Source organism: Pipistrellus kuhlii, unplaced genomic scaffold (genome assembly GCF_014108245.1).
Source record: "Pipistrellus kuhlii isolate mPipKuh1 unplaced genomic scaffold, mPipKuh1.p scaffold_m20_p_3, whole genome shotgun sequence".
Lineage (NCBI taxonomy): Eukaryota > Metazoa > Chordata > Mammalia > Chiroptera > Vespertilionidae > Pipistrellus > Pipistrellus kuhlii.
The window spans coordinates 48,381,047-48,453,135 of NW_023425529.1; the positions used below are offsets into that span (position 1 = coordinate 48,381,047).

A 72,089-nucleotide genomic window follows, 5' to 3' on the forward strand; every position below is an offset into this window, starting at 1 on the left:
AAGTCATAGAAGGACCAGTTTGCTTCCCAGTATTTCTCAGAAGACAATGGTTTGCATTGTTTTGAATCTTCACCTGAGGATATTTTTCTTTTTCTTTAATTACTTTATTGACTGAGGATATTTTTCCATTGATTTTACAGAATGGAAGGAGGGAAAGAGAAACACATCGATTGGTTACCTGCTGCACATGCCCTGACCAGGCCCAGGCTGGGGAGGGGCCTGCGACTGACATAGCGCTCTTGACTGAAATCAAACCCAGGACCCTTTGGTCTGTAGGCCAGCACTCTGAGCCATACAGGCTAGGGCAAAAGGGATGTCTTGCTGAGACTGGTTGTTAAACCAGAAAAAAAGAAATCTGACACTTTAGAATCTATCACACAAAATCAAATTCAGGAGAAATGAAAACTTTAAAGTTACCTGGATATATAGAAAGTCCAAGTGTTTTGACAAGTAAAACAGGTTTTATGTTGGTGAAGTTGGATTTTTTTTCTAAGCTGCTTCTTTACGATGTAGACTAATTGTTCCAATTGTTCTGTAATCTAAGGAGCTTTGATTACAGCAGTTGCAAACAACACTAGACCATATTATAATCTAGTATCTCATGTCTTTTGAATTAAACTTTTAGTAGATTTAGATGCTCCGTTTAAAATGATTTTTAAAAGATGGGCATTGAGGTGTGGACTGATCTATAAAAATATTAGTAAGCAAAGTGACTGAATACACCGTTAAGAGGTAAACACGAGTGGGATCGCGCAGTCCGCCCGGAGGATTCAACCTGGCGGCATGAGGGCGTGAAACTGTTAAGAGAAGTGACTGAATACACACTGCAGGTACAATGAAGTGTCTATGACTGAAGGATAAAGCTTTAATTCACCTAGAATATTAATTCCCAAAATATGAATGCTGTATCCAACAAGCTGAGATTAAAATCTTGGGCATATTATTGTTCAGTTACCTCTATATATAGCAACTGTTAAAAGTATTTATAACAGAAATCTTAGAATTATCTTATGATAAAAGTCTAATGTGCAAATTGTTCCAACTGGGGGTTTGACTGGGAGTTCAACCAGGAGGCGGGGCCAGCCGGCCAACTGAGGGAAGGGAGGCCAGTGGCAGCCAATAGGGACCCTACCTGGGTGTGCATGAATTTTGTGCATGGACCTCTAGTCTTTATATAATATTACATTTTTACAAATTTATGTGCAATTGACTTATCCTGCCCATTATTGTTCCTTCCAGCAGCCTGGACACTGCTTTGGTGGTCTTAGGAATCTTTTCAACATAATTATTCCTCAAGAAAAAAAAATTTTGAGTATTAAAATGCATACAAAGTTCTGCCATATTTATTTAATGACTCTTGAAGTATTTGATTCTTGGTTGAAGATAGAAGTTATCCACATTAGTTGGAGGGAAGTTGTTATCTTCAGAAGTCTTTTTGTAAATCTAAAATAGAACAGATTTTTATCAGAGGATAGTAAAGGAAAACGGAACAAAGCCCATTCTGACTTGCTTGATGCTTCCACTAAATAAAAAAAATAAAAAAAGACTATGTGGCATAAAGATTTGCTTTCACATTTACTGAAGCCCACACTATAGGCGGGGCTAGTACAGAACAAGAATACAAATATCGTCAGTTGGAATGGCAGCTTTAACAAGGCTTTCCAAGCTCAGAGTCATCATCATTGTTCATTCAACAGGCACATATTTGAGTATCTACTATGAATAGAGCATTATTTTAGGCACTACTGTTTAGCCATCACACATTTTATTGTGAAGCAGGAAGGGAGTTTATATTTCTATAATGTTGGCACAATTTTCCATGGTATTCATCAATCTCTCTCTTTAAAAAAAAAAAATTAATATTTTATTGATTTTTTTACAGAGAGGAAGAGAGAGGATAGAAAGTTAGAAACATCGATGAGAGAGCATCATCAATCAACTGCCTCTTGCACCCCCCTGACTGGGGATGTGCCTGCAAGCAAGGTACATGCCCTTGACTGGAATCGAACCTGGGACCTTTCAGTCTGTAGGCTGACGCTCTATCCACTGAGCCAAAACAGTTTCGGCTTCATCAATCTCTTAAATAATATTCACGACTGACTTTTTTCTTTTGGTTTACACACATGCTCTGGTCCCTCCTATCCACCTATCCAAAGAATGCTTCCTTTGACACTGCTATACTCTTAGCACCTCCCTCTAGCTCCTATATTCAACAGGATTTTATCAGTTACCTACTATAAACTTGATACTCTTTAAAAAAAAAAAAAATATATATATATATATATATATATATTTTATTGAGTTTTTACAGAGAGGAAGAGAGAGGGATAAAAAGCTAGAAACAGCCGAAACCGGTTTAGCTCAGTGGGTAGAGCGTCAGCCTGCGGACTGAAGGGTCCCAGGTTCGATTCTGGTCAAGGGCATGTACATTGGTTGTGGGCACATCCCCAGTGGGAGGTGTGCAGGAGGCAGCTGGTTGATGTTTCTTTTCCATTGATGTTTCTAACTCTCTATCTCTCTCCCTTCCTCTCTGTAAAAAATCAATAAAATATATATTAAAAAAGGAGTCTCGTGATGTGTAGTTTTGTCTAGAAAGATAAATCTAACAACAGTGTTAGATTTATCTTTCTAGACAAAACTACACATCACGAGACTCCTTTTCTTAGTCTGCTTCTTCAGATTTTTATCTCATCACTTCCTGACACGTCTTTTTCCAGATTAGCCATACTACTTGATGGCCTTCACAGTGACCCTATGCTTTTTTGTTTCTATGCCTTTGCTTCAACAATGAATAAACTGTCTCCTTTTTTCCACTCCCGTACCCCGATCTTATCAAATCTGCTTGTGGAAATATTACTCATACTTTAAGGCATGATATATTGGCACACTGGGGGATTAGACTTCTTATAGCAGCATACTGAAGCATATGAAATCTTTTCAAGTTATTTTAATCTGATGTTATCTCTTTTTTAATATTTTGTACGTTAATACTTCCTCAGGGCAGGAAGGCATGGTGTGGAATTCATCTTTGTATAATTCATCTTTGTTTCCCACATAGTATCAATACCTTATAGTTGGAAGGTGTTTTAATAAATATGTGTTGAACTGAATTAAGGGACCTTAATTTTTAAAAACACTAAGGACAGTAAGATAAATCAATAACATTTTAGGGAGGGCTAGGATTAGAGGTCTAAAATTGCTCACTTGTTGGATGTTTTAAACTAATATACTAAGATCTAAATAGCTAAAAGGAAAAGGCATAGTCTTACCACTCTTCTTGAGAAGTTCTCCTTTTCGGGATTTATCCAGGTTTTCAAGAAACTTTTCAAAAACTTTTACGTAAGGACCTAGACTGGTCTTCTTATAATCTAAATTATAAAGACCACCATTAAAATTAGCATTTTGGCAGCAAGAATAACATGAAAGTATAATTTTAAGTTTCTTAAAAGAATTCTATAACAATGTTGTCTAATAGAAATATGAAAAACATATAATTTTAAACAGTCTAGTAGCCACATTAAAAAGGTGACATTGATTTTAATATTTTAACTCATCCCAATATAAATATCTAAAATATTATTTCAAAGTATAATAAAAACGGAAATATCTCATATTGCTTTCATACTAAGTCTCTGACATCTAGTATTTTGTACTTTTACATCTCAATTTAAATGCTATGCTATCATCAGAAATACTTGATCTATATTTAAATTATAAAACATATAATTAAAAAAGTAGGCTCATATACCCCAAATTTCCAAACACACATAAAAATTTTCTAATAATTAAATCAACAGTTTTAAAAAATATATTTTATTGATTTTTTTACAGAGAGGAAGGGAGAGGGATAGAAAGTTAGAAACATCAATGAGAGAGAAACATCGATCAGCTGCCTCCTGCACACCTCCTACTGGGGATGTGGCCACAACCAAGGTACATGCCCTTGACTGGAATCAAACTTGGGACCCTTGAGTCTGCAGTCCGACGCTCTATCCATTGAGCCAAACCAGTCAGGGCTCAACCACCAGTTTTTAAATTTAAATCAATTAAAATTAAAAATTAGTTCCTTAGTTTTAATACCAGCCACATTTCAAGTGCCAATAGCCACAGGTGGCTACTGTATCAGACAGCACTGCTTGAGCACCTCTAAACCTCATGGACACATCTACTCCAGTAGTCAGGCTTTCTAGTATCGACCAATATAATCTATTATGTGTCAAGTTCCAGCCAACATTTCTTTCTTTGTAAAGTGTGGCTTCAATAACAGTTTTACCAACAGAGCAAAACATTAAAATGTGAAGTCAGGGCCATGCCTTCTGGAGATGATCAAAAGTTTGTGGACACAATGCATTAAGTACAAGTATTCTTTGATATATAAGTAGTCCGTACAAAATTTTGAATATAGAACCTCAGCTATCCATTTAATTATACAATCTACAATTAATACCCAATAGGGGGGAGAAAAATTTGAAACAAAATGAGATTTAGATTTTGGTAGTGTGTTATGTCTGCATGGAATTAAAAGTCCTCACAATAGTTCCTGAAAAGAGTACAAAAAGAAATTATACTTAAAAAATTATTAAATGTGATTTAATTTACTTATGACTTAAAAATATATTAATAAAAATTAATATATTTTTATTAATTTTATAGAGGAGGGGAAAGAGATAGAAACATCAATGATGAAAATCATTGATCAAAAAAAAAAAAAAATCATTGATCAGCTACCTCCTGCATGCCCTCTACTGGGAATTGAGCCTGCATGTGCCCTTGACCAGAGTAGAAACTAGGATCCACAGGCTGATGCTTGATCCACTGAGCCAAACCAGCCAGGGCTCAAAAAGTTTTTTTAAAAATTGGAAAAACAAGTTCTACATGTAATAACAGGAAACCTATAAAATAAAGATGTAATATGCAAATGGTTGTTACGCCGTGAAGTGTAACGACTGACCTAGTAATGACCGGATCACAGATTAGCAGGAGGGTGGGGCAGCAAGCTACAAGGAGGTGGTAGAGAGCTACAGGAGGGGGCAGGGTCATGGTGAAGAGCTACTGGAGGGCAGCAGCGAGCTAATGGTGAGCTACTGGTGCACGGATTTGAGCACAGGGCTACTAGTCCTATCTAATAAAGAGGGAATATGTTAATTGACCATCATACCCTTACAAAGATGGTGGTGCCCACACCCAGTAAGGAGGGAATATGCTAATTGATTGCCATGCCCTCAAAGATGGTGGTACCCACAGCCACAAGATGGCAGCTTCCAATCCCCTCAGGCCTGCCAGGGTGCCTGCCTCCAGAGTCCCCCAGTCCCTTCAGCCCCCCAGCTGCCCAAAGCTGGCCCAAGGCACAGGCAAGCCTTGGATGGTGGTTGCCCAACCTCCCAAGGCTCATGTAACCAGGGCCGCCCGAGACTTGTGCTGCTAGCAGTGGCAGCAGCAGAGGTGTGATGGGGTGTTGCCTTCCCCTCACCGCTGGGTCGCCTCCTGCCCCTGAGGGCTCCCGGACTGTGAGGGCAGACAGGGCTGAGGGACCACCCCCTCCAGTGCACGAATTTTCTTTATTTCTTTCTTTCTTTTTTTTTAAAATATATTTTATTGATTTTGTACAGAGAGGAAGGAAGAGAGAGAGAGAGTTAGAATCATCGATGAGAGAGAGAGTCATCGATCAGCTGCCTCTTGCACACCCCCTACTGGGGATATGCCCGCAACCAAGGTTCATGCCCTTGACTGGAATCGAACCCGGGACCTTCCAGTCCCCAAGCTGACGCTCTATCCATTGAGCCAAACCGGTCTCGGCCCAGTGCACGAATTTTCATGCACCAGGCCTCTAGTTTATAAATAAAAACCAAATAGGCCTATGGATAATTATGAGCCCAAAGAACTGACCAATCAATATTGACTAAAGTGGCCATGAACTGTGTCAGTGAGAGGAGGCAGGCCAGGCTGAGGGACCCCACCATCGAGTGCATGAATTTTCACGCACTGGGCCTCTACTATGAACTAAGGCAAAGACTTAAAATCAGTTACTGGAGATAATAAGGAACTTCGTATCATTTATTTCAACCTCCCACCACCTCTAAAGCATCCCTGTCTGAATGATTATTAGCTTATTTATGCATACTTGAAATGATAGGCAGTTCAGTTTACTTTTGAACAGTTATAATTATTAGAAAATTTCTCCTTAAAGAGCCTAAACATGCTTCTTTAAAACCCCTGAACAACAGAAAAAGATATCCACAAAGAGAGAATATTAAATTAATAGACCCTGGCTGGTGTGGCTCAGTTGGTTGGAGTGTCCTCCCATGTACTGAAGGGTCGTGGGTCCAATTCCTGGTTGGGGCACATATCAAGGTTGCAGGTTCGATCCCCAGTTGGGCATGTGGGGGAGGCAGCCAATTGATGTTTCTCCCTCCCTCCCTCCCTGTTCCTCTCTTTCTCAAATCAATAAAGGCATATCCTTGAGTAAGGATTAAAAATAAACAAAAAGAGAAACATCAATGGGCCGGCCCTGGGCGGATGGGCAGCTGCTGCCTGAGGCTTGCATGTGCCTCGGGCCGGCCTTGGGAGGCTGAGGGTGGAACACTGATTGGCTGCCTCCTGCACACCCCCTACTGGGGATCAAACCTGCAACCCAGGCATGTGCCCTGACCACGAATCGAATCAGCAACCTTTTGGTACATGGGATCATGCCCAACCAACGGAGCCACAGTAGCTGTACTAACAGGTTTATAATGTATCAGCTCCCTGCCTTACTTCTTGAATGGAAGCCGATTTTTCTTTTCTAGCACCCATTTCTAACAAATGAACACTTTCTTTTTTTTTTTTTTTTTTTTTTTTTTAATAAGTTTTTATTGTTCATATTATTACAAATGTTCCTTTCCCCCCACCCACCATTGCTCTCCTCCACCAGGTTCCCATCCCACCCTCTGCCCTTTCCCCTCTCCCCATTGTCCTCATCCATAGGTGCACAGTTTATGTTCAGTCTCTTCCCACGCCCCCCTCTCCCCTTTTCCCCAAGAATCGTCAGTTCACTCCCCTTCCATACCTCTGATTCTATTATATTCAACAGTTAATATTGTTCATCAGATTTTTTTAATTTCCTTGGTTTTTAGATTCACTTGTTGATAGTTATGTATTTGTTGTTCATAATTTTTATCTTTGTTTACTTTCTCTTCTGAAAGAACCCCCTTCAGCAATTCATATAATTCTGATTTGGTGGTGATGAACTCCTTTAGCTTTTTTTTATTAGTGAAGCTCTTTATCTGGCCTTCGATTCTGAGTGATAGCTTTGCTGGGTAGAGTATTTTTGGCTGTAGGTTCTTGCTATTCATCATCACCTTGAATATTTCTTGCCATTCCCTTCTGGCCTGCATGGTTTCTGTTGAGAAGTCAGCTGACAATCGTATAGGTGCTCCTTTGTAGGTTACTACCTTCTTTGCTCTTGCTTCTTTTAATATTCTCTCTTTGTCTTTTGCTCTTGGAATTTTAATAATGATGTGTCTCGGTGTGGTCCTCTTTGGATTCCTTTTGTTTGGAGTTCTGTGCGCTTCCTGGACTTGTAAGTCTAATTCTTTCACCAGGTAGGGGAAGTTTTCTGTCACTATTTCTTTCAGTATGTTTTCCATATCTTGCTCTCTCTCATCTTCTGGGACCCCCATAATTCTGATGTTGGTTCGCTTGAAGTTGTCCCAGAGGTTTCTTACATTATCTTCAATTTTCTGGATTCTCTTGCCTTCTAGCTTCTGTGGAGGAGTGTCTTCTGGCTCTTTATGTTCCAAATCTTTGACTTGATTCTTGCGATCTTCCCTTCTGTTTTTAGGACTCAGTAAAATATTTTTTATTTCAGACAATGTATTCTTTATTTCTTGTTGATCCCTTATCATTTCTTGTTGACTCCTTATTAATTCTAGTTGATCTCTTTTCATATCCTCGTAGCCCTTATCCATCTTTTCTAAGAAATTCTTGAAAAAACTTATAAGCGTAGATTTGAACTCTATATCCAGACGCTTTTTGTCCTCCATTTCTTTCGTTTGTGATCTATTTTGTTGTCGCATTTCGCAGTTACAGATGGGACGGGGTTTCAGGGTGGAGCCTGCAGCTTTGGCTTCTGTCAGCCCCGCCCTATGCGGGTCCTTCAGTGCTCGCTGCTGCCAGCGCCTCTGAGAGAAAGGTGCCCTCGATTTTCGCCTGCTGCCAAACAGTCTATGCTCTCCCACAATGAGCCCGGTATTGGGGTTCAGTTCAGTTGGAAATGGAGTTGGAGGTGGCGTTCAGAGCAGTCTGGAGCCCCAGTCTCCTTCCCGTCAGGGCGATCCCGCGGCACAGCCGACCGTCCCTTCTCTGCACGCAATGTGCGCACTGCCGGGACCTCCTTTCGCCACTTACCCGGGGTTCCGCCTTACAGCCCGGCTCCCTATGGCTGAGCCTGAGTCCCCGGGGTCTGGCCCAGAACCGGGGATCAGAGCAGTCGGGGGCCCAGCACAGTCGGAGCTTTTCTCTCCTTTCCGCTCAGGAACGCCCGCCAGGCACTCGGCCTCCCTCCTCTCCGGCTCTGTCCTCTCCACGGGCCGCGTGTCTCCGTACCTTGGGCTTTTCCAGCTCCTCCGCACCTCCTTCTGGTTTTCTCCTTGCTTCTCGCTGTAGAATTTCCAGTCAGTCAACCTTCCTGTAGTTCTGGGCAATGTCCGTTTTATATTTTAGTTGTATTTTATTGAAATTGTTGTGTGCGGCTGCGGCTAGGTGTTCACCTGGGCGCAGCCATCTTGGATCCTAAATGAACACTTTCATTGTTATTTAGAAATCTGAGGGCATTCCTTCATTTATTTATTTATTTATTTATAAATATATTTTTATTGATTTTTTACAGAGAGGAAGAGAGAGGGATAGAGAGTTAGAAACATCAATGAGAGAGAATCATCTATCAGCTGCCTCTTGTATGCCCCCTACTGAGGACATGCCCGCAACCAAGGTACATGCCCTTGACCAGAATCGAACCTGGGACCTTTCAGTGCGCAGATCGACGCTCTACCACTGAGCCATACCGGTTTCAGCATAAGGGCATTCCTTCTATGTCTCCTTTTTTTTGGGGAGAAGGGATGAGAAAAGTAGGCTGGGGTCTGAAAGCTCTTAAGATCTTTTCTTAATCCTCAGTGTTCTGAAATTTCAAATGATATATAGGTCTTTTTCCTATTATGCTGAGCCCTTTGAAGATAGTACTCATTACAGTGGTGTTTTCCTATGTAATTTTGACAACTATTTCTTCTAAATTTTTATTTATTTATTTATTTTTATTATTTTATTGATTTTTTTACAGAGAGGAAGGGAGAGAGAGAGCTAGAAACATCGATGAGAGAAACATCGACCAGCTTCCTCTTGCACACCCCCTACTGGGGATATGCCCGCAACCAAGGTACATGCCCTTGACCAGAATTGAACCCAGGACCTTTCAGTCCGCACCAATGCTCTACCACTGAGCCAAACCGGCTTCGGCTTATTTCTTTTTTTGAAACTCCTGAAATAGTTTTCTAGTTTTAACTCCTTAAAATAATAACCATCACCGCCACTGCCACCATTTTTGTATTACTTTCTGGGAAATCTCAATTATTCTTTTCCAACCCTTACAGTGAACTTTTAATCTAAGGACTTTTTTATTTCTAAGACCTCTTTCTTGTTTGATTTTTAAATTTTTAAATTTTATTGACATTAGAAAAAGAGGAAAGGAGAGAGAGACACACACATTGACTTGGTGTTCCACTTACTTGTGCGTTCATTGCTGGGTTCTAGTATGTGCCCTGACTGGGGATTGAACCACACCTTGGCTAGGACAATACTCTATCCAACTGGGCTACCTGGCCGGGCTCTTTCTTGTTTTACAAGTGTTTCTTTTTTATAGTATTCTGATCTTATCTGATGGGTGTATTATCTTCTTATTCTCTGAGATATTATTTTTTAAATTTTTATAGAGAAAGGAGAGGGAGAGATAGAAATAGCAATGATGAGAGAAAGCTGCCTCCTGTATGCCCCACATTGGGGACCAAGCCTGAAACCCGGGAATGTGCCCTGATCAGGAATCTAAACTATGATGTCTTGGTTCATAGGTTGACACTCAACCACTGAGCCATACCCAGCTGTGCTGAGATATTAGTGTTTTTAAAAAAGGTTTCTTTTGTTCCTTTCATTGTCTCTTTTCTCTGAGTTCCTTTTTCCTTTTCTTTGTTAATCCTCACTTGAGCATATTTTTCCATTGTATTTTATTTTATTTTTTAAAATATATTTTATTGATTTTTTACAGAGAGGAGGAGAGAGGGATAGAGAGCTAGAAACGTCGATGAGAGAGAAACACCGACCAGCTGCCTCTTGCACACCCACTACTGGGGATGTGCCCGCAACTCAGGTACATGCCCTTGACCAGAATCGAACCTGGGACCTTTCAGTCCGCAGACCGATGCTCTACCACTGAGCCAAACCGGTTTCGGCTTTCCATTGTATTTTAGAGAGAGTGGAAAGGAGGGGAAGATACAGAAACATCAATGTGAGAGAGACACATTGATTGGCTGCCTCCCACATGTGCCCTGATCAGGACCTGGATCAAGCCTGCAACCAGTAGGTGCCCTTGAGCGGAAGTGAACCTGGGACCTTTAAATCTGCAGGCTGACGCTCTATCCACTGAGCCAAACCAGCTAGGGCTGTCTGAGTTTCTTTTTCCAGTTTATTGGTATTCTGATTTTTCAAATATTTTGAACAGAATACTTTTGTAATTACTCCATAAACTTTATTAGTGGAATGTACTATGTTTAGGTATTATCGGGTCTAGTAATAATTAATGTCGTTTTTAAACATTTGTTTAAAATCTTGTTTGGCGTTGACTTGTATTGACATAACCTTCAAACATGTGGTATCTACAGAACGTGTGAAGTGCAATTAACAAGTTTTGCTTGAAAAAGTTTGTGTTTGGTTTGGTTTTTGTTGCAAAACTAGGGCTAAGAAGATGGCGGATGAAGAGCATATTCGGCACTGCATGCTTTACGAGTTCCAATTAGGAAGAAAAGCAAGTGAGGCTGCAAAAAACATCTGTAGTGCTCTTGGTCAAGATGCAGTTAGCGCCAGAAAATGCCAGCGTTGGTTTGAGAAATTTCGCGAGGGAAATTTTTCGTTAGATGACAAGAGTGGTCGAGGCCGTGTGTCCAATTTTGATCAAGAAGCTCTTCAAGCTCTTTTGGTGCAAAATCCTCAAATTACCCAACAAGAGCTTGCGACAACTTTAAATTGTTCACAAAATACAATTTCCAATCAATTGCGTGCACTTGGCAAAGTCCAAAAGTTTGGAAAATGGGTTCCTCATGAGTTGACCGACAACAACCGTAATCAAAGAGTCACAATTTGCAGTTCGCTCCTCTCTCGTCAAAACCGTTTGCCGTTTTTAGAGCAAATTGTTACCGGAGATGAACAATGGGTGCTGTATGTTAATTTGAAAAGGCGGCCTCAATGGTTGGACAAAAATGAGGCTCCGCAGCCCACGCCAAAACCTGACTTGCATGCGAAAAAAGTGATGTTGTGTGTTTGGTGGAATTTTAAAGGAATTCTTCATTATGAACTTTTACCATCTAACCAAACCATTACAAGTGCAGTGTATAGTGCCCAATTGGAAAGGATAGCCCAAGCTTTAAGAGAAAAAGAACCCGCGCTGATTAATCGGAAGGGAGTAATTCTTCACCACAATAACGCACGACCGCATACGGCAAGAATCACTGCTGAAAAACTGCGCCAGTTGGAATGGGAAGTTCTCCCTCAACCTGCATATTCTCCTGATATTGCCCCTTCCGATTACCATTTGTTTCGTTCTTTGCAAAACTTTCTTCTTGGAAAAAAATTTAATAATGAAGAATGCCTCAAAAATGCATTGACCGAATTTTTTGCATCAAAATCACAAGAATTTTACAACAGAGGGATTAAAATGCTTCCTGAGCGTTGGGCACAAATAGTAGAAAACAACGGCAACTATATTGTTGATTAAATTTTGTTGTATTGTTTAAATAAATTCGATTTTAAAAAGGTATTAGAAAACGACATTAATTATTACTAGACTTAATATATTAGAGCTGAAATAGATAAAGTGATATTTGAGCTTGGGCTTTGAAAGGGTAGCAACATTTGACTAAAAAAGGTTAAACAGAGATCACAGATCTGCTCTGCCCATTATAGTAATCATTAGCTACAAGTGGCTCTTTAACTGAAAATAAAATGAAATTAAAATTCCAGTTTTTTACATTTCAAGTGCTCAAAAGCCACATGTGGCTAGTGACTACCATACTGGGCAGTGCATAACATTTCTATTATCATGGACTCTATTACAGAGAGTCTCTTGGCTGTTGATATAAGATTTGACTTCCATTAGCAGGGAGACTTGTAAATTCTTGAACCTACAAATTGTAAATTCTTGAATTTATAAATTATAAATTCTGGAATATACAATTCAATCACAGTTGAGACATATGTTTACCATACCACTCATCTGGATACATCAAAAACAAAGTAAAGGACTAAAGTACTGCATACTATACATAGTTGTTTAATAAATAGCTGTTGCTCAATTGGTGTGGCTCAGTGGTTGAGCAATTACCTATGAACCATAACGGTTTGATTCCTGGTCAGAGCACATCCCAGGTTGGAGGCTCGTTACCCAGTAGAGGGCATGCAGGAGGCAGCTGATCAAAGATTCTCTCTCATCCCCTTAGATGTTTCTATCTCTCTATCCCTCTCCCTTCTTCTCTCTAAAAAAATAAAAAAAAAATAAATGAAAGTATATTTTAAAATAAATAATAGCTTTTGAATCTAAGAGTGAGATTTAAACAATTATCAATACCAGTTGACAACCTAATCTTGCAATGTAGATCCTGGCATTTAGGTTTTTTTTAAAAAAATATAATTTTATTGATTTTTTTTACAGAGAGGAAGAGAGAGGGATAGAGAGTTAGAAACATCGATGAGAGAGAAGCATCGATCAGCTGCCTCTTGCACACGCCCCATTGGGTATCTGCCCGCAACTAAGGTACATGCCCTTGACCGGAATCGAACCTGGGACCCTTGAGTCCGCAGGCCGACGTCTATCCACTGAGCCACACCGGCTAGGGCAGATCCTGGCATTTAGATATTGCTTAGTAAATAACTGATGACTCAAATTGGATTTAACAGCACCACTGGGGTGGGCATTTGCTGAAAGAGAGAAACAATGTTATTACATTATTTGCTATTGAGTTGGTTTCAGGACAAGCATCACTCCATTCTGGGCAAATCCAAGGAGAATTAATTTCTAGAGTGGCAGAAGGATGTCTATATAAAAAGCTTATGTTAAAATGAGACTTCAACATGCTGAAACCAGTTTGGCTCAGTGGTAGAGCATCGGTCTGCGGACTGAAAGGTCCCAGGTTCGATTCCAGTCAAGGGCATGTACCTTGGTTGTGGGCACATCCCCAGTAGTGGGTGTGCAAGAGGCAGCTGGTTGATGTTTCTCTCTCATCGACGTTTCTAGCTCTCTCTCCATCTCCCTTCTTTTCTGTAAAAAATCAATAAAATATATATTAAAAAAAAAAAAAAGAGACTTCAACATATTAACCTACCTCTGGTTCTATGTTTGTTATCGGATTCAGTTTTGTTCTCCTCTTTTTCTTCTTCATTAGTGGAAATGGCATCTAATTCATGGCAGATGGAGCTACAAATAATAGAATAAGAAAATTTTAAAGTTGGTTCTTGGTCAACATTACTTAGTGTATCCTAGCACATGAATCTCTCAAGATTTTCTGTGAAAAAAACTATATGGCCAACTAATTTGGGATATTCTAAAAGCCATAATCTCTTCTTGGAGTTTTCCATGCATATTAAAGACTGGAAAAAAAATTTAAAAAAAAAAATAATTAAAAGAGCAGAGACTCAATGCCACTCTCATTCTCCATCATGAATAACTCCATAGATTGAGAGGCAGGAAAATGTTGAAGTAACGCAACTTATCCAGCCACTGAATAGGCTGGCTAGAACTGGTACAAACTCCAAATTACTCTAGCACACACTGTCCCCCCCTGCCCGGCCATGAGCACAGTCAGGCAAGATCTACGGGTATGCCCAAGACTGGGAAATCTTGCAGTAAAGAACTTTTAATCTGTTTAAGTTAGCATTTCTCAAACTTATTTGAACTTAAAAATCTTTTTCTTTTTCTTTTTCCTCCAAATTATAAGAGAAAGTCCATTTAGAAAGTTACAGAGATAGTAAAGGTGAGCTAGCTGGGCTGTGTAGATTTAGGAAACAAGTTATAGAGACAGAAGAAGGGCCGTTAGAGCTCAGCAGTAACATACCTGGGAGAAGATGCAGGGGAAGGGAAAGGTGCCAGTGTGCTCCTGAGAGGGAGAGCACACTTCTTCTTGCATAACAGCAGCTGGAAAACTAGTGCTCTGTGGAGCTCACTAGGAAATGTTGCTCTCCTAGGGCATCATGTAGCCTCAGAGCGGCTGCCTCTCTGGCAGGGATCTAATCCAATCTACTTCAAATTCAGAACGACAATCACAAACAGAAAAGTGATCAATGATCTGGCACATACCTTATGGTTGGAACAGTAAACGGATCAAACTGATCCACTTTCTGTAAATCAATAGGCACTGAAATGCGACCTGTAAGAACCAAAAGTTATAAACGAATGACTGTGAATACAAATCATTATAGGCTGTTTTGGCTAAAATCTTAATTAGAAAATTAAAATTTAGAAAAAGGGTTAGACTTATCTGTTAAGTACAATATAAATATAAATTAAAAGTACTTTCATATTAACTGTGCCTTTTATTTTGTTAAAAACACCACCAAAACATAGGTGTGAAAGACTGTTAAGCTAATACCCAGTTGCTCTCATCTCTACTTTTATTTCTGTCTCACTCTTCCTAATATCCTCCTGTAAAGTACAGAATGATCTCAAATTGAATAAGTTTTGGAAAGTGAATGAAATAGATGGAAAGAGTTCATTTCATTACCTTAGTTTATGTGCTGAGATCAAAACAGACACCTATCTGTTAAGCATCTTGAGAAAGCATTTTGGAAATAAAATAGATATTACACACTACCCTTTTATAATATTCACACCTGGGACACTACATAAAATTTGTCACACCTCAAAAATGAGATAATGAATATAAAGAATGATAGGTGAGTAACAAATAAAATAAGGGAATTGAGAGTTGATGTTAAAGACAGAGTAAAAAGAATGCAGCTAATTAATGGGAAAAGGATATAACCAAAATATATTCACTTATTAATGGACACATTTACCAAAACCTTGAATATTAGAATAAGGGGATATCCACTGAAGCTTTATTTATTATTTTAAAAAATATATCTTATTGATTTCTTATATAGAGGGAGAGAGGGAGAGAGAGTTAGAAACATGGATGAGAGAGAAATATCAATCAGCCTCCTTCTGCACACCCCCCTACTGGGGATGTGCTTGCAATCAAGGTACATGCCCTTGTCTGGAATCAAACCTGGGACCCTGAGTCTGCAGGCAAATGCTCTATCCACTGAGCCAAACTAGTTAGGGCTGATGCTTTAGAATTAAACTTAAAATATTAAGCTTATTACTAAAATAAGCTAAAAACATACCTGACAGGTTTGAAAAAGAGGTACATAAATGTATGGACTATAGTCATTATAGATTTACTAGAGGCCCTATACATGAAGATTCATGCAAGAATGGAATTTCCTTCCCCTGGCTGCCAGCACTGTCTTTGCTCCAGGTGGAGCTGCCTTCCCATGCTGCCCAGAGGTTCGGAGTGGCTGGGTGTGGACTGCCTGTGTTGTTGCCATGGCGTCAACACAAGCATCCTGCCCTGCCCCCTTGGTGCCTGTGCATGCAAATTAACCCACCATCTTTGTTGGGTTAATTTGCATACTTATTGGCTGGTGGGCATCGTGAAGGTACTCTTTTAGTAGTGTAGATTAAGGGAAACTAGGCAATTTGGGAGAACTGACTATGTGACAGTTTTCTAAGTGCTTTATATTTTACATGGTTACAATAACCCACTGAGGTAGGTACTATCATTATCTCTATTTTACATATGAGAAAACCAAGGTACACAAAGCAATTTCCCTAACATCCCACACCCAGTGGCAGAGTTGGATTGTTGACACCAAAAAGGACAACAATATACTTTTCTAATGGATGGAGTAAAGTTATGCCAATACACTTTACTGGTAAAGTCAGTTTCAGTCCATCAAATCTTATATGAGAGAAATGTGAAAGAGAAAAGCTAAAACTATTAAAAAACTACTGAGGGAGGCAGCATAGGAGAAAAAGCATAGAACTTGGAGTTTTCAGAAATGAACTTTGTTCCTAGCTCTAAAACAATTTGTTTTTAGACTGTAGACAAGTCACTTCAACTTCTTGGGCCACTGTTTCCTCATCTGTGCAATGAGAGCTATTGTCCTGTAATTTCTAAGTTCTTCTCCAACTCTAACACTGAACCACAGAAACACAACTGAATATGTAAACTCATCCAGTAGCTACTAATCAACAATTAAAATAAGTTAGCTCAGCTAGTGTGGGTCAGTGGCTGAACGTTGACCTATGAACCAGTAGGTCACGGTTGGATTCTTGGTCAGGACACATGCTCATGTTCCAGCCTCAATCCCCAGTAGGGGGTGTGCAGGAGGCAGCCAATCAATGGTTCTTTGTCATCATTGATGTTTCTTTCCCTCTCCCTTCCTCTCTGATATTAAAAAAAAAAAAGTTAATTTAGGTTTTAACTGACAGAACAAGGCCTCAATCTTTAATATGTCAGGCATCATATGTATTCACACCTCGTGATATGCTTGCTAAAACAAATAACTTTCATTTCTTTTTATGGTACCTGTTTTAGGATGAACACTAAAAGGGCTCTTCAGCAAATGATTGATTCCTTTGCTAACATTGATATCCAGCCGAGGAAAACAGTACTGGAGCATGATCTCCCACTCAAGCAAGTATCCAAGTTTGTCATTCTAAAAGGGAGATGCAAGTCCAGCATTAGGATCGGTAAGAACTTTTGAGGATTTCTTTCAAAGTGATGAAAAAATGATCTCCAATCATCTTTAACTTAAATGGCAAAACAATCAGAGTTTAAGAATTATATTATTATATTTATAATACAGATTTCCATGTTATATACCGGATATATGGCCACTTTCTTCAAATGCTCCCAACGCTGAAGTGAACTGTGATGCTTTTGGAAGATTGGTTGAAGGTCATCATGCATTGGTGATGGGTCATTAAGGAACATACTCATTTAGGGCACATCAACAACTTATTTTCTGTGTGTATTACCACAAGAATGCCTAGTTTAGATATAAAATAATTGTTTTCTAAGATGCAAATATTAAGCACTAGAAAATAACCCTGTAAAATAAAGTGGTGATATGACAGAATGTCAAAGTAACTATATAGTTTAACTAAAATCTTCCCCTTGTCTGTACATATTTTGACTGATTCAGCATTCTTTAAATAACCATTAATTCTAGCACTACCAACTTCCATAAAGAGGAAATTTGTTTATGAAATGGCCTCATGTCTTATTGTATCCCAGAGTACAGATACAAAAATATAGAAATACAGGAGATGTTTTGTATAAAAAGATTAAAATCTTTTTATATGAGAAAAATATTAGAAAAGATTGTAAAAAAAAGATTAAGTATATGAGAATATGCAGGCAGAACACATATATAACATCAATACAAGTAGCTCACATATCAATAGAAATGGTCTTGGGAAAGGATATTTTCAGGAATAAGAGCTAAAATCTTATCGCAGCTTTCTTTACTTCCAAGAATATCTTGATCAACCAAGGCATATTCTTCAAAATATTTATTTATTATGCTTATAGATTTTCTGTAGGAATAACAATAACAAATCCCCAATACTATTAGCAACACATACCCCACATAGCTTTTGACTGAATTTTTAGAACTTAATTAGGTAAAAGGGGACTAATACCCTTCCCAGAGTTATGAGAGTTAAGCCTAAGGTGAAAGAACCTAGCATAGTGCCTGGCTTAGAAGAAATATTCAAGAAATGTTTACTTTTAAAACTCCACAACTTAGCAGGTTAACAACATCATAAATACGGGGGTGGGCAAAGGTAAGTTTACAGTTATACGTGCAAGAAAAAGTTTATTCTTGTATTACATATTTTTCCATATGAACAACTGTATATCTACTTTTGCCAACCCATGTATATAACAAGCATAGAAAGCAACCCATTCAGGACAACATAATACACCAGTAGTAGAATGAGGCATAGTTGCCGAAGCCAGTTGGGCTCAGTGGTAGAGTGTCGGTCTGCGGACTGAAGGGTCCCGGGTTCGATTGCGGTCAAGGGCATGTACATTGGTTGCGAGCACATCCCCGGTGGGGGTTGTGCAGGAGGCAGCTGGTCGATGGTTCATCGACGTTTCTAGCTCTCTATCTCTCTCCCTTCCTCTCTGAAAAATCAATAAAATATATTAAAAAAAAAAGAAAAAGAAAAAAAAAAAAAGAATGTGGCATAGTCTACATTTTCTACTCTGAATTGCTTGTTTTAACTCCTCAACAATTGTATAGTGCGTAGCAACCTGCAAATAGAGTTCACACCAACTGTTTCGTTTAATTTTTGCCACAACTCTAAGACAGATGGAACAGATATTATTCTCCCCATTATACAGATAAGGAAGTGGAGGCTCTAGTATTTTGTTAAGGTCAGAGTACTTGGCAGAACACAGACCTTACTCCTAATGCAATGCTCTCTCCACTATCCTAGAGAAGTAGTGAATTCAGTGGAAGAAGTATGGGTTATGGTATCAAGCAAATTTTATAATCTCTCCAAATCTCACTTTGTTAATCTGTTAAATGAAAATACCATCATATCCCTCATGGGGTGGTTAGAAAAACCAATGAGAACATTTGTAAAGCAACTACCTATCATGAATATGTAGCACACAAGAAACAATGAATTAATTCTAGCTATCATTGTAAAACTAGAGGCCTGGTGCATGAAAATTTGTGCAGTGGTGGGGAGGGTGTCCCTCACCTGGGCCTGCCCCCTCACAAGTCCGGGAGCCCTAAGGGACGTCCTACTGACAGCTTAGGCCTGCTCCCTGTGGCAAATCAGGGGAAGGCACCACCCCCATAACCCCCTTGCTGCTGCTGCCTCTGGCCTCCCTTTGTGGGAAGTGAACCGGTGATCAGGGGAACGCGACGCCCCCATCATGCCTCTGCTGCTGTCACTATCAACCATGACAGTGATGTCAAATGCTAAGCCAAGGCTGAGGTAATGGGGTGTAATGGGAACACCTTTATGAGGGGACTGGAATGCCCAAAACCACCAGTCTGGATGGATAAGGACTCCATATGGACACTGCTATTAGTGGGACCATCACAGTGGTGGGCTATAAGAACTCAGAGCTCCAACCACCCAATGCTGGAGCCCGGCTGTACCCCGGGTAACACTCAGAGCCCACTCCACCGGCTGCGCTGCCATTCTAGCTGCCTGGCTTGGGACCAACCCGCATCTCTCCACGTGCGGATGCTGCCAGTGGCTGGGCCTTCCCTGAGGAATTCTCACTCTGTTGGTTTCTGTCAGGTAAGCTCTTCCTCTCTATGTGGACCTGATGGGACTCTACTGGCTTACTGGGAGGTCTCCCCTAATAAACCTGGCACTGTGGAAAGCCAAACATGTGTGAGTGACTCCTTTTGGGGATGCTTCCTTGCTCAGGACACATGTACGACAAGCATGTGCAGGTAACACAGACACAACTTAAACTGCATGGAGTCTTTTCCAACAGACCTGACAAACGGATGAATTTTTTCATTTAGGTGAACTTTCTTTTTAACATCTTGACCACCCTGAAAAATAAACCATCAAAAAAGACCTTTATGTATATTATATGACACCAATGAAATAATCAGAACATTTATATAATGTGTTCTAAAGATATTAATTTGTGTAAAATAGAAAAGCTTATATGCTATTTTATATAGTTTCAATACCTATAACTTTCTGGGTTAGCATTACTTGACTTAATTGAACAAGAAAAGTAAACCATTAATCTTCCTTTTGCAACAAAGGAGGATACTTAAAATATGAAATATCTTTAAAAAATATAGCACTATGATTTTAATTGTTCTGCTAGTAAGATCACCTATTCTGGAAAGTGGATGCCATAAAAGATAGTTTAATTTTGTTAACTAAATATACTGTGCTTGGTAACATCCATTAAAGAAATAAATGCAAATCACCATTAAGAAGAGCTTACCTTTACAAGACTCAAATACTCCACTATCCCAGACCGGACTGCGGAGGACAGTTTTCGAACTGAGTCATCACAGACCCAGCAATGCACGCCTCTTCTTCCAGAGTACACCCAGAGGCGGTGCTTAAATCCGAAGTCCTCTGAGGAGGGGAGACAACAGGTTTTAAAACAAATGTATGAACTCCTGGTTTTTCTTCCTATTTTCATTTTTTACCTCTTATCCACATGTACTCACTTTAACTATACTAAACTATTTGTAGTTTCCCATCCCTCTCTCCCCCATGCTCTTGCTTTTAGGACTTTATCCTAGTCTTGGACATGAATTTCCTCCTGCCCCAGCACTTCCATTTCTCTCCCTTAAAGACCCAGTCAAGGGATATTAAGAGAGTTAATAAATTTAAAGGACTTCGAACAAGGCCTGGCACATAATAAGACCCTATTTTATTATCATTCTTTCTAAAATTTTAATCCTTACCCGAGGATATTTTTTTCCATCAATTTTTAGAAAGAGTGGAAAGGAAGGGAAGAGACAGATACGGAGAAACACTCATGTAAAAGAGACACATCAGTTGGTTGCCTCCTGCATGCGCCCCTGACTGGGTCCAGAATCAAACCCGGAACCCTTTAGTGTACAGGCTGATGCTCCAATCAATGAGCCAAACTGGCTAGGGCTCCACTGATTTTTTTTTTTTAGAGCATGGAAGGGGGCAAGGTTGGGGAGAAGGAAGGGAGGGGAGGGAGACATCAATATGAGAGACATATCAATTGGTAGCTCCCACAAGGGCCCTGACCAGGGCTGGGGATCAAACTTGCAACCGAGGTATGTGCCCTTGACTGGGAATTGAACCCTAGACCCTTTGATATGCAGTCCAACACTAACCACTGAGGGACATTGGCCAGAGCTTTGTTATCCTTCTTATCATCACCTCTTCTGGGAAGCCTTTTCTGATCCAGTCTCTTCCCATTTGTATATCCACTCCTGCTGTCCTATATTCTCATAGCGCCCTGTGCATATTAACACAAAGGCAATCTTCAGTTTTCTTATTTGTCTCCTTCTTAGACTGTGTAACCTACTTGAGGAAAGAACTGTTCTTTCATATTTCCCTCATGCAGGACAGCACCTAGCACATAGAGTTGCTCAACAGATGACTGAATTGGGGAAAAACTCACTGGTTTGATCACAGTTTTATTAGAGTTGCAACTATAACTTTATTATACTCTTTTATTTTCCTATTACATGTTTTAAGGAAACATGTTAGGAATTTACGGGATTTGATTATAACATGGTATAGACAGAGTAATATTTAGAGGAAAAGAAATTCTTACATTTGACCCCACTCACACACTGCTGATACTTGCCCTTCAATGCTCGGTCGATGATGCGTATGGCCATTGTCATGAGGGTCCAGCACTTAGAACAGATGTCTGCAGAACTGGAGGAGAGTCATGGTTACTCTCGGTCAACATCACCCACTCTACCGACAAAGCCTGCAGTGCTTACCTACAACATCTCCTCACATCATCATAGTCTGTCATGTCAATGTCAAACACCAGTTCTTTTTCCTGAGCCTGGAAAGCTCCCAGCTTCACTGTATTATGTTGATTGGGCTAAAAGGGTAAAATATCAATCAGTTTCTATAAGAGCTGCCATGCTGCCAAATATGCTTGAAAAAGTGACCAAAAAAAGTGAAGAAACCACAGAATGCCAAGCTGATGTCAGTTCATTAATACATCCAGAATTGATGATAGTGTAACTTTCATTTACTTAAAGCAGCGTTTGGTAAATACATATTATCATAAAAAAATTTTTCCCCCTACTTCTACTGATATATTATTATCATATGATATTATATAATAAATATTTCACCAGTAGAAATAATAATAAAGCCTTTCTAGGTTTTTGATAAGGAAAAGTACCTATAATTAATGCCCTATTGCAAAGTGTTCTTTTTTTTAAATTAAGATTTTTATCCTTTTATTTTATTTACTTACTTATTTTTAATACATTTTTATTGATTTCAGAGAGGAAGGGAGAGGGAAAAACATCAGTGATGAGAGAGAATCATTGATCAGTTGCCTCCTGCACACCTCCTACTGGGGAGCCTGCAATCAGGGCATGTGCCCTTGATCAGAATAGAACCCAGAACCCTTCAGTCCATAGTCCTGCGCTCCGTCTACCGAGCCAAACTGGCTAGGATGCGAGGTGTTCTTAAGAATCTTTATTTGTTGCTGGACATATAAGTAACAAAAATGTATTTTAAATTTTTCATTAATTCAAAAAAATTTCCCCAATTAGTTTGAACTGAGTCTTTGGCTCAGGCTGTAAGTAGTCTTCTTTGAGGTTATGGATTCCCAGATAAAGAAGACCGACAATATAGATACTTATTTTGATCCATCCAAACCTGCATGAAAATGATAGCGAACTTTTTTTAAAGAAAGGCACAATAAGCCTTTAAAAAAAACAGAGAGGGGGGACACTACCACCATGATTTTTTAAAATTAAAAAAAAATTTACACACACATATTGATTTCAGAGCGGAAGGGAGAGGGGGAGATAAAAACATCAATGATGAGTGAGAATCATTGCCTGGCTGCCTCCTACACACACCCCTACTGGAATGGGCCCTGATCAGGAATTGAACCATGACCTCCAGCTTCATAGGTCAATGCCCAAATGTGGAGCCACGCCAGCTGGGGAATGCTACCATGGGTTTTATAAGGAGACCCATCAAAACTGAATCTTAAGCTCTCCGTAAGGAAAGATAAGTAACTCTCTCCTTTGATCTTGGTCCATCTCATGTCTTTCATGTTTCTCTATTTTTATCATTATAAGTATCAATCCTCACCTGAAGATATGTTTTTATTCATTTTAGAGAGAGGAACATTGATAGGTTGCCATCTGTATGCACACTGGTTGGGGATTGAACCCACAACCTAGGTATGTGTCCTGACCAGGATTCAAAACCAAAACTCCACCAATTGAGCCATCTAGCCAGGGCCTAACCCTAATTTGTAATCTAACAAACATATTAGGAACATGTGGGAATGGGAAGGTCGTATGAGTAGTGAGGGTACAGGTACCAAAAAAAAAAAAAAAAAAAAAAAAAAAAGCTAAATCCTCATCTCCCAGGGTGGAAAGTCAATAGATAAAACTTAAAATGAAAAAATGGGAAGAAACATAAACATGTTATTTAAAGACAAGGAGACAAATACCTAAAGAAACAGCTAAGAGTGGTTGTGTCTGGGGAGCATAAAACAGGCAAAGGAGTAAGAGACCTTTTATTTTTTAAAATAAAAACCTCATAGTTTACTTGACTTTGTAAACTGTCTTCATATTTAATTGATAAAACTCACAAATAAAAATATAAAAAGAAAAGGGTCGCTCTTGGCCCAGTAAGATGAGGCATTTCCTCTGTTCTGTGTCAGGGAGGAGTAGTGACACTTTGGTCCTTGTAGAAAGACATTAATCTTCACCTCTGAAGAGGAATAAACTGCCCCAAAGCATTTCTCCTGCCTACCTTTTCTTTCTTTCTTTCTTTCTTTCTTCTTCTTCTTTTTTTTTTTTAATGTATTTTTATTGATTTCAGAGTGGGAGAGGGAGAGAGAGAAACATCAATGATGAGAGAGCATCATTGGTGGGCTGCCGCCTGCACACCCGCTGCTGGGGATCGAGCATGCAACTCAGGCACGTGCCCTTGACGGGAATCGAACCCTGGACCCTTCAGTCCACAGGCGGATACTCTATCCACTGAGCCAAACTGGCTAGGGCATGCTTGCTGGTCTTTTTATACATGTCTTCTCCTTCCTCTGGGATTTATAGTCAGAAAACCTGGGTTCAGGTTCCAGCTCTATCATGTAGAAATTGTGTGACCTAGGAAAAAAATTATTTGAGTTCTCCAGGTCTGTTTTCTCCTTTGTAAAAAGAACAGTGAGAATTTCTTTCTTTCTTTTTTTTTTTAAAAACATATTTTATTGATTTTTTACAGAGAGGAAGGAAGAGGGAGAGTTAGAAACATTGATGAGAGAGAAACATCAATCAGCTGCCTCCCGCACCCCCTGCAATGGGGATATGCCTGCACCCAAGGTACATGCCCTTGTCTGGAATCGAACCTGGGACCCTTCAGTCTGTAGGCTGACACTCTATCCACCGAGCCAAACTGGTTATAGCAACAGTGAGAATTTCTATGAAAAACAAATTATACAACATCTGAAAAAGTTCGACAAAATCTGTTATCCAATGTGTGTATTTTTCCTCCACATGTGCATTTTTAAGGAGAGGAAGGGCAATTTTAGTATGTTCATTCATTGAACAAATGTGTACAGTGTAGCCCTAGCTGGTTTGGCTCAGTGGAAAGAGTGTCCGCCTGCAAAATAAAGGGTCCCAGGTTCAATTCTGGCCAAGGGCATGTGCCTGAGTTATGGGCTTGATCCCCAGTGGGGGGCAAGCTGATCAGCGATTCTCTCATCATTGATGTTTGTCTCTCTCCCTCTCTCTTCCTCTCTGAAATCAATAAAAATATATTTCAAAAAATTATGTATGATGTACTCTCTCCACCAGGCACTATTCCAGACACTTAAAATATAGCAGAGGCAGGGGGACAGGACAGAGGGCAGGCTGCAACAGGCCTTACTGAATAAGGACTTGAAGGAAGTGAGGGAATGAACCAAGATATTTGGGGAAATAGATTCTAGAAAGTTAAACTTCTCGAGCAAGGGTAGTGTGACAGGGGTGGGGTGAGTGAGGGGGAAAGAGGGGCTTTTACTGTGAGTGAAATGGGTAGCAACTGGAGAATGGTTTTGAACAGAGGAATCACAGGATCTGACTTTTTAAGGATCACTCTTACTGCTGAATTAAGACTAGACTCTAGAGCAGTGGCCATGCCCCACCTCAGCACCTCTATAATCCTGATGACATAATACTGTATATGAGGCCTCTAGAACCATAAGAAATGCAAAAAATTCACTGTTAATAACTCATTCTCAAATTGACCCCCTAAAAATCAAACTGCCCCCACTGCTGGGAACCACGGGTCTAGAGTCTACAGGAGCAAATTGTTAGGAAGTTTTTATAGTCATTCAGATGAGAGATGATGATGATGGTAGTAGCACTGGTAGCACTAGTTGGATTTTAGGTATTATTATGGTATAGATTTCCTAATACAAAGGATGCAGGAGTGGGAGGGGAATGAAGAATAACTCCAATGTTGGGAGACAATGTAATTCTCTTTTAAAACCCTTCCTTAAATCATGCTGATTTCCACATCTAGTCTTTCAGCCACATACTCATTTTTTTCGTACTAACGACAATACAACCAATTCTCATACAAAGTATTTCCAATCAGTAATGTACAGAGTCCAAGAACAACAAAAGAAATACAATCAACTTGCAAAAACAGTTAAATAAGTATTCCTCTTCTATTAGAATAAATTATAAAAAATATAATCACAAAATGCTGGGGTTTCTTGGTGCTTTTAAAAAAAAATCAACAAAATACATAAAAACCGAATTCCTTACCCTGTGGGAATATACCGCTCCTATATCAATCTTGTATGGATTCATTTTCTGCATCTCCTTTTCCAGATCACTCTGGTTGTTGAAGGATTGGTAGCGAATGTAAATATCATCTTTCAACGTGAATGAAAATTCACGGTGTTGAAAGTAATTCTTTACCACTGCAAATAAAGGTACATTTTAAAGGTAATTTTGATAAGCCCTTTGTGCCCAACATTGTGCTACAAGCAAAACAAATAAAAAGCCAAGGCCTCGTTTCTAATTTGAAGGGGTTTATTCCCACACGGCATCTCATAGAGAAAAGTAAAAACAAGAAAAAAAGATGTAGAAATATTTTATTTTATTTATTTATTTAAAATATATTTTATCGATTTTTTTACAGAGAGGAGAGGGAGAGTTAGAAACATGGATCAGCTGCCTCCTGCACACTCCCTACTGGGGATGTGCCTGCAACCAAGGTACATGCCCTTGAACGGAATCGAACGTGACACCTTTCAGTCCGCAGGCCGACGCTCTATCCACTGAGCCACACCAATCAGGGCTGCAGAAATATTTTAAATGTCTAAGGCCCCCTCAGTGTCCTCGGTGGGGACTAACGCATTCAGCTGGGACGAGGGAAGTGCCTCTCCTCCTCCGGGAGATGCCCCTCTCACCCAGATGCAGGAGATGCCGGTGCGACGTCACCCTACGCCCCCGTAGCCCCTGGCTCGGCTCAGGCACCGAATCCGAGTCCGGCCACGCAGCGGTAAGGGCGGCGGCTCTGCCTTTCAGAGTGGCCGCAGGCGGGTCATGAAGTCCTCCCTCGGCCCATTCACATTTCGGAGGTTGTGGTGGGGAGGGCTCGGGATAAAGCCTGGGCACTACATCTTGACAGGCGTAACCCCTCCCGGAACCCCCTTCGCACACCCTTTCCGACCGACTACCCTCCCGCTCCCCGCCGCCATCACCTCCGCCATAGTTGAGCCAGCGATAGTACTGGGCGTAGGGAAAGAGCCTCCGGTAGTAAAGCTTAAGCAGCTCGGGGAGCTCGGCTGGGTCAAAGGCCTCCATGGAGCGCGGTACTCAGCCCCGGCAAGACGCTGCAAAAATTGGCGGGAACCACACAACAGCCTCCCCCAAGGCGCAGGCGCATCGTGGCCGCGCCCGCCGTTCGCAGGGGTCGCTGGGAATTGTAGTTGCCACTCGGGAGGTTGGCTTGGGGCGTGGGAGGAGCTCCTGGTGTCCCCGCCCACCGGCTTCCACAAAGGGTCCTCTGCTCAGGTGCACAGAGGGAGGCCGCGCCTGTTCCAGGGAGATCTTTTGCGGAACGGTGAGCCCTTGAGCCTATTGACTTAGGTTATAATGAAGGAGTTAAAAAAGATGTTCGCTAATTTATGAATATGATAGAAATAATACATTTAAACAATGTGAACCAATATCTTTCAGAGGGTTTGGAAATTAGTTCTTCATCGGATTTCAGGGTCCAACATGTGGAAATATTTCTCAACCAAATGGAAAAAGCGAAGACTATTTATTCAGAGCTTGCTGCTACATCACCAGGGAGTCAGCTACTGTCGCTTGCATTTTGGCAGACTAAAAGGCTGGCAGGGGAAAAGGAGAGCTTTATGGTGGAAAAAGGTTTCAGGTGTGCACTGATTCAAGGCTATTTGTATGGGGAAGATGTAGGTGGGCTAACTAGGGGTGGGGCATCCTATGTGATTTGGTGCCTATTGGCTTTTCCCCCCTGGTTGGTCCTAAATTAGAAGTAGAGACAAAAATTAGGGAAGTTGCCAGTTATTAATCAGCCTCTGGCCTTTTTGGGCCAATTGTTACAGGGATTATTGTTTGGCTTCCTAGACTATCACTAGAGACAGGGGTCTGATTTATAGCAGGCTGGCTTCCTGGGCTATTTATTATAGAAAAGAGGGTCGGTTTCCTGGGTATGCTTCTGCAAGTTGTGGGTCAGAGTTCTGTGTTTAAATATGGTCCGGTTATTGTTTTTTTTTTTTTTTTTTTTTTTTTTGTATATCCAGTCTCTCAAATAGAACACCCAGGAATACTAAAACTGGATTTAGAGGAAGCTTGCAGAATCATGGAGAGCTTGACAAGATGAAAGGAGCCTGTGTGCTATAGGTATGCAGATTAGTCAGTCAGTCTTACCTGGTCTCCTCCTTGCAAATGTGGACTGTGGATGGGCAGTCTGACAGCAATCACTATTGTGTTACTTTAAAACCATCATTTTCATGAATTTTTTTTTTTTTTACATTTTAAAATATATTTTTATTGATTTCAGAGAGAAGGGGAGAGGGAGAGAGAAATATCAATGACGAGAATCATTGATTGGCTACCTCCTGTATGCCCCCTTACTAGAATCAAGTCTGCAACCCAGACATGTGCCCCAACAGGGAATCAAACCGTGACCTCCTAGTTCATAGGTCAATGCCCACCAATGAGCTACACTACCTGGACTGTTTTATATATTTTTAAATTCACTTAATGCTTAATTAATACAGGACAGCTGAATTTTCCTATCTACTTTTGCATTAAATCTTTTATGACATCACCTATCATGCACTCTGAAAAACTCCACTGCACACTTATGAGAAAATCAGAGTGCAAAAGATATTGTCTTACTATTGTTATGAGTATTTTTGCCTTGTGCAGTTTCTGGACCATACTTTGAGAATCACGACCCTATCCTTAGGAATATATAGGGAGTTTTCAAAAACCCTCTATGGGAATCTCATTTCCCAAATTTTCTTTTTAACTTTTTTGTTCCACTTTGTTTGCTTCAACTGGTATTGTTCTCAGGCAGTTATGGTGTTATGTTAGACAATAGCCAAGAATTTTTATTTATTTACTAGAGGCCCAGTGTATGAAATTCATGCACTGGGGGGGGGGGGGGCTGTCCTCTAGCCCAGCCTGCACCCTCTCCAATCTGGGATCCCTCTCCAATCTGGGACTGCTGGCTCTCAGCCGCTCACCTGCCTGCCTTCCTGATTGCCCCTAACTGCTTCTGCCTGCCAGCCTGATCACCCCCTAACCACTCCCCTGCCAGCCTGATTGATGCCTAACTGCTCCCCTGCCAGCCCAATTGCTCCATAGAATGTGTCTTCCCCTGCAGGCCCTGTCATCCTAACTGCCAGTCCAATTGCCTGCAGCTGCCCTCCTCTGCAGGCCCTGTCACCCTAACTGTCCTCCCTTGCAGGTCTGATTACCCACAACTGCTCTTCCCTGCAGGCCATCTTGTGCAAGGGCATGATGGTCAATTTGCATATTACCTATTTATTATATGGATTTTAATAGAAGCACTAGAGGTAGGGCTTATATCACTGAACGAGTTCTCAAATCTAATAAAGACAAGTGCTGTGAATGGGGCTTTTCTAGGGAACTGCAAGACAAAACAAATAATGACAATTCTCTGAAGATGAGTCCATTTGAGAGCTTCAAATCCATTTCCATCCCTCCAGTGGCTGCTCTACTCCAGGTTTTCACAGCTACCACAGTCGCAAGGTAAGATGTCATTTTTTCAATTGAAGAATTAGCTGTAAGAAAGAGGTTTATTTATTTATTTATTTTTGTTTGCTTTAGAATTGGGAGCTGTCATTTTGGACAAGACATTTAAAACCCTACTGTCAATCTTCCATCCTAAGAGATCTCATCCCTCTGAAAGGAAATGCCTTCCAATTCCTCCTAAAAAAAAAAAGCAAAACAAAACTTGAAAATTGTTTCTTCTGCTCCGAGACAGAAAGGCCATTGTCTTCCTACATTTGGCCCCACTGACCTTGACCCGACGTCCTGGACCTGGATCCCAGATGGGGAAAGTGGGTGGGTTGATTGACATACTGGCAAGCAGTGTGAATTAGGAATCTGGGGATGGGCAGGGCTGAACCTCAAGACGCATGAGTTTATACTTCTCAACACCTCATCTCCATTCCAAATAGCAAAGACATCACAGTTAAACTTAATTAGGGGTATGTGATAAAGTGACAAGTTTCTCACTAAATGTTCTCCTTTTCCTTGCCTGCCCTGGACGGACTCGGAAGACCCCCTGAAGTCCTTGCCCAGAAGAGGTGTCTGCACAGGGAATGAGGTCTAGGATTTGCGTGTGAAATAGGGGAGTCCTTGCCAGGCCGAACCCCTTCCCCCGGATTTCTGATGAATTTTTGGAGAGTTCTTTCTAGCTCTGTGAAATATGCCATTGGTATTTTAATGAGGATTGTATTGAATCTGTAGATTACTTTGGGTAGTATGGCCATTTTATTTTATTTTATTAAAAATATATTTTATTGTTTTTTTACAGAGAGAGATAGTTAGAAACGTCAGTGAGAGAGAAACATCGACCAGCTGCCTCCTGCACACCTCCCACCGGGGATGTGCCCGCAACCAGTGTACATGCCCTGACCGGAATCGAACCCGGGACCCTTCAGTCCGCAGGCCGTCGCTTTACCACTGAGCCAAACCGGCTTCGGCTAGTATGGACATTTTAATGATGTTGATTCTACTAATCCATGAACATGATATGTTCTTCTATTTGTTTATGTCTTCCTCTATCTCTTTTTCCAATATCCTGTAGTTTACTGAGTACAGGTCTTTTACCTCCTTAGTTAAGTTTATTCCTAGGTATCTTAATTTTTTTTATTTTTTTTTTATTTTTGGTGTAATGGTAAATGGGATTGTTATTATTATTATTTTTTTTCATTTCTCTTTCTGTGAGTTCATTATTGGTGTATAAAAAGGCATAGATTTCTGGGTGTTAATTTTGTATCCTGCTACATTGCCGACTTCATTTATTAGGTCAAGTAGTTTTTTGATGGAGTCTTTGGGGTTTTGTACATATAGTATAATGTCATCTGCAAATAAGGACCATTTTACTTCTTCTTTTCCAATTTGGATGCCTTTTATTTCTTCTTCTTGTCTGATCGCTATGACTAACACTTTCAGTACTATATTGAACAGGAGTGGTGAGAGTGGGCATCCCTGTCTTGTTCCTGTTCTCAGGGGAAATGAGTTTAGTTTTTGCCTACATATGATGTAGACTGTAGGTTTGTCATATAAGGCTTTTATTATGTTGAAGTATGATCCCTCTATTCCCACTTTGCTGGGAGTTTTTATTAAGAAAGGATGTTGGATTTTGTCAAATTCTTATTCTGCATCGGTTGATATGACTATGTGATTTTTGTCTCTTAATTTGTTTATGTGATATGTCACATTTATTGATTTGCAGATATTGTACCATTCTTGCATTCTCAGAATACATCCCATTTGGTCATGGTATATGATCTTTCTCGTGTAATGCTGAGTTCGATTTGCTAGAATTTTGTTGAGGATTTTAGCCTCTATGTTTATCAAGGATATTGGCCTATAGTTCTCTTCTTTTGTGGTATCTTTATTTGGTTTTGGAATTAGGATAATGCTGGCTTCATAGAAAGAGCTTGGAAGTGTTCCTTCTTCTTGAATTTTTTGGAATAGTCTAAGGAGAATGGGTCTTAGTTATTATTTGAATGCTTGGTAGAACTCATCTGTAAAGCTGTCTGGACCAGGGCTTTTGTTTGCTAGAAGATTTTTGATCATTGCTTCAATTTCTTTGGTAGTTATTGGCATATTCAGGGTTTTTTATTCTTCTTGATTGAGTTTTGAGAGTTTGTATTTTTCTAAGAATATGTCCATTTCATCTAGCTTGTCCATTTTGTTGGAATAGAGTTGTTCAGAGTATTTTTTAATAATCCTTTGTATTTCTGTGGGATTGGTTGTTACTTCACCTCTTTCATTTCTGATTTTGTTTATTTGGGTCCTCTCTCTTTGCTTCTTGTGAGCCTGGCTAGAGGTTCATCAATCTTGTTTATCCTTTCAAAGAACCAGCTCTTGGTTTTGTTGATCTTTTGTATTGCTTTTTTGGTCTCTATGTCATTTATTTCTGCTCTGATATTTATTACTTCCTTCTGCTTATGCTAGGCTTTTCTTGTTGCTCTCTTTTCAACTGAGTTGTAGGGCTAGAAATTTATTGCCATTTTTTCTTGTTTTTTGATGTAGGCCTGTAGAGCTATGAACTTCCCTCTCAAGACTGCTCTCATTGTGTCCCATAGATTTTGGATTATTGTGTTTTCATTGTTGTTTGCTGCATGATGCTTTTTATTTCTTCTTTGATCTCTTTGGAAACCCAATCATTGTTTAATAGCATGATATATAGTTTCCAGGTATTTGATTTTTTTTCATTGTTTTTATACCCTGGAGATATATATATATATATATATATATATATATATATATATATATATATATATATATGTATATATATATATATATATATATATATAATTGATTTTTTTTAATAGAGAGGAAGAGAGAGGGATAGAGAGTTAGAAACATAAATGAGAGAGAAACATTGATTAGTTGCCTCCTGCACACCTCCCACTGGGGATGTGCCCACAACCAAGGTACATGCCCTTGACTGGAATCGACCTGGGACATTTCAATCCACAAGCCAATGCTCTATCCACTGAGCCAAACCAGTTAGGGCTACACCCTGGACTTTTGTTTTATTTTAATTTTTTCCTGTGTACAAAGAAGATTTTTATTTGATTATATTGCTTCGCTGCTTTTATACCAAATAAATCAATGTCTAAGACCACAAGTATACACCCTGGACTTTTAAATGGAGGTTTCTGAGCTTTTTGTTGCTCCCTTTAGGAACTGACTTCTTTGGGCTATTTGGGCGTTCCCTATTTACATTTCAGGAATACTAAGGAGTGCAACATCTTAAGGAGCTAAGACATAAGGGAAGAAAACAAAGGAAGTTATATTTATTGAGTTCCTACTGTTGCTCACTTTATCGAACATCAGTTCTCATCAGGAAAAGGAAAAATAAAGGCTAAATTCATTTAGCATTTGTTATGCCAAGAAGTACCATTATAAGAACTTATTCCCCATAAGAATATGGACAAATATCCCTATTTTACAGATAGGGAAATACGTAGAGAACTTAAAGTAATATGTCTGAGGTCACACAGCTAGTAAGTGGGAGTCAGACAGCCTGGCTCCAGAGTCTGTGCATTTGCCTCTTAAGCTACATACTACGTCTCCTCTACAAGGGGTTGTTGTGAGGGTTAAATGGGATAAGGGTGCCTGGCACAGTTCATAGTCTAGAACCACTCAATGTGAGAAAGCTGTTCTTCTGTAAAAGTTCTCTGGTAAAGAGGCTTTTATCCCAGTGCCACTGAGAGGCAGTATTGCCATTCTTTTAGTCCATTTGTGCTTCCTCCACAGAGGTGCAAACTCCTTTGTCTGAGCCTTCTTCCATTTTCTACCATTCTCTTTACACTTACTACTTATGTCTATTTTAAAAAAAATATATTTTATTGATTTTGTACAGAGAGGAAGGGAGAGAGATAGAGAGTTAGAAACATTGATGAGAGAGAGTCATTGATCAGCTGCCTCTTGCACACCCCCTACTGGGGATATGCCCACAACCAAGGTACATGCCTTTGACCAGAATCGAACCTAGGACCCTTCAGTCCCCAAGCCAACGCTCTATCCATTGAGCCAAACCGGTCTCGGCTACTTATGTCTATTATCATGCTCTTTGGGTAATCTATCAGCCAAGGTCTCTCGCCAAGTTCTTTGCAGATTTGGACCCCACCTTATGGACTTCCCTTCCAGTTCAACTCTTATTGCTATTCTGGATGTTTTTAGCATATAAAAGGATGCTCTCTTACATATCAAATAGATAATTTATTTGGTCATTCTTTATTTTTACTATTGATTAGAGAGAGGAAGAGGGAATGGAAGAGAGAGATAGAGATAGAGAGAGAAATGCTGATTGTTGTTCCAATTATTTATGTATTTATTAGTTGCTTCTTGTATGTGCCCTGACCTGCAACCTTGGCATATTGGGACAACACTCTAACCAACTGAGCTATACAGCCAAGGCCCATTCAGTCATCCTTTAACTAAGGCATTTATTCCATTTGTTTCTGGGGAGAAAAAATTAATGGCATGATTTCTGCTTCCAAGAAAGTTAGAGTCTAGTAGAGGCAATAGACACAAATAAAAAAAGTGTGATGAAATGATATAAATTCATTCATAACCCAACTATCTATTAGCAACAGTTTTTTTTTTTTCTTAAGACTTGGATAAAATTGGTACAGGGAACATAGTCACAAAAGTGTAAATGGCAAGGCACTTTCAGGACACTGCCAATAGTTTCATATGGACAGAGCTCAGACTTCAAGGGAAGACATAGCTGACAGGTGGGCTAAGAGGCAAGCCGTGGCCAGAACATTTAATTTCCAAGGAGTGTGGAAATAAAAATTATTCATCTTTCATTTTTACTCAGGTTTGGTTAAAATTAAAATAAAATATTGATAATATTAATATTTGAAAAAAGCCTTGGGAGTAAATAATCTTGTTGAAACAAGTAAATTGAAAATCTGCAGCACTCCTGTGCTAGTCATTTCCCTCCCCAATAAGATAGGAAAAAGAAGATTAGAGAATAAATTCTGTTGACACAAGAGCATAATTAACAGGGAGACTATCTAGGCGGGGCCCATGCCATACTTAAGTTTAATTATATTAGGTTCTGTTTCTTATTATTATAAATTACTGAAAAGCAATAAAGAGTACCATCATATTTGTTTATGTCAAAGTTTTAGTTTGGTCTCATAGGACTGCTTCTTTTAAGGACAGAGCAAATGACCACCTCAAAGTTGATAAAACATGTATTATAGTACATGCAATTGTTCTTCAATCTATATAATGAAATTGAAATATAAAATTAAAATTTTTTCACCTAAGCTATTAATGAACCCACCAGATTTTTGCTAAGTTACCTGCCAACATACATGTTGTATAAATTCTCTTGTTAGTCATAAAGTGACACACTCTTTGGGTCTAGCTTTTTCCTTGAAGACTGTTTAAAATAAAGGATGGCTGAAACCGGTTTGGTTCAGTGGATAGAGTGTCAGTCTGCGGACTGAGGGGTCCCAGGTTCGATTCTGGTCAAGGGCATGTACATTGGTTGTGGGCACATCCTCAGTAAGGGGTGTGCAGGAGGCAGCTGGTCGATGATTCTCTCTCATCAATGTTTCTAACTCTCTATCCCTCTCCCTTCCTCTCTGTGAAAAATCAATAAAATGTGTTTAAAATAAAATAAAATAAAATAAAATAAAATAAAATAAAATAAAAAGATGGCAGATTTGCTCTGGCCTGTGTGGCCCAGTTGGTTGGAGTCACGTCCCGTACAACAGAAGGTTTTGGGTCCAGTTCCCCGTCAGGACACATTCTCGGGTTGTGGGTTTGATCCCTAGTTCCCATTGGGGCTCGTGTTGAAGGCAACTCATGGATGTTTCTCTCACATCTATGTTTCTCTCTCACTCTCTTTCTTTCTCTCTCTCTCTCTTAAAACATATTTTATTGATTTTTCACAGAGAGGAAGGGAGAGGGATAGAAAGTTAGAAACATCTATGAGAGAGGAACATCGATCAGCTGCCTCCTGCACACCCCCTACTGGCGATGTGCCCACAACCAAGGTACATGTCCTTGACTGGAATTGAACCCAGAATCGAACCTTGAGTCCACAGGCCGACACTCTATCTATTGAGCCAAACTGGTTTCGGCTTCTCTCTTAAAAATCAATAAAAATCAATAAAAATGGGGGCAGGAGTCTAGAACAGAGAACTCACACTTGTCACCAACGAACTACTGACCCCAACAGGAAGAAAATTTCCTTGCCTCCTCCACAGGAAGCAATACTACATTGCTACCTCAGCAGAAGGATGCTTATGCCTTACTCAGTAACAGCTCTGCTAATTTCATAATTCAGCTGATGAAAAGTCACCATACTTTAAACTTCCAGTTACAACAGTCCCTCAGAGGTCCATAAACTGGACTTAATATGTTTCACTATTAGCCTGCACATCTCAAATAGCAATTCTTTGTTGTTCTGAAATATACCCAATTTTTAAAAAATTTTTATTTTATTGATTTTTTACAGAGAGGAAGGGAGAGATATAGAGAGCTAGAAACGTCGATGAGAGAGGAACATTGACCAGCTGCCTCTTGCACCCCCCCTACTGGGGATGTGCCCGTAACTCAGGTACATGCCCTTGCCTGGAATCGAACCTGAGACCCTTCAGTCCGCAGACCAATGCTCTACCACTGAGCCAAACCGGTTTTGGAGAAATATACCCAGTTTGCTTGAGAATTACCTAGTTGTTTGTTGAAGGTCCACAGTTGTATGGCCTGGGGTATAAATTATATCTCAGTAAAGCTATTAGTAACATCCTTAAGTCTGGCTGCAGGGTTTCTGGAAAGGTGTGCCAGCATTACGGCTGGGAACCTCAGTTTGCAGCAGCGGATCTAAGGTTGGCCGTCTGAGAAGGCTCTGCTAAAATTAGCCTGCCTTCCCCTGCCTGCAGCCAGCAGGTGTTTTGAACACTAGTATTCCAGCTTAAATCAGAGGACGGGGCTGAAGTAAACAGTAGAAGATCATAACTCATGCGTTGTGATTATGGAGGTGGTTTCCAGGTCATTGAAATAAATTAACCAGGCAGTACTATGTGGATGAGAAGGAAAGAGATTGACAACATAGTATAAGAAAGCTAAATTTTCATTTATTCTAACTGGAAGTTAATTGAGAATATCTAGAATGGACAAATCAAGAAATAGTAGTCTAAATAGACAAATCTCCTGGGCCAAAAAAAGAAACATAAACGATCGCACAGCTTTTACAGATGAATGGTCATAAAAGTAAAGCAGGCCACTTTGGGTTTGATGTTTGAAATAGGCAAGGCATCTTCAGTTATTTGATTCATGTTCAGGTTTGACCTCTATTTGGGGATTCTGCCCGGCCTGGCATATCTCTTCTGCAAGTTTATCTTCTTGTTGAATAGCAATATCCAGAGAGACTGTGGGGTCCAAGCTTCTCCCTAATGGGGGAAATGGATCTTCATCTTTTTTTTTTTTTAAAAAAATATATATCTTATTGATTTTTTACAGAGAGAAAGAGGGACAGAGAGTTAGAAACATCGATGAGAGAGAATCATCCATCAGCTGCCTCTTGCACACCCCCTACTGGGGATATGCCCACAACCAAGGTACATGCCCTTGACCGGAATCGAACCTGGAACCCTTCAGTCTGCAGGCCGATGCTCTATCCACTGAGCCAAACTGGTTTTGGCTGGATCTTCATCTTTGACTGGGTCAGGAATTTACGCTTTTAGTCAATAAACAGGCAGGCTGTTTATTGACAGCCCTGTCTGGTACTACAGTGCACCAGAGAATGCCATTTGGGCAGAACAAAGAACACAGTCGCCCTCAGATAGGAGAGAGGCAGAGACTTACAGGGGAGAATGGGGAGGTGGAGGGAGAGGGGAAAAGGAGAGACAGAAAGGAGGGGACCGGGAGTGGTGGAGGTGGGGAAGCAACAAGTGTCTTTTTCCCTTTCACCGGTTCCTCCAGTTTTACTCCTCTACACCATTAATGGTTCTCGATCCAATCACAGCATTGTGGGGGGTACGGTTCTCCGCCACCAACTAGCAGTTCTTCAGGACACCAGCTGGGTGTGCTATAATTCAACTCAATTCTGACACTGTTTACCAGGCGATAGCAACAAATTCCACAGGCCAAGGGTTCACTCCTCCAAGCCAACCCTCCCACCTACGTCAGATACCAGTTGCAAGCTCAGGTTATCACTTATGCTTCTGACTGATTGGCTACAGATCAGAGGTTCCAACCTCGCCCTACGTGGGTCCTGTTAATTTGCTAGAGTAGCTCACAGGACTCACAAGAACATTTTATTTACTAGATTACGGGTTAATTATAAAAGGATGTAATCCAGGAACAGCAGGATGGAAGAGATCCATAGGGCAAAGCATAGGGAATGGGTGTGGAGCTCCCATGCCCTCCCAGGCATGCCACACTCTCTCAGAATCTCCAAGTGTTCACCATCCTAGAAACCTCCGAACCCTGTCCTTTTGGGTTTTATGGAGGCCATTACATAGGCATGATTGATTTAAATGATTGGCCATTGGTGATTGAACTCAACTCTTTTTTTTCTTCTTGTCAAAATGATCTTTATTTAAGTTCTTTTCCGTTTTGGTCCTTTACTAGCCGGACAATCCACTGCACCACTGTTGATATCATCTATGATGTCACGAGGGTGGCGGCCATCAACATTGCACCCCACAGACTGGGCAGTCCCAGGATCTCTTTAATGGTTCCAGAGAGTTCTCTGGCTAAAGATCAGCGCCGCATCTGTCGGGCACTGCTGACAATCTCATCGAATGTGATACTTCCACTGTGCTTAATGTTTTTTTCTTCTTTCTGTCTCTGGGAGGTTCTTTGAGGGCTTTGATGATCAGGGCAGAGGCAGAAGGCACTCCTTCAATCTGGGCCTGACTGTTCTGAATGGTCAGTTTCACTGTCATCCTCAGACCCTTCCAATCACTGGTTGCTTTGGCGATGTCATCACCAACCTTTTTTGGAGACAGGCCCAGGGGGCCGATCTTGGGGGCCAGGGCAGAGGTGGCGCCCCCTTCCCCACCGGTGCACCTCAAGTGTACAACTTTGATCTCGTTGGGGTCAGACTTTGGCGGCATGGTGGACGCAGCTGGTGTCAGTGAACCTGGATTCGGGACGACCGAAGAAAGTTGCACCTGAGCCTCCTCCGAGCCAAAAGCCGAAAGCTGAACTCAACTCTTAACTCCTCTCCCCTCCCGGAAAGTCTAGGGGTGGACTGAAAGTTAAAACCAGTTTTGCCAATGTGGGACTATCCTGGGCGGTCTCCACACAGCAGCTAGGCTGAGACTTTCTTGGGGCTGATCTGCAGTTTAAGGACCTTCCTCTCAAATCCTACTTTCTTTTATCTTCTTTTTTGTTAATCCTCACCTGAGGCTATTTTCTTCCATTGATTTTTAGAAAGAGTGGAAGGGAGAGGCAGAGACAGAGAGAAAGAAACACCTATCTGTAGCCAAAACAGGTTTGCTCAGTGGGTAGAACGTCAGCCTGAGGACTGAAAGGTTCCAAGTTTGATTCCGGTCAAGAGCATGTACCTTGGTTGCGAGCACATCCCCAGTAGGGGGTGTGCAGGAGGCAGTTGATTGATGTTCCTCTCTCATTGATGTTTCTAACTCTCTATCCCTCTCTTTTCCTCTCTGTAGAAAATCAATAAAATATATTAGTACCCAAAACTTAATAATGAGAAACAGTTCCCTATTCTTCATTACTGCTACTTAGAAGCAAATGCTTTCAACTTTTAGCTATTTTTTCTTATATTTACCTTTATATTTCTACATAATATACTGTTATTTCTTTTTTTCTCTTAAATATATTTCAATTTATTTTAGAGAGGAAGGGAAAGGGAGAGAGAGATAGAAACATCAGTGATGAGAGGGAATCATTGATCAGCTGCCTCCTGCATACCCATACTGAGGATTGAACCCTCAACCCAAAATTGAACCCACGACCCTTCCGTCCATAGGCTGACTCTCTATCCACTAAGCCAAACCAGCTATGGGCATGTTATTTATTGACTTACTAATTTTAGACATTCTCAACATTTTCCTTTATAGTACCAATATTTTTTCTTGTAGTTAATTATTGCCTTTTTATTTTACTTGCATAGTTTTTATTTACTTAAATTTTTTTTAGTTCTCAAATGTCAGAACACTTAGCAGTAATATTCTCTAGATAAATAGATCATAGCATTTTCCATTCCATTTCAATGGATCCAGTACAACTAATCTTTATATTGATTATTTCAACTTTATACTAGCCTAACTAGAATTCCTATTTTTCATATTGCAAGGATCAAGCTTGATTTAGTTGTTATAGAGAAAGGTGTAGAGGGGATAAATGGTGATAAAATAAATGATGTGAAGCATAAAGGCTGTTTTACTGATTCATTAGGAGGGAAGTTTTTTGATAAATTAGCAATCGTAGTAGGAATGAGAACCGATTTAAATTGCCAACTGGAACTCAAAAGTGTGAGAATTCTCAATAAATATTTAGGAGTTTTTTCTACTGACTACACTATTGTATAAAGGTGGAAGCCACTTAGATCTGCTAGACAGGATAAACAAAACATTGATCTTCCTGTTAATGAATTACTTCAGCATAATCTCTAAGTCATCAACTTCTTATCTACACGGAAAGCTGTGTCTAAGATGCATTATTAAGTAAAAAATAGAGTACATAAATAGTATCAAACCTCTGTAAAGATAAATTTGTATATGTACATATCATACATGCATGCATGTATGGTGTGTGTGTGAAATAATCCAATTGTGGGTGTTTGTCTTAGAGGATTGGGGGTTGGACCTACACTTTCTGCATTGTGCATTTTTGTCTTTGAGTTTTTCTATAACATATATGTTTATATGGGTGATGTTTATGTTTAACTTATTTGTGGCAGGTCAGAAAACCAGTTTGCTAATCAGTTGGTGGAGTTCTTGTTCTTAGGCAGGAAAGGGAAGACACTTGGGTAGATGATGGGATGGGAGTTGGAGAGAGTGTCACTCAAAGCCTCTGTAATAATTTAAGGGCCAAATTGACCCTTACCACCAGAATAGTTTCTTTCCTTTTTAAAAAATATATTTTTATTGATTTTAGAGAGGAAAGGAGAAGGAGAGATAAAAATATCAATGATGAGAGAGAATTGACATTGATTCTCTCATTGATTGACTGCCTCCTGCACGCTCCCCACTGGTGATTGAGCCTGCAACTCAGGGCATGTGCCCTTGACTGGAATCAAACCCAAGACCTTCAATCCACAGGCTGATGCTCTATCCACTGAGCCAAACCAGCTTAGGCCAGAATAGTTTCTTATTGCAAGAGGAGCAAGTAAGCAGCTCTTGACACTGTTGACAGTACGTTCACTTCCAATTGAAGGAAGCTAAGTCCTGGGTTGGTTTTCAGGGGTTAGTGTCTAAACTGGTACTGTTCTGCCAAAACCGGTTTGGCTCAGTGGTAGAGCGTCGGCCTGCGGACTGAAAGGTCCCGGGTTCGATTCCAGTCAAGGGCATGTATGTTGGTTGCAGGCACATCCCCAGTAGGGGATGTGCAAGAGGCAGCTGGTCGATGTTTCTCTCTCATCCATGTTTCTAGCTCTCTGTCTCTCTCCCTTCCTCTCTGTAAAAATCAATAAAATATATTAAAAAAAATAAATTTTAAACTGGTACCGTTCACCTCAGGGACAGCAGCAATTGCCACCCCACAAATGGAGGCAGCAAGTCTGCAAGGAAGTCTATAAAGTCCTGCCTCAGGGCACTTTCACTCACTGCTTGTGGGAATGTAAATTGATTTGACCCTTTTGGGTCCAGTTTGATTATACATTGTTAGAAATTATAATGTTATGAATACTCATATCCAGCGATTTAGTTAAGTCTTTATTCTATGGAAATAAAGTATAGGCCAAGCAAAGACTTGACTACAGTATAAGGTATGTTTACAGCTGCAGTTAAAAAAGATATAATAAAGAACAGATGAGAAATAACTTGAATTTTCAAAAACAGGGAAAGTGGTATAAGAAAAACTAAGCAGCTATGTCACAAAAGAATATTTCATAAACTGTATATTCACCAAATATTTAAAATAGTTCACACAGATTTAAGATTATTTAATAACTTATATTTATATAATGTAAATGTAAACATTAGCTTATTAAATAAGTTATTATTTAATAACTTATATTTATATAATGTAAATGTAAACATTAGCTTATTAAATAAAATTAACTAAATTTTATTTTTAGTTTTATATAATAATTTAATAAATATATTCATGATATAATTCAGAAGTAAAAAAAACACAAAACAGTCCAAATAGTGTGATCTAATTTTGATTTTCAAAAAGATACATGTGCATGTGCGTGTGTGCGAGAACACACACACACACACACACGCACAAATTCACAGATCTAACTATTAAATCATAAATCTTTTTTTATATTGAATATTTCAACATTAAACTAGCCTAACCAGAATTCTTATTTTTCATACTTATTTATGTCCTTTAATTAGCATTCAGCTGTATCTGCTGCTACTAAGTCATTAAAAATTTTTTTTCAATCAATAATGCAGTTGTTTTTAAAAATATATGTTTTTACTAATTTTGGAGAGGGAGAGATAGAAACATCAATGATGAGAGAGGATCATTGATTGGCTACCTTTTGCATGCCCCTTTCTGGGGATTGAGCCTGTAACCCAGGCATGCGCCTTTGTGGGATCCTTCAGTGCACAGACCAACACACTATCCACTGAGCCAAAACAGCCAGGGCTGTTAAATAATTTTGATGATTTAAAATTTTTTTACACAGTTAACAAAATATAAGTTAATAGTATTGATATTAAGCATTATAATCTTTTGCCCCCTTTTATTGAATTTATTGAGTGACATTGGTTAACAAAATTATATAAATTTTAGGTACACAAATCTACAATACATAATCTTACAATACATAATCTGTGCACTGTATTGCATGTTCACCACCCCAAGTCAAGTCTATATCCATCACCATATATCTGTCTATACCTCCTCCACTTCCCCCTACCCCTACCTGGCAGTCAGCACACAGTTGTCAGTGTCTATGAATACGTTTTTCTTTTTTGCTCAATTCCTCTGAAACCCCTGCTCCCCGACAGCTGTAACTCTGCTTTCTATCAGACTATCTATGATGAATGTATTTTCCAATATGGCCTTATTATTTTTAACTTGTTATGAAGTTGCATATAATCTATATATATATAAAATGCTAAGTGAGTGTCTGACTGGCTGACTATCTGACTGGACAACTGTCTGACTAGCCAGTACCTATGACATGCACTGACCACCCAGGGGCAGACACTCAACACAGCAGCTGGCAGTGGCAGTTCTCAGGTGATGCCCTCTAAAACCAGAGAGGAGGGAGCCTGATTTCTTGTGGGGCTGCGCGCTTCCATCTTTGACCGTGGGTTATGTTGCTGTTGGGGCATTGTCCGTCCCGAATCTGGTTTACTGCACACTTGTGTTTGCATTCCACACCCTGTATGACAAGTAACTTTGCAAAGTGCCCTCTCACACTCTGGGACCCCTATCTATACAATTTAATAAAAGAGTAATATGCAAATTGACTGTAACTTCAACACACAAGATGGCTGCCCCCATGTGATCAAAGATGGCTTCCCCCATGTGGACACAAGATGGCCACCACAAGATGGCCAGCAGGGGAGGGCAGTTGTGGGTGATTAGGCAAGCAGGGGAGGGCATTTGGAGGTGACCAGGCTGACAGAGGAGGGAAGTTGGAGACGACTAGGCCTGCAGGGAAGGTCAGTTGGGGGTGACCAGGCCTCCAGGGAAGGGCAATTAGGTGTGACCAGACCTGCAGGGGAGGGCAGTTAGGGGTGACCAGGCTGGCAGGAGAGGGCAGTTGGGGGGGACCAAGCCTGCAGGGGAGGGCAGTTGGGGGGGGGCCAGACCTGCAGGGGAGGGCAGTTAGGGGTGACCAGGCCTGCAGGAGAGGGCAGTTAGGGGTGACCAGGCTGGCAGGGGAGTGATTAGGGGATGATCAAGCTGGAAGGCAGAAGTGGTTACGGGCAATCAGGAAGACAGGCAGGCGAGCAGTTGGAAGCCAGCAGTCCTGGATTGTGAGAGGGATGTCTGACTGCCCTTTTAGGCCCGATCCTACTGGGATTGGGCCCAAACGGGCTTTCGGACATCCCTTGAGGGGTCCCAGATTGGAGAGGGTGCAGGCTGGGCTGAGGGACACCCTTACCCTCTGCATGAATTTCATGTACTGGGCCTCTAGTCTATATATATAAAAGGCTAAGTGACCAGTAATACATCTATTGCACACTGGTGATTTAAAAATAAATTTTGACTCGTGCTTACACGATACATATAAAGCTCTTGCTGGTGCCAATCACATGAGTATGTTTTGATCTAGCATTGTAGATTGTAAATTTGGTTGTTTTTGTTGACATTTCTATTATAGAGAAAGGACAAATAGCAATATTAAAATAATTCTAATTAATTTCCTTTCAATGTGCATGAATCCGTGCACAAGGCCACTAGTTGATTAATAAATTTGAAATTGTTTAAAAATTTAATTTACTCTTTTCTGTAGTTCACTATATATATAGTTATGGCCACAATATTTATTATTATTATTATTATTATTATTATTATTTAAAAATATATTTTATTCATTTTTTTACAGAGAGGAAGAGAGAGGGATAGAGAATTAGACATATTGATGAGAGAGAATCATCCATCAGCTGTCTCTTGCACACCCCCTACTGGGGATGTGCCCGCAACCAAGGTACATGCCCTTGACCAGAATCGAACCCAGGACCTTTCAGTCTGCAGGCCTATGCTCTATCTACTGAGCCAAACCAGTTACGGCCACAATATTTATTTTTTTTTGAATTTGAATTATAGTTTAAAAAGAGACAATAAAAACTTTAAGGATACATATATTCCATGCAATATTTGGGACAAACTTATACTTTAAAATGTATTTGGGCATTTGGAAATTCAAAAACTGGGTGGCCTGTATTTTAACTGGCAACCTGTCCCAAGCATGTCCCCAAGCCTAATTCCAGGGTGCCCAGCCAGCTCCTTCCTCGGCCCTCGCCCTCAGGGAAAAGGAGGAGCTGGCTTTCCTAAGCTCTACTGAAAGGAGAAGCTCTGGGGTTTTCCACAGTATTTCTTGCTGACAGGAAGGTAATCCTTCAGACTCTAGAGGCAGGGCTAGGGCATGTGGTGAGTGGGGGTTGAGCCCAAACAGGTGATGTGGCTGGTTCCTCAGACAGCCAGAAGAAAACTGGTGAGAGAGATTTTTTTTGGTTCATTTAGTCCTATAATTAAATTCTTTTTCTCCTGATTTTTCTTGTCAGTATTTTTATAAATCTAGATACTTTATAGAGTATAATAAGTGACTGGAGGCCCAGTGAACACCGGGGGGAGTGTGTTCCTCAGCCCAGCCTGCACCTTCTCCAATCTAGGACCCCAGGAGGGATTGGTAGGATTGGGCCTAAACGGGCAGTGCGACATCCCTCTCACAATTCAGGACTGCTGGCTCTCAACTGCTCACCTGCCTGCCTTCCTGATTGTCCCTAACTGCTTCTGCCTGCCAGCCTGATCACCCCCTAACCACTACCCTGACAGCCTGATTGATGCCTAACTGCTCCCCTGCCAGCCTGTTTGCCCCCAACTTTCCTCCTTTGCCGGCCTAGCCACCCCTAATTGCCCTCCCCTGCAGGCCTGTTCACCCATTATTGCCCTTTCCTGTAGGCTTGATTGCCCCCAACTGCACTCTCTTGCAGGCCTGGCCCCTCCCAACTGCCCTCCCCTGCTGGCCATCTTGTGGTGGCTATCTTGTGTCCACATGGGGGCAGCCATCTTGTGTGTTGGAGTAATGGTCAATTTGCATATTATTCTTTTTTTAAAAAATATATATTTTATTGATTTTTTACAGACAGGAAGAGAGAGGAATAGAGAGTTAGAAACATCAATGAGAGAGAATCATTGATCAGCTGCCTCTTGCACACCCCCTACTGGGGATGTGCCTGCAACCAAGGTACATACTCTTGACCGGAATCGAACCCGGGACCTTTCAGTCCACAGGCCGATGCTCTATCCACTGAGCCAAACCGGTTTTGGCTGCATATTATTCTTTTATTAGATAGGATAGAGGCCTGGTGCATGGATGGGGGCCAGCTGGTTTTCCCTGAAAGGTGTCCTGGATCAGGGTGGGGGCTCCCTTGGGGTATGGGGGGGTCTGGGTGACGGGCCTGTGGTGGTTTGCAGGCCATCCATGCCACCCGGCCTCCCAAGCAGAGGCCCTAGTATCTGAGATTTATTTGTCTTCTATAATTGAAACTTTGTAGCTTTGAATGGAGGCCTAGGCTGGCCAAGGTGTGCAGAAAGGTTGGCTTCCTCCATTTCTGCGGAAACATCAAGCCTCTTGCTTGCTCTGTGGTTGCAGCCATCTTGGTTGGGTTAATTTGCATACGCGCTCCTGATTGGCTGGTGTGTGTGTGGCTTGTGAGTGTAGCGGAGTGATGGTTAATTTGCATATTTAGATAGAATATGGAATCTTGTCCTTTCTGTAATACATAATAGTCATATATATATGTTTAAAAATGTATTTTATTGATTTTTTAATTTTAATTTTAATTTTATTGATTTTCTTACAGAGAGGAAAGGAGAGGGATAGAGAGTTAGAGACATCGATGAGAGAGAAACATTGATCAGCTGCCTTCTGCACACCCCCCACTGGGGATGTGCCTGCAACCAAGGTATATGTCCTTGGCCAGAATCGGACCTGGGACCCCTCAGTCCGTAGGTGGATGCTCTATCCAATGAGCCAAACCGGTTTCAGTTCTACTATATTATAACTTATAACAATCTACACTAATAAAAGAGAAAGATACAAATTGACTGTACCATCATGACCCCACCAGCCAATCAGGAGTGAGAATGCAAATTAACCCAACAAAATGGTAGGTTTATTTGCATACACCATGGCAACACTGCAGGCGCCCACCCTGCTCCTGGCTTCTCTGGGCCTCTGCGCAGTGTGGGAAGGTGGAAAGGTGGCTCCAGGCCCAGAGCGAAAAGGCCGCTCTGGCCAGAGTGAAGGCGGTGCTGTCAGCCAGGGGAAGGAAAGCCCATTCTTGCACGAATCTAAGAGCATCGGGCCTTTAGTTAGTTATAAATGAAAGCATATTTGAATTTATTTAATATGCATATAGAAATAGAATATAATTATTATTTCCTTATTTGACAGAGCTTCCCATATAACTTAAGTATAAAATTTTCCTTCATAAAGAGAGAAAGCAAATCTTAAAATTCAAACCCTAGGAAGGTAGTCAAATATACTATTATATATTATTATTATTATTACTATTATTATTATTATTATTATAACAGTACTAAGTAATCTATTAATTTAATCAACTTCCTGATTAACATAACATAATTCTTTTTTTAAATATATTTTATTGATTTTACACAGAGAGGAATTGAGAGGGACAGAGAGTTAGAAACGTCGACGAGAGAGACACATCAACCAGCTGCCTCTTGCACACCCCCTTACTGGGGATGTGCCCACAACCAAGATACATGCCCTTGACCGGAATCGAACCCGGGACCTTTCAGTCCGCAGGCCGACGCTCTATCCACTGAGCCAAACCGGTCCCGGCAACATAATTCTTTTAATAATATGTATAAAACCTTTGCTTCCTAGGCAAATACAGGAAAAACCTTTTTTCCCTTACTTTCAGAAATAGGCTTATTTTTCTAATGGAAAATCTACTCACATTCTTAAGAAGCATAACAGAGATAGTGAATTCCTTAGCTGAGAGACAATTCCCTCGAACTTTGAAATCCCAAGCGAGCTCCAATGACTTACTGCACAGTTACTTTCATTTTCTTACTCTTAGTTTTTGAGGGTTCCATCACGTTTCCTCGGTCCTTACACTGGCACCACTGTGCTGGGGTTGACCAGCAGTCCCTTGAGCGGCGGATGAACAGATCGCTCTGATACACGTTTCTGTGAAAGAGAGGGCTGTTTTGCTTTAGAAGTAAAAAGCAGTTCTGTTTGCCTGCCTTCTTAGGCTTTTATTGTCACACAGCTTGAACTAAAATTAACCTCTAGATACAATCAGCAGGATAGAATTCTTGAGAAAGAATGTGCTTCTACAAGGCCGGGTCTTTAAAGACTAAACATAGAGATTCTAGTAAATCACCAGGGGATGGGACTTGTTTGGAAAAGTCAAGGCAGGGGCTGCTGCCTTTAGCAAGTCCTCTCAGAGGCCCCCGACCTTTCTGAGGATCCTCCTACAGACATTCCAGCCAAGTCCTATGCTTCCCCACATAGCCCTCGCTGGTTTTCTCAGTGGCAACCAAATGATGTGTTTCTCTCACATCGGTCTTTTTCTTTCCATCTCTCTGCTTTTCACTCTCTCTAAAATCAATGGAAAAAAATCCTTCAGTGAGGATTAACAAAGCAAAATAAAAAAAGAGTACTAAAAATAAAAATATGTGTATACAGCCCTCACTGGTGTGGCTCAGTTGATTTAGTGTTGCCCAATGCAGCAAAAGGTCCAACATTCAATTCTTGGTTAGGGTGATTGATGTATCTTCTCACTCATTCTTTCTCTCTCCCTCTTCTTTCCTCTCTCTGTGAAATTAATAAAAACATTAAAAAATTATATATATATTAGAGAATAAAAATTTTAAATCATGTTAATAATAATATAAATTATTATAAAAATTAAAATAGAAATTTTATGAATCCAAAATGTAATTTGGAATATAGAATTTCAGCATTAAACCTGATTCACTTTTTGAGTTCGAATTGTTTATTTGTTCTGCTATTTGGATTGCAGGGATGAATTTAAATGTCTTGCTGTTTACATTTTAATGTTTGCTTTCATTAATTGCAGTTTGCTAAAAGCTTCAACATGGTGTTCCATTTGTTGAATATTGAATACAGATTTCTAACTGACTTTGAACAAAATCCAATAAAAACTTAGATGGGTCACTTACAAAAAGCTAAGACTGTAGGGCACAGATTGATTTATTGTACAAAGGCTCAGCCATTTCTAACATCTAATTACCGACAGGCAGGAAAGGAAAAAGGGTGACCTGCTGTACTGAAATATTTTCACATTTCGCAACATTCACTAATGTAAAGTGTACAATTTAGTGATATGTAGTATATTCACAGAATTGTGTAACCATCACCACTGTCTAATTTCAGAACATTTTTATCACCCTAAAGAGCAACTCTGTAGCCATTCAAAGTATTTATTTATTTCCTTTAATTTTTACTGTGAAATACAATGTGCATATGAAGACTATGCATAAACATACATGTATACTTTAATAAATAATTATAAAATGAATACCCTTGTAACTTCCACTTTGGTCAACATATGGAACATTGACTCCCCTCATTTGATAGTCGAGAGGTAACCACTATCTAGACTTTTGTTAAAATTATTATTTTTTTTAGCCTGGCTGGGTAATTCAGTTGGTTGAGCATTGTCCTGTACACCAAAAAGGTTGTGGGTTTGACTCCCGGTCAGGGTATATGCCTTTGTTTCAGGTTCAATTCACAGTTGGGTGGGTAGGGGAGGCAACAAGTGAATATTTCTCCCACACATTAATTAAAGGATTAAAAAATTATCTTCTTTTTAGTTTACCTATAATTTTCTTTCCTTTAAGAATGAAAATATAATTGATATGTAACATTATGCTAGTTTCAGGTGCATAATATGATTTGATACTTGTATATATTATGAAATTATCACAATAGGTCTGGTTAACATCCATCACCATGCATAATTATAATTTTTTTCTCCTGATGAGATCTTATATAAATAAGGTCATTTGGAACTACCTATGATTGTATTCCTAAAAAATATGGTCTTATTTTGTTTATTTTGATTTTTCTAGATCTTGCTTCTTCTTTTTTTAATCCTCACCCAGGATATTTTTTTCCATTGATTTTTTAAAATATATTTTATTGATTTTGTACAGAGAGGAAGGGAGAGAGATAGAGAGTTAGAAACATCGATGAGAGAGAGTCATCGATCAGCTGCCTCTTGCACACCCCCCTACTGGGGATATGCCCGCAACCAAGGTACATGCCCTTGACCGGAATCGAACCCGGGACCTTTCAGTCCCCAAGCCGACGCTCTATCCATTGAGCCAAACCGGTCTCGGCTCCACTGATTTTTTAATTTTTATTTTTAGAGAGAGTGGAAGGGAGGGAGGAGAGGAGAGAGAAAGAGAGGGAGGAAGAGAGAGAGAGAGAAACATCGACATGAGACACATCAATTGGTTGCCTCCCGCTTGCGCCTCAACCATGGCTGGGGATCTAGCCTACAACTGAGATCAGGAGCAATTAAATCCGAGACTCTCTGGTCTGAGGGTGGACAATAACCTCTGAGCCAAAGGCCAGGGCTATAACTTGCTTCTTTGACTGGCTTTTTTGCTTATAAGATTTGCCTGTATTATTGTACATGAAAGTATTTGTGCATTCTCATTACTGTGTATTCAAACACATGAAGACTTTCTAGCAACCATTTAGTTATTGATTTGTAAAATAATTATCTTTTCATCAGAGAACTTTAGCGGAGGACTTTGATATTGTTGAGACTTGCTATATGACCTAGTATATGATTAACTTTTATACAAACTAATTTGTGTGTGTGTGTGTTGTGTCTAATATATATTTTCTATTATTGACAGGATTATCGATGTCCCCCATTTCCCCTCCTCTACCCCCCTCCACCCAGCCTGTACCCCACCCACTCCAGGCCTTCACCACACTTGTCTATGCCCATTGGCTATGCGTATATGCATTTAAGTTCCTTGGTTAATCTCTTCTTATCCCACCAAAGTATTTTTTTTTTTAACATCAGTTTTGCAACAATGATTTTGTAGTTCAATTACTCTGTATATAATTTAAAATATTTGTAAATTTTTGCCATAGCAGGTTTGTTTCAGTGTGGAGCATTGGACCACAGACTGGAGAGACCTGGGTTCAATTCCCATCAAGGGCACATACCTCAGTTGCAGGCTCAATCCCCTGCCAGGGCATGTGAAGGAGGCAACCAATGTGTCTCTCTCACATTGATGTTTCTCTCTCGCTGTCTCTTCCTCTTCCTCTCCCTTCCACTCTCTCTAAAAATCAATGAAAAAATATCTTCCAGTGAGGATTAAAAACAACAACAAAATATAAAGTTTTAACAAATACAAATTCTAATTTTTTTAAACCTCACCTGAGAATATATTCATTGATGAAAGGGAGAGAGAAAGAGAGAGAGAGAGAGAGAGAGAGAGAGAGAGAGAGAGAGAGAGAGAGAGAGATCAACTACCTTCCACATATTCTCTGACCAGGGATTGAACCCACAACCTTCTGTAACCGGTTTGGCTCAGGGGCTAGAGCACATGTGTCAAACACAAGGCCTGCGGGCCAAATCCGTCCCACCAGGCCTTGCAATGTGGCCCGCACCGCGCTGTCATCACTGTACTCCGCTGCGTTTCCATCACAATGACAGTTTATGACTGTTCAGTAAACCATTCGGCCCACAATTTAGGCTGGATTTTAGATTTTGGCCCCTTCTCTGATTGAGTTCGACACCCCTAGGCTAGAGCGTCGGTCTGCGGACTGAAAGGTCCCAGGTTCGATTCCAGTGAAGGGCATGTACCTTGGTTGCAGGCACATCCCCAATGGAAGGTGTGCAGGAGGTAGCTGATCGATGTTTCTCTCCCATCGATGTTTCTAACTCTCTATCCTTCTCCCTTCTTCTCTGTAAAAAAAATAAATTATATATATTTAAAAAAGCTACTGTGACAAGAACACCTACATCTTGATAAAAAGTCTCCTCTTCCTTGAACACGGTTTACTGGGAACATTAGTCAGACTCTTGTTTACCAGTGACGGAAATCCAGCTCTAAGTGGCTTAGGCAAAAGGAGAATGTATTGGCTCATGTAAAGGGACATTGGGCACACAGCAAGGATACAAACAGGTAAACATCTAGGCCAGCACTCAGTGCAGCCCCACCCAGAGCAGTGGGAGTAAAAACAGCAGTAGTAGCAAGATACCCACAGGTTGGCAATATACAGCCACATGAAAAGAGGATGTGATAAACATCTACCATGAAGAGATTATGCAAATTCTAGCTAGCATCCCACAGAACTGGTTTTTGGTCTGCTGAGTAAGGCTTTCTAGCATTGTGAAATTCTAGTTAGCAAATCCAGCTTTGCCCAGAAGCATTCCTGTGCAAATAGAATGGAGAAACTATGGGTGAAACTCTAGTAGATAATATTTTGTTCAAAGATAAAAAAATTTAAGAAAGAAAAAGCCCAGATGGATTTAGGACCTTAACCTGCATCATCAGGATACTATCCCTCCATTTCTTGGTTCCACTCTTAGAGTCTGCTTCTTTTGAAGTTAGTTCCTGGAATATGCCATTTTTCTATGTTACATGGTAGTCAGAGTCAGCAAGCAGAGGTTGATCTCTGTCAGCTGACTTCTTGTGGTTAGTCTGTTCTTAGCTGAGATAGGAACTAAAAACTCCTAGTTCCCTATAACGTTCTGAATACATGCTGTTAGCAATTGAATTGTTAGTTCTCATTATTTCTACAATATAATGACAGGGCTGCCAATTTCTTCTGCTATCTGGGTTAGTATTATTGATTACTATAGCAGCATAAAGCTATACAGCCTATATATAGCTGTATATATACTATGTTTATCAGACTTCTGTTTATTCCAATAGAGACCCTGTCTGCCCTAGATGGTTTGGCTCGGTGGATAGAGTGCCATCCTGAAGATGCTGGGTCCTGGGTTTGATTCCAGTCAAGAGCACGTACCTTGGTTGCAGGCTCCTCCCCAGCCCAAGCCCTGAAGAAGGAATTGATTTTTTAGACAGGGTCTCTATTTTTGTTTTGCTTTGTTTTGTTAATCCTCACCAAAGGATATTTTTCCATTGATTTTTAGAAAGAGTGGAAGAGAGAAGACAGAGAGAAACACTGATGTGAAAGGAACACATCAATTGGCTGCCTCCTGCATATGCCCGACCAGGGCATGGTCCGAGGAAAAGCTTGCAAGCAAGGTATGTGCCCTTGACTGGATTCAAGCCTGGGATGCTTTTGTTCTGCAGGCTGATGCTCTATCTATTGAGCCAAACCAGCTATGATATTAGAAAGAAGAAGGGAGATAGATAGATAGATAGATAGATAGATAGATAGACAGATAGATAGAAACATTGATCAGATGCTTCCTACATACCCCCTACTGGGATTGAGCCCAAACCCATGCATGTGCCCTGACCGGGACTTGAACTGGTGATCTCTTGGTGCACAGAACAATATTAAATCCACAGAGCACACTGGCAGGGCCAATTTGCTATTCTTTATTTTTATTTTATTTTATTTTTTATTGATTCCAGAGAGGACAGGAGAAGGAGAGAGAGATAGAAACATCAATGATGAGAGAGAATCATTGATCGGCTGCCTCTTGCACATCCCATACTGGTTGACCGAGCCCACAAGCTGGGCATCTGGCCTGACCTGGAATTGAACTGAGACCTCCTGGTGCACAGGTTGACACTCAGCCATTGAGTACACTAGCTGGCCCAATCAGCTACTCTTTGGCCTACTAGTGCTAGGCTTGTTCAGGCAAGATCAGTTCATTGAATTGGTAGCTATAATCCCTTAATTCTAAATGTCATAGAGCTAATACCTGCTTCTTTGCAGGTCTAGGAAATTTCCCAGAGCATACACCCTGTTACTGAATGACCAAATTTCAATCTGTGAGCTTTTCTTCTGAGGTTTAATATCTTGGATCTATAAGGATTTGAGAGAATATGTAGATGTTCTTATTTTCAAGGTAGCAGGTGCTTTTTTCTAATTCTTTGAAGTCAAAGCATTGACAAAGGCAAGGGTGAATTGACTTTTCTAATCTTTGTCAATACCACTTATTTACCAGGTTCTTCTAAAAGAACAAATTCTTACTTTTAAAAATTTGGTTCCATTAAGAAGGGTAATACATACATCACTTATACTCTTCCCACTAAAATAAAACTGCATCTGTATCTGGCATCACTTAGACAGTCTTCACTCTGATAATTGTCATAATTATGTACAGAATTTGAAGTCCCAGGACCTGTTCTGGATCATCACTCAACTTCTGTGACTAACCATTATTTCCCTTAGATCAGTTTTCCCAAAGTATGGTACGTGTTGTTAGGTTATTTATAAGTCTTAAAGTTTATTAATCACCCTGTACTTTAAAAATAAATTCTTTCCTACTCATATATGTCTTACTCAAGGACACACACATACTTACATGCAAATTTCATTTAACATCTATCATTGAAAAATGGGCCTCGGGTCCAAGAGATCTTGGGTACTGATCTAACTCCCACATGAATATAAAAGGATATGCCTTTTATTGAAGAGAGAAAGAGAAAAAAACAACATTGATCAGCCACCTCCTATATGTGCCCCAACTAGGGATCAAATTGCAATCTGGGTATGTGCTGTGACCAAGAATTGAATCCACCACCTTTTGGTGTATGGGACATCTCTCCATCAACTGAGCCATAGAACTTGCTCGATTTTGTTTTAATATACGTGTCTAGGGTTAGCAAGAGCGAAGACCTGGGTACTCATTCACTGACAGTGGGGAATAAGAATAATTTGGTAGTTTATAAAAAATATTAAAAATCCACATAAACTATGCATATCCATTGGATTAGTATTTTTATTCTTGAAAATTTATTCTAAGATAATAATAAAATAACAACTTAAGTATTTAACTGCCTTGCAATGCTGTGGGTAATTGCTAAAAATTGAAGAGAATGCAGGCAGCAAAGAATAAATAAAATGTGGCATATTAACATAATAATTTTGTGATCTAAACATAATATGAAAGACATTTAGTAATTAAATATGTATAAAGAGAAAAAAGTATCTAGTTAAATATGTATGAAGAGAAAAAAGTATCAGATTAACATTAAATAAAAATTAACATTTTTATTTTTAATTTTTTTTATTTTTCAATTATAGTTGACATACATTATTATGTTAGTTTCAGGAATATCTCCCAGTGATTAGACATGACATAACTTACTAAGTGATCATACTAATAAATATCCCACCCGTACTAATAAATATCCCACCCATACATAGTTATTAGAATACTAGAGGCTTGGTGCATAAAATTCATGTACTCAGGGAGGTCCCTCAGCCCAGCCTGCACCTTCTCGTAGTCTGGGAGCCCTCGGGGGAATGTCTGACTGCCAGCTTAGGCTCGCTCCCCACTGCTGCACTTGCCAGCCATGAGCCCGGCTTCTGGCTGAGCGGTGCTCCCCCTGTGGGAGTGCACTGACCACCAGTTGGCAGCTCCTGTGTTGAGCATCTGCCCCCTGGTGGTCAGTGCACATAATAGCGATTGGTCATTCTGTTATTCAGTCGATTTGCATATTAGCCTTTTATTATATGGGACTAGAGCCCCATTGCACGAAGATTCGTGCAATAGGCCTTCCTTCCCCTGGCTGCCGGCAGTGGTTTTCCTCTGATACTCAGGACCCAGGCCTTCACTCCAGCCACAGCAGAGAGAGAAGCCAAGCCTCGAGGCTAGGCTTCTTTGCTTTGGCTGCAGCGAGGCTTGACTTCTCCACTCCAGCCATATCGGAGTCTAGTAATAATTAATGTCGTTTTAAAACATTCGTTTAAAATCTTGCTTGGTGTTGACTTGTATTGACATAACCTTCAAACACGTGGTATCTACAGAACGTGTGAAGTGCAATTAACAAGTTTTGCTTGAAAAAGTTTGTGTTTGGTTTGGTTTTTGTTGCAAAACTAGGGCTAAGAAGATGGCGGATGAAGAGCATATTCGGCACTGCATGCTTTACGAGTTCCAATTAGGAAGAAAAGCAAGTGAGGCTGCAAAAAACATCTGTAGTGCTCTTGGTCAAGATGCAGTTAGCGCCAGAAAATGCCAACGTTGGTTTGAGAAATTTCGCGAGGGAAATTTTTCGTTAGATGACAAGAGTGGTCGAGGCCGTGTGTCCAATTTTGATCAAGAAGCTCTTCAAGCTCTTTTGGTGCAAAATCCTCAAATTACCCAACAAGAGCTTGTGACAACTTTAAATTGTTCACAAAATACAATTTCCAATCAATTGCGTGCACTTGGCAAAGTCCAAAAGTTTGGAAAATGGGTTCCTCATGAGTTGACCGACAACAACCGTAATCAAAGAGTCACAATTTGCAGTTCGCTCCTCTCTCGTCAAAACCGTTTGCCGTTTTTAGAGCAAATTGTTACCGGAGATGAAAAATGGGTGCTGTATGTTAATTTGAAAAGGCGGCCTCAATGGTTGGACAAAAATGAGGCTCCGCAGCCCACGCCAAAACCTGACTTGCATGCGAAAAAAGTGATGTTGTGTGTTTGGTGGAATTTTAAAGAATTCTTCATTATGAACTTTTACCATCTAACCAAACCATTACAAGTGCAGTGTATAGTGCCCAATTGGAAAGGTTAGCCCAAGCTTTAAGAGAAAAAGAACCCGCGCTGATTAATCGGAAGGGCGTAATTCTTCACCACGATAACGCACGACCGCATACTGCAAGAATCACTGCTGAAAAACTGCGCCAGTTGGAATGGGAAGTTCTCCCTCAACCTGCATATTCTCCTGATATTGCCCCTTCCGATTACCATTTGTTTCGTTCTTTGCAAAACTTTCTTCTTGGAAAAAAATTTAATAGATGTTCAAAATGCATGCCGAATTTTTTGCATCAAAATCACAAGAATTTTACAACAGAGGGATTAAAATGCTTCCTGAGCGTTGGGCACAAGTAGTAGAAAACAACGGCAACTATATTGTTGTTTAAATTTTGTTGTATTGTTTAAATAAATTCGATTTTAAAAAGTATTAGAAAACGACATTAATTATTACTAGACCTAATAGCCAAGCCTCAAGTTTTCTGTGCTCCGGCCACAGCATAGAATCCAAACCTTGAGGCTAGGCTTCTCCGCTCCAGCCACAGTGAGGCTTGGCTTCTCCACTCCGGCCACAGCAGAGAAGCCAAGACTCTTCAGTCTTCAGTCTTTTTTAAAAATATATATTTTATTGATTTCTTACAGAGAGGAAGGGAGAGGGATAAAGAGTTAGAAACATTGATGAGAGAGAATCATCGATCAGTTGCCTCTTGCACCACCCCTACTGGGGATGTGCCTGCAACCAAGGTACATGCCCTTGACTGGAATCGAACCCAGGACCTTTCAGTCTGAAGGCTGACACTCTATCCACTGAGCCAAACCGGTCTCAGCCAGTCTTCAGTCTTAAGTTGTCTTCAGACTTCAGTCTTTGCTCGGACTAGAGCCTTCAGTCTTTGCTCCGCGCCTGAGTATGCAAATTAACCTGTCATATTTGTTGGCTTAATTTTCATATTCACTTCTGACTGCCTTATGGGTATCACGGAGGTATGGTCAATTTGCGTAATTCTCTTTTGTTAGTGTAGATTATTGACTATATTCCCTATGCCGTACTTTACATCCCCCTGACAATTCTGTAGCAACCAATTTGTACTTTTTTTAAAAAAATATATTTTTACTGATTTTTTACAGAGAGGAAGGGAGAGAGACAGAGAGCTAGAAACATCTCTGAGAGAGAAACATCGACCAGCTGCCTCTTGCACACCCCTTACTGGGGATGTGCCTGCAACCAAGGTACATGCCCCCGACCGGAATCGAACCCGGGACCTTTCAGTCCGCAGACCGACGCTCTACCACTGAGCCAAACCGGTTTTGGCCAATTTGTACTTCTTAATCCCTTCTCCTTTTTCACCATTTCCCCAACCTTTCTCCCATCTGGCCACAGGCAAAATGTTCTCTGTATTTATGAGTCTGTTTCTGTTCTGCTTGTTCATTTTGTTTTTTTTAGATTAAGTTATTGATAGATATGTACTTATTGCCATTTTGTTGTTCATATATTTGACCTCTTTCTCCTTCAAGAAGAGCCTTTAACATCCTATATAATAAAAGGGTAATATGCAAATCAACCAATCAACAGAACAACCACTTGTGATGACATGCACTGACCACCAGGGGGCAGATGCTGAACACAAGAGCTGCCCCTAGTGGTCAGTGCACTCCCATAAGGCTGATAGCTGGTGAGCACAGCGGCTGCCTCCACAGCAGCACTAAGGATACCTGAGTGCAGTTTATGCCTGCTCCTGGCCTAATCCATCGGTTGAACATCCCCTGAGGGCTTCAGGACTGTGAAAGGGCTCAGATCAGGCTGAGAGACACCCTCCTCCCCACCCTTGCACAAATGTTGTGCACTGGGCCCCTAGTTTCATATAATACTGGTTTGGTGGTGATGAACTCTTTTAGCTCTTTTTTGGTCTGTGAAGCTCTTTATCTATCCTTTGATTCTAAATGATAGCTTTGCTGGGTAGAGTAATCTTGGTTGTAGGTCCTTGATTTTCATCACTTTGAATATTTCTTAACAGTTTCTTCTGGCCTGCAAAGTTTCTTTTTAAAAAAATTTCTTTCCATGTTCTTTAATTATTATCAATATACAGATATGCTTTTATTTCAGCCAAGTTACTTTTTATGAACAATACTTATGTTTTAACCCACTTTCTATAAATTTTTAAAAAGTTTTATTGATTTCAGAAAGGAAGTGAGAAGGAGAGAGAGATAGAAATATCTATGATGAGAATCATTGATCTGCTGCCTCCTACACACCCCACACTGGGGATCAGGCCCGCAATAAACGATAATTTCCTGGTTCATAGGTTGACCTCAACCACTATGGCCTGCAAAGTTTCTGTTGAGAAAATCAGCTGACAATCTTATGAGAACTTCCTTGTAGGTAACTAACTGCATTTTGTGTGAATCCCTTTTGCTTCTTCTGGCAATATCCTTTGCAAATTGTGCACCCTGTTTGCCCTTGAACATTTTCTTTGCTTCCTGACATTCTCTTAGTTTTACTTTCTGGAAATCCAGTTTTCTGACTTGTGAAACTTTATAAATTACATATAGTCTATAATGCTTCTTATTTGTTATAGGATTTCTTAGAATACTTCACTAAGTTAGTGATTTGAGAGATGCTAAAGGGTCCAGATCATATCCCTCACCTGTATGGCATATTCTAGTTTTGTTCACCAATAATGTTTTCAGTTTTCTCAACAAAAGAAAACCATCCAGTTTCCTGATTTCATTGTCATAAAAATCAGTAGCATCAAACTAGTCCAAGTTTGCACCAAGACAGGAACTTTATATATCCCTGGAGGTCAAGCTTAGGGTCCCACGGGGTTGGTGTATTGTGTTGCCTGCTTGATCAGCTCCCCTATCAGCTTCACCATCCTGCTTCCTCCTGCTGATTAGTTTTTTTCTGCTTCCTTATCTTCTCAGTCTCTGATTTTGATCCTCTGCTTCATCTACTCCACTGTTAATTCCCTGTAATGTATTCTTTATTTCAGTTCATGTATTCTTCATTTCTCACTTTTTTTTTTTTAATGCTTTCTAGTACCACTTTCATACTTCCTCTTTGTTGAATATGACTGCTACTTGTGCTGAGCTTGGAAGTGCCCAGGCAAGGTCAAACTGTGAACTGAGGCCAGATGCTACTAGTGCCAGGCCTATAGTCACATGGTAAAAGGTACATGGCTCACTGAGAACAGATGCTGCTTGTTTGAGAGATTTTTGAAAAATATGAAGCATGAGCCAAGAGAGGACATTTCTCTATGGAAAACCCACTGGATACAGCTTGGGTGAGCCTGAAAGTTGGATGGGGCAAGGTCTCAGGGAATCACCAGGGTGGGGTAAATAGTGTGAGTCAGGTTATTGGAGTCTAAACTATGGCACTTCCATGCCTGCTCTCTTGGAATCAGGACTTATCAGAGGAACAATGGCCTGTGCCAGCACTTCTATCTGGGAGAAAGCTGCCCCTTAGCTCTCACCCCATATGTCTCTGGTGTGTAGGCCCTTTAAGAGAAAGTGCCTGGGACTCCAGCAGCCTTCTCATTCAGCCTTACTCCCCACTGGTTTTAAGTCAGTGTGAGGACCCTTTAAGAGAAAGTGCCTGGGATCCCAGCAGCCTTCTTCTCATTCAGCCTCACTCCCACTGTTTTTTTACAGCTAGAAGTTATGGAGACTTCTCTTTCTGGCATTGGAATCTTGGGGCCTGGTATAGGGCTGAGACCCCTCGCTCCTCAGGCAGGGAGAACCTCCATAGCCTAGATAGCCCTCCCAATTTTTATCTCTCGCATGTGGGTGTGGGACCAGCCCATTTTGTGTCTCCACTCCTTCTACTAGTCTCGATGTGGCTTCTTTAGTTTCTTAGTTGGAGGACTTCCATTCAGCCAGATTTCAGACAATTTTGAATGAGGTTGTTCTGTAGTTTATTGTAATTTTGATGTGATTGAGGGAGGAGGCGAGTACTGTGTTTACCTATGCCGCCATCTTGACCAGAAATTGTGATCCATTTTATTTATTTATTTAAAAAAATATATTTTATTGATTTTCATACAGAGAGAAAGGGAGAGAGACAGAGAGTTAGAAACATCAATGAGAGAGAGTCATCGATCAGCTGCCTCTTGCACACCCCCTACTGGGGATATGCCCGCAACCAAGATACATACCCTTGACCGGAATCAAACCCAGGACCCTTCAGTCCCCAAGCTGACGCTCTATCCATTGAGCCTAACCGGTCCCGGCTGTGATCCATTTTAAAGCATATTTATGCATAAAGAAAAGTTGCATGTATGGTCAGAAAAATATTAATGTTTTATCTTTGAGTGATAAAAGTATGCTTATTATCATTTCCTCAATTATTGTTATTTATGTGTTCTAATGTCTTATAATGAGTATATTTTGCTTATATAATAATGAAAAACAGTAAAAGTGCATGATCAAACAGTGTGTGTGCATGTGTGTGTATGTGTACATGTGTGTGTGTTGCTTCTTTGTTCATTTAAATAATGAGCAAACCTTAAAGTAAACTAGGAAAAAAAGACAGACCTCAGGATCTCATCTAGCATGTAAGGTTTTCTCAATGTATAATGGAGCACTCCCTTTGACATCCACGCAGGAACAACACAAACAACTTGCTATAAGAGCCGAATATGCCTGACAAATGCACCTTTCCTTCAGGCAGCAAATAACTATGTGACATTCATCCCACAAGCATCATTGAACACTTCCTATGAGCAGGACATGGTGCTATGGGTGGAGTACAGAAATGCAAATAGTGTCCCTCCCTTCAGGAGCATAGTCGATGGAGAAAGATCACCAGGCACAATGATTTTAAAGGATGGGAAGCATGCAGGCTGTGGGAGTTGAGAGGACAGTCATCTCACATGGGAGGGACTCAGGGAAGGCTTCCTGGAGGAGATGACACTAAAATAGAGCCTTGAATAAGGAGTGGGAATTGCTTGTGGGAGAAGATTGGGAGGATATTCCATGATGTATGTGCTTCCCCTTCTAGCAATTTCTAGGGCAGGTATTGATCTCTACAATAGAGACTGAAAGGTGAGGTTGATTTTAACCTAAGTTGCAGATCCCTGTGATGGAAATAAAATTCTCTAGTTTTCCCAGGTTCTCAACTACAACCTTTTAAAAACACAAATGAGTAATACAGGGGAAGATCAGATCATGATTATGGATTTGTAAGCCATCCTGGTTTAACTGGAATGAGAGGAGTGCACAGTGGTTGGACAATGCACAGAGGTAATAATCAAGTAGATAAAATTACCTGGATGTTTTAAAGTGTACCCTAAATGCCAACTTAAAAAAAATGCATGGGTTACAACTTGGATGGGGAATTGGCTTAGAGAAAGAAGTAGAGATAGAAATACAAATAGTAGAGGACACAAGAAATCAATAATAGGATGGAACACGTTTAAAACTGCCATTTGTCGCCGAAACCGGTTTGGCTCAGTGGTAGAGCGTTGGTCTGCGGACTGAAGAGTCCCGAGTTCGATTCCGGTCAAGGGCATGTACATTGGTTGCGGGTAAATCCCCAGTAGGGGGTGTGCAAGAGGCAGCTGGTCAATGTTGCTCTCTCATCAACGTTTCTAGCTCTCTCTCTCTCTCCCTTCCTCTATGTAAAAAATCAATAAAACATATTTAAAAAAATAAAAATAAAACTGCCATTTGTCCCTAGCTTGTCATAATACCCTGCTTTTCACTGATATTATCTCTTTTAATTCTCAAAATGACTCTGAAAGGATATAATTATCCTTATCTTATCATTTTACACAGTGATATCTGGGTGGCAATTTGAGAAGAGGAGGTATCATGAGCCCTCATGAAATGGTACAAGTGGAGGCTTAGTTGCAGCATGCGCAGTGGAGTGTTCCCATGTGGAGGAACCAGCCCTCCTAGACTGAGGGCAGTGACCCCCTCACATTTATTTGTTCATGATCAAAGTGCAGAATGTCTTTCAGAGACAAAAACCAAATAACATGCTTGAGGCAGATTTGGCTTAGATCCGTGCTATTGGCTGTGTGACTTTGGACAAGTTATTTAACCTCCCTGTTTCTTCTTTTACAAAACAAGAGAAATAATTCTTTAAAAATTTAAAGGCATTAACATATGCGTATAAATGCTTAGCCCAGGGCTGGGCATATAGAAAGAACTCAATAAATGTTGGCTGCTGGAATTATTTTATTTTTTTCTCCTATCTTATCTGCAGGTGTTCAAACCTAGAAGAGAGGGAAACTCGCACTTTGAAAGAGCCAGTGACCTAACAGTTACTTAAGATGTCCTCTTCTACTGGAGACTCAAAAAGATACTACCATTTGCACATTAGAATGGCTCTGCAGTAAGCATTTCCCTTATTCCTTTGTCTCATATGAACAGCTCAATCATTCACATTTTATTTTCTACAAATGCTATGAAAACCAACCTGACATCCCCGCTGCCCACACTGTTGGCTGTAGGTACCTTAGACCACCTCAACAAGAATCTTGGGCTTACTTTGAAAGGTTGTCTACCGTTTTCTGCTTCCAGCAGGAGTGTTACAAGGGAAGTCATTTATTCTAAGACTGGACATTGGAAACCGAAAATATTGGGTTATCTCTTCAAGCATACTCAAGACCTTCATATTTAGCCAAGTCTTCTGAATTATATTTATTACTAGAAGCCCAGTGCACGAATTTCAGCAGGGATCGGGCTGAAAGCACCTCTCTGACATCCTCCAAGGGGTCCCAGATTGCGAGAGGGTGCAGGCCAGGCTGAGGTGCCCCACTGGTGCACGGTCAAGGCCAGGGAAGGACTGTGGGAGGGCTCCAGGGCATGTCCAACCCATCTCACCCAGCCCTGATCGGGCTGGACCCCAGCTCTGCCATTATAAAATTTACAATGGATATGCACTTAACAATAGGACCTCAAAATAACATGATGCAAAAATTAACAGAATTGAAAGGAAACTCAACAATTACAGTTGGATATTTTAATGTTCCTCTCTTGAGTATTAATAAAAATATTTAGACAGAAACTTAGTAAGAAAAGGAGGCTTGAACATTATCAATCAACTTGACCTAATGGATAGTTATAGAACAGTCCGCTCAACAATAGCAGAATACACAAGAAACTTTTTCTATTGTAGAATAAATGGTATGCTAGGTCATAATAAATCTCAATAAAAGATAAAAGATCGAAATCATACAAAGGCTTTTCTGCGACCACAGAGGAATTAAAGTAGACTCCAACAACAAGAAGAAATTGGCAAACCTCTCTTTCTTCGTGTCAAGGAGAACAGAGGCCAATATGAGAAATGTCAGGAAGGACCGAAGCCAATTCAGCCCTGGGAAGGGAGGCTCTTTCAGGTTCCTGTTTCCAGGTCTGAGCCCAGAGCTCATGAAAAGCTCCGTGAAGAGGCTGTGGACAATGACAGGCAAGGTTGTCCAAGGACAACCCTACGAGGTTGGCTGGGGAGGAAAAGAGAAAGACATTTTTTTTTTTTTTTTTTTTTTTAGAAAAGGAAGATTGCAAAAGACAGGAAATTATTTTGAAATGATTTTTGTCCCCAACTATGCCAGTGCTGGAGAAGGAAGGGCATAAACAGAGATGGAGGGGAAAAAATCACATGAACAGAAACAGCGATTGTGGTGAGTGGCCCCTGGTTCTCAGACAAAGCCTCTGCCCTGTGAAAACACAGAGAAAGACTAAAGGAGGGCTTGGGAGTGAGAAGATAAGGAACCAGCCATCCCCTCAGGTTTGCAGGAGGGACTGCCTGCAAGAAGCAAACAGGCAGAAAGGCACTTTTCATCAGGATCAAGGATCCAGCAGAACACACAGTATTCTAAGACAAAGATTCTAACTAAGCCACCGAAAAGTGTCATAAATTGAAGATGAAGAAAGACCTGATTAAATATACCTCCTCACCGAAACCGGTTTGACTCAGCGGTAGAGCTTCGGTCTGCGGACTGGTCAAGGGCATGTACATTGGTTACGGGCACAGCCCTGGTGGGGGGTGTGCAAGAGGCAGCTGGTCAATGTTTCTCTCCCATCCCAACGTTTCTAGCTCTCTATCTCTCTCCCTTCCTCTCTGTAAAAAAATCAATAAAATATATTAAAAAGAAAAGAAAAGAAAGGGCAGCTTGAATAAAAATTATTAAATATACCTCCTCAAAGTGCTGCCGGTAGCAAAAGGGAAGAAACCTCTACTCTTGCTTGAGCAGATCTTGGTGGAAGGACATGCAGCCACTATGAAATGAGGTTCTGTAGAAAACAGCCACTGCCTCCAATCATTTGAAGAGCCACAGACTTGGAGAGGCCCACAGCCTCAATGAGCATCAAATGCTGTCTTATATCTGCATAAGTTATTTCTTAAATGTCTCAATCTGCATGCCTTTTATATCTGCTGAATCTCTACTGCATTCTTGCCATGGTGGGACAGATGAGTCTTCTGAGGTCACCTGTTCTGGCACACAACACAGTTATAACTCTCAAATCTAGCCACCTTCCCAAGGTACTTCCAGGCAGTGACCCCTGGTCCTTCCTGCTCTGGAAGTTCCAAACTTCACCCTCTTTTTTCACCAGCCAAAGTGGATCTCCTTGCTTTAGGGGAGAGGCTCTGCTTCTCTGAAACAGTGTGTGCACCCAAAAGTCACACTCTCTTTTGCTTCTTCCCCCCAATTCTATAATTTCTCCAAAGATATTAGGGTTAGGAAAATGAAAGTTGGAGAAAATGCAGGAAATACACTTGTTCTACTCTGTCAATATCTCACCCCAGGTAAAGAAGTACCAAACTGGCTCCCCACTTGAGTGTGGAAGGGGGAAATAGGAAACCAAGAAGCAATGAAAATATGTAAATTAATATCTCAAAGTATTAACTAGCATAATCTCCTAGTTTTAAATTTTTGTGTCCTCAACAAAGAAAGTTTATTTTTGATCTATATTCAACTCTTTGAATAGCCTAGAGTCTGAATTTTTAATTTCCTTCCTTCCTTCCTTCCTTCCTTCCTTCCTTCCTTCCTTCCTTCCTTCCTATTCCTCACCCAAGGATATTTTTCCATTGAAAAATATTTTTCCATCCTCTCTCTTTTAGAAAGAATAGAAGAGAGAGAAAGACAGAGGAAAACACACCGATTGATTGTCTCCTGCACATGCTCTGACCAGGCCCAAGCCTGGGAGAAGCCTGCAATCAAGGTACATACTCTTGACCTGAATCAAACCCAGGACCCTTTGGTCCGCAGGCCAGTGTTATATCCACTGAGCCAAACTGGCTCGGGCTGAGTTTTTAATTTTCCAAAGCAGTAGGCACTGTCACTGACTCCCCAATATTCCCATTCTGTTCCATGATTAATTTAAACAATTCAGGGCAACTTACCCCTTTGTCAGTGATTGGTTCAGTGATTGGTTCAGGGATGGGCAAAGCTAATTTGGGTTAAGGAGATTCAAGGAGAGTCTTGGTAAGGGCAATGGGAAAGAAACTCCCTTATTCTTTTTTTTTTTTTTTTAAATATATTTTATTGATTTTTTTTACAGAGAGGAAGGGAGAGAGATAGCTAGAAATGTCGATGAGAGAGAAACATCGATCAGCTGCCTCCTGCATACCCCCTACCGGGGATGTGCCGGCAACCAATGTACATGCCCTTGACGGGAATCGAACTCAGGACCCCTCAGTCCTCAGACCGATGCTCTACCGCTGAGCCAAACCGGTTTCGGCTGCCTTAGTCTTTAATGCCATGGAAAGACAGGCTCTTTCTTCTCCTTTAGTGGTGAATAAGGAGGCACAGAGTTCCCACTGCTTCTGGCAGTCACGCCACACCCACAAAGATAATTGGATTTAGGTTAAAGTCAAAACTGTGGATGGCAGAGCAATGAGACAGAAGAACCTGTATCTTGATGTTCGATTATGGGATCCTGCCCTAACGCTGTTTAAACCAGTGGTGAGTTGGCTTTTCAGTGACTTGCTGTCAATCCATCCTTCCTGATACAGAATTTGGTGCCAAGAATAAAAGTGATGCAGCCGAAACCGATTTGGCTCAGTGGTAGAGCGTCGGTCTGCGGACTGAAAGGTCCTGGGTTCGATTCCGGTCAAGGGCATGTACGTTGGCTGTGGGCACATCCCCACCCAGTATGTGCAGGAGGCGGCTGGTTGATGTTTCTCTCTCATCGACGTTTCTGGCTCTCTATCTCTCTCCCTTTCTCTTTGTAAAAAAAAATCAATAAAAATACATAAAAAAAAAAAAAGAATAAAAGTGATGCAAATAACAGACTCAGTGGGTTGACATGCCCATGTTCTAACCCCTGGGATCCATGAATGTTAACTTATTTAGAATATAAGTTATTTTCAAATGTTACTAAGTTTTATTATTTTCAAGTTCAGCTGATGTTGAAGAGACACAAAGACATTTTAATAAAAAATTTTCACATTTACCTTTATTACATGACTATTCCTCAAGATAAAAAAAAAAGTCTTTTTCAATAGAATGTCATATGGCTCAGAAATTTAAGGTATATTTTTAAAAAATCAGTTCCATGACTTATTTCACAATGTTACTAATTTCAGACATGTATTCTCCTATAACTGAAACCCTAGCCTGGGGATCTGAACACCTGTCTTGGTCACTGCGCTGTGGCGGGGGTGGGGGGGTGCGGGGGTGGGGGAGGGACTTTGAATGGGGCCCATCCTCCTCTGAACATTATGACTTCTCTGGGCTACCAACAGTTCCCGAGTGCCTAGGTGCCTCAGGACCTCAGGTTTGTATTACAAATGCAGATTTCTGGGCCCCATCCCAAGTCTACAGAATATTTTCTGACGTCGAGGCCTAGGAATATGTATTTTTAATTAACCAGGAGAGTTTGGGAACCACTGAATTAGGAGATTTTCTTATTTGTGTTTTCTTTTATCACCATTTGTCTCATCTTTGCTACTAGACACTGTGGTAGAAAGCAAAAACAAAACCACAAAACAAATCAAGACCATGATTTAATCATCGTATGACCTTCCAGCCCCTACACAATGCCTGGTTTGTAGTAGGCACTCAATAAATATTTGAAGAATTAATTAATGCTGATGAAATAAATAAATATTATCTCATGTGGATCCCAATCACCTATGGATAGAGGAGCTTAAAAGTCAGAAAAATATTATAAACTTTTGCCTGGTTAATCTTGTACTCCCTATGATTAACCTTGTCTGCCTTACTACATACTTTAAATAATGGGTTATGTGAAAGAGGTTAATGGTTGAGATTCTTCTGTTGGCTGGATTATGTCACAATATTTCCCAGTGGCAGTGACAACTGAGGGAGGTATGTGATGCAGCAGGAACTAGTTATCCTCCTTGATTTTTCCCGGTCCAGAAAAGGCTATATTCTGACCAGGTGACAGAGGTTCTTGGGACCATGCTGTGGGTCTTTGAACTTACAAAGGTGTCTCTGGTTTCTGTGTTGCTCAGTGAGTGGGAAAAGGGTTCCTCTTCTGTTAGAAATTACCCATAAATTCACCAGCAATGGGTGTCAGACAAACAAAGTACCCCCAGAATATCTGATGCCACCTCTTGTGACCCCTTAGTCCCTTCTCCCAGGCCCCTCCTCTGCACTCCAATGACCACTCCTTGGGCTTTCTCGGCTCAGACACTGTCTGCTGGCCTTGGAAGGTACCGGCTCAGGATGAAATCTGTCACAGGGGTGGGCAGCTTAGCCAAGGGGAGATAGAGGAGCTTGGCATCCAGGCCAGGGTTGTAGCGGATGCGGGGGCTCCGGGAAACGACGGCGTGCTCCATGCTGTTGACGACATCTCTGATTCTTGGCTCTGCCAGCATCATCATGTTTGATAGATTGTCAGAATCTGTTGGAGGGAGAGAGGGGGGAATAAAAGGCTTTATTGTTCTTCACTAAAAATAGTTCCTTCTGAATTTCATCCAAGCTCTCTTTCCATCACACCCTTTCAGGCAGAGGAACCACACCCTCCAGGTTAACCTTATACAAATACCCGGTAAATAATATAATTTCTCTTCTTGAATTCAAGAATTGTGTATTGTACTAATTCAATATGCTTCCAAGATATGGAAGCAACCAAGTGCCCATCAATGTACAAGTGGATAGAATATATACAATGGAGTATTACTTGGCCATAAAAAAGAATAAAATCTTACCATTTAGGACAACAGGAATGGATGTAGAGGGTATTATGTTAAGTGAAATAAGTCAGACAACTGAAACTGGTTTGGCTCAGTGGATAGAGCATCAGCCTGCAGACTGAAAGGTCCCAGGTTCAATTCTGGTCAAGGGCATGTACCTTGGTTGTGGGCACATCCTCAGTAGGGGGTGTGCAAGAGGCAGCTGATTGATGATTCTCTCTCATCGATATTTCTAACTATCCCTCTCTCTTCCTCTCTGTAAAAAAATCAATAAAATATATTTTAAAAAATAAGTCAGACAGAGAAAGACAAATACCATGTGATTTAATTTATACGTGGAATCTAAAGAATAAAATAAATGCACAAAGAAAATAGAAACAGAGTCATAGATACAAAGATCAGACTGTTGGTTGGCAGAGGGAGGCAGTGTGGAGAGTGAGATGAAAAAGGTGAAGGGATTAAGAATTACAAATTGGTAGTCACAAAATAGTCAAAAGGATATAAAGTACAGCATAGGGAATATAGTCAATAATATTGTAATAAGTATGTACAGTGCCAAGTAGTTACTTGAAATATAAGGGGGGGATCATTTTGAAGAGTATATGATTGACTAACCACTATATTGTACATGTGAAACTAATATAATATTTAATGTAAACTGTAATTGAAAAAAAGTGTATTGAATTCCTATTATTGTGTTAGACTAGCAACAGAAAAACTGTGCCACTTATTCACCGTGTGACCTTGAGCTTAAACTGTCATCATCTGTGAAATGGTAATAATAATACCTGTACTAGAGAATATGGTAATAGCAGGGTAGACAGTGGAAGATGACAGAATAGAAAACAAACGTATGTAAGTGCATAGAGAAATTGGAAGGAAGGAAGTAAAAATATTGTCTGGCTAGTGAAATTCCCAGTTACTGGAGTATTTTTCTCTCCTACTTACTCCCTAGAGTTCCTGAATTTTGTACAAAAGCATTCAGGAAAAAAATGTTGTTAGAAAATATTGTAGTAACATTGGTCTGGCCTTTGTAACTCATGCCTTTGTCATTCCTTCACTGGATTTCTGCAACAGCCTCCCAGCTGGCCTCATGTCTCCAACCTCAACCTTCCCACACGCAGATCTGATCAGGTCAGGTCAGAGCCATTTGAAAGGCTCTCCAATGCCTTCAGGATAAGAGTCTCTCTCCTTAGTGGAGCCATCAAAACCACCCATGGCCGAAACCGGGTTGGCTCAGTGGATAGAGCATCGACCTGCAGACTGAAAGGTCCCAAGTTCGATTCTGGTCAAGGGTATGCCCCTTGGTTTCAGGCACATCCCCAGTAGGGGGTGTGCAAGAGGCAGCTGATCGATGATTCTCTCTCATCGATGTTTCTAACTCTCTATCCCTCTCTCTTCCTCACTATAAAAATCAATAAAATATATTTAAAACAAAACAAAACAAAATCTCCCCTAATCTGACTCTAAATCTCTCCTACCCCCATCTTCCACCACAACCCCGTCTCACTTCCCCCAGTCCAACTCCCCTCAGTACTAACAATGACGGCTAATGTTTAATTCTCCAGACAATCCAGGAGAGAGGAATGATTGTATTTTATAATGAAGAAACTGAAGTTTAGACAGTTGTGTAACGTAGTTGGAAGGACAGCTGAACAATCTAACCTCTGAATCCATACCGTCTCCAGAGGAATGATAGCAGTTTTTTGACAAGTGGTTTTCAGAGGAAGTTTGTCTTTCTGCATATGCTTTTAAGGCCCGAAAAAGACCACGATTTCTGCCTGCGCTGAGGCAGAATAGAGCCCTGCTGCTTGATCTGCTCCCAGTCCCGGCCTCACAGGGTGCCTGGCATGGGGTGGGCTCTCAATCAAATGTGCAATAAGGGGACAAATGGTTCTTGTGGTTTTGGCAACTTGGCTCTTTACTCTGTTTGTGTATGCTGCTCAGGAGACCATGCCAGGCCGTTAGATACCTGCCATGCATTTGATTGAGTGGTTACACAGAACCCATTCAGACTTTCTGGGTATATTTAAAAAATGCATCACTTTGGATTTTGGACAATTACTAACTAAGACTCTCTCTTTGCCATACAGAACGTATAGCTTGTAGGTATCAGTGTAATGGAGCTGGTCGAGAAGGAGGCTATACACAGTCTAAGGGAGGGTAAAAACCACTTTTAAATCAAACTGTTCCTATCAGGGGTCAGGCAATCTAAACATCTTATATATAGGATGTCAACCCTCCCAAAATGTATACACACTTTAACAGCAGATAACTCAATTTTTAAAATGAAATGTATTTTAATAAATACTGCCTTTATAAGTATTCAATGTGTGTGTGTGTGTGTACATTTTTGGGGACACCCTATATATTAACTCATTGAATTCTCATAACTCATTACAGATGAGAAAACTGAGTAACTTGCCCAAGACAAATTTCCTCAGAGCTGAAATTTGCACTCAGGCAGCCCAGTTCCAGAGCCTTAGCTTAGCCACCATAGTAAATTGTCTTTCAGAGGTTGTCCACGGAAGGCAAGTAGAGAGAGGGGGAAGCCGGGCTAGGGGAATGCATAACTACACTGCTGAGGTCCAAAGGGAGTGGGAACGGGGCTGAGCCTGGCTGCTTCACTCGGGGCCCAAGAGAACCTCCTGAACCAGCCAAGCGCCAGCCCCACCTTCTTGGCTGGCAACTAGGTCACAGAGCAGTGCCTGCCAAGGAGGTGGCAGCTGCTTGTGCCAGAGCCAATTTCTGTTGGCAGGCCAGAGTCTGCCCCTCACAACGGCAGCTCCAGAGGTGGCTCCGAGGTGTTTGGAGCCCAAGGAATGGAGAGAAGTAGGAAGTCTTCTGGATCATCCTCTCCTGCAATCAAACCTCAGCTTTGAGATGAGATGACCTGAGAGAACATTGGGACTTCTCTCTCCTACCATGAGGTGCCCTAGAAGGTCGTTTGGTCAATTCCTCCTCCACTGCACCCCCAGGCCACCCCCTCCTCTTGAGCCCCAATGGCTGGAGCTCCATTCATTCCTCAATCTGGAAGAAATGCACAAAGTTTGGGGACGGTATAGAAAACAATGATAATGACCCTCCTCTACTCTCCTGAGGTTCACAGGAGACCCTTAGCTCAGAGAGGAAGAGAGCTGCCTTAAATACTCGTGTGCTCCTTTTCCTCTGTATTCATGTCACAGGCATTTAGTGTGTGCGGGACATTTCACAGATATTCATCCTCATAGCAGCCCTGTGAGGCAGGCCTATCATTAGCTCCATTTTATGAATGAGAAAACTGCGGCATAGCATGGCTAGGTATTATGCCCAAAGTCTCCTAGCTGGCAAGGGCTAGAGGCAGGATTCAGATCCAGGCAATCTGGCTCAAGCAGCTGTGCTCTTAATAACTTTTCTACTTATGTCAGTGCATCTTCAGCTGATTTGATAGCTTAATGGCTTTTGGAGTTGGGTGGGCAGGTGCCAGGAGTGGGCAGCATCCTTGGACAGCTTAGCCACAATACTAAACTGTCTTTCAGAGGTTGTTCATGGAAGCCGTCCTCATGCTCCCATCTCCCCAACAGCTATAGTTCTGTCACTCCCAGCAGTTGCCCACTTGCTCTCTGTTCTCAAAATCCCAGCCCTTCACCCCTCTGAGCCTCCATCCCATCATCTGGGAAAATGAAAGTGACTCCCAAGATCACATGTGTCAAACACAAGGCCCGCGGGCCAAATCCGTCACGCCAGGCCTTGCAATGTGGCCCGCACCGCGCTGTCATCACTGCACTCCGCTGCGTTTCCATCACAATGACAGTTTATGACTGTTCAGTAAACCATTCGGCCCGCGATTTAGGCTGGATTTTAGATTTTGGCCCCTTCTCTGATTGAGTTCGACACCCCTACCCAAGATCTCCCTGTCCCTCTCAGAGACCCCTCTCCCCGTGAGGGAAACTCACAGATTTGGAAGTACTCCTCTCCGTAGCTATCCCGGGTCTCCTGAGGCAGCCGATCCCACAGCTTCTGCAAGTGCAGCTTCATGTTTTGCTGGCCCAGAATGGATGTCCGATAGTTCCCCGGCTCAATGATGCTGACTTTCACCCCAAAGTAGTAGAGCTCACGCCTGGGGAAGAAGAGTTGGATTCAGCCTGAGACCCCAAGATAACACAAGGTCATCAGAGAAAGTCACTTCTGACACCTCTATAGGTGCTGATCTCCCCCAG

General features: G+C 40.8%; 2 protein-coding genes, 1 non-coding gene and 2 pseudogenes across 5 annotated transcripts in view; all 5 read right to left on the minus strand.

Annotated features, from left to right (window-relative positions):
- Positions 1-465: 465 nt before the first annotated feature.
- PRIM1 (DNA primase subunit 1) lies at positions 466-26,937 on the minus strand. Of its 2 annotated transcripts, none has more exons than XM_036458000.2 (13): positions 26,754-26,937; positions 25,810-25,967; positions 21,796-21,902; positions 21,654-21,727; positions 20,298-20,434; positions 19,829-19,887; positions 17,787-17,896; positions 17,196-17,269; positions 16,884-17,013; positions 14,588-14,657; positions 13,617-13,708; positions 3,270-3,368; positions 466-1,443 (listed from the first exon to the last, which is right to left on the minus strand). In XM_036458000.2, the coding sequence occupies exons 1-13, from the start codon at positions 26,854-26,856 to the stop codon at positions 1,424-1,426; spliced, it is 1,233 nt and encodes a 410-aa protein (XP_036313893.1). In that variant the 5' UTR covers positions 26,857-26,937; the 3' UTR covers positions 466-1,423. The 2 variants fall into 2 exon arrangements, with proteins under 2 accessions (XP_036313893.1, XP_036313892.1); XM_036457999.2 differs by having other exon boundaries at positions 17,181-17,269; positions 26,754-26,936.
- Positions 13,981-14,117, minus strand: LOC118731065. Its single transcript, XR_004991764.1, has one exon. It is a non-coding gene; the product is annotated as a small nucleolar RNA SNORA58 (small nucleolar RNA).
- Positions 26,938-37,861: 10,924 nt separating the features above from the next.
- Positions 37,862-38,396, minus strand: LOC118728242 (annotated as a pseudogene).
- Positions 38,397-40,605: 2,209 nt separating this feature from the next.
- On the minus strand, positions 40,606-59,256 carry LOC118729501 (annotated as a pseudogene).
- A 7,463-nt stretch (positions 59,257-66,719) lies between these two features.
- The window catches only part of SDR9C7 (short chain dehydrogenase/reductase family 9C member 7), a 10,812-nt gene continuing 5,442 nt past the window's right edge, over positions 66,720-72,089 (minus strand). Inside the window, exons 3-4 of one of the 2 annotated variants that reach the window (XM_036454548.2) lie at positions 71,826-71,989; positions 66,720-67,598 (exon numbers count right to left, since the gene is read on the minus strand). In XM_036454548.2, the coding sequence (XP_036310441.2) occupies positions 67,381-67,598; positions 71,826-71,989 (382 nt within the window). In that variant the 3' untranslated portion in view covers positions 66,720-67,380. Of the gene's footprint in view, positions 67,599-69,409; positions 71,126-71,825; positions 71,990-72,089 lie in introns of those variants that run through there. The other variant, XM_036454550.2, reaches the window with a different exon arrangement.

Excerpts from the sequence above, each read along its gene's own strand:
- PRIM1 (XM_036457999.2), bottom strand. The coding sequence starts at position 26,856 with ATGGAGGCCTTTGACCCAGCCGAGCTCCCCGAGCTGCTTAAGCTTTAC. Across the intron at positions 17,014-17,180 it reads AGAAAGTGGCCATATATCCG|AATGACAAACTTGGATACTT; the intron begins GTATATAACATG and ends TCTCCCTTTTAG. Across the intron at positions 3,369-13,616 it reads TAACAAACATAGAACCAGAG|ATTATAAGAAGACCAGTCTA; the intron begins GTAGGTTAATAT and ends TTTATAATTTAG.